The 55,750-nt window shown below is 38.3% G+C and overlaps 3 protein-coding genes across 5 annotated transcripts; 2 read left to right on the forward strand and 1 right to left on the reverse strand.

Annotated features, from left to right (window-relative positions):
• Positions 1-925: 925 nt before the first annotated feature.
• b4galnt1b (beta-1,4-N-acetyl-galactosaminyl transferase 1b) lies at positions 926-14,162 on the reverse strand. Its single transcript, XM_028447339.1, has 12 exons — positions 14,028-14,162; positions 13,519-13,791; positions 10,359-10,581; positions 8,625-8,801; positions 8,026-8,132; positions 7,414-7,451; positions 7,128-7,308; positions 5,109-5,201; positions 3,926-4,113; positions 3,711-3,851; positions 3,394-3,631; positions 926-2,415 (listed from the first exon to the last, which is right to left on the reverse strand). Exons 3-12 carry the CDS (start codon positions 10,571-10,573, stop codon positions 2,198-2,200), a joined length of 1,596 nt encoding a protein of 531 aa, XP_028303140.1. The 5' UTR covers positions 10,574-10,581; positions 13,519-13,791; positions 14,028-14,162; the 3' UTR covers positions 926-2,197.
• Positions 14,163-14,939: 777 nt separating this feature from the next.
• Positions 14,940-30,621, forward strand: os9 (OS9 endoplasmic reticulum lectin). 2 transcript variants are annotated; one of them, XM_028447736.1, is made up of 15 exons: positions 14,940-15,122; positions 16,289-16,471; positions 18,893-18,956; positions 19,375-19,451; positions 19,617-19,715; positions 22,247-22,448; positions 22,620-22,772; positions 22,916-23,031; positions 24,587-24,641; positions 24,740-24,822; positions 27,832-28,032; positions 28,128-28,326; positions 28,682-28,849; positions 29,241-29,350; positions 29,802-30,621. In XM_028447736.1, exons 1-15 carry the CDS (start codon positions 14,973-14,975, stop codon positions 29,937-29,939), a joined length of 1,998 nt encoding a protein of 665 aa, XP_028303537.1. In that variant the 5' UTR covers positions 14,940-14,972; the 3' UTR covers positions 29,940-30,621. The 2 variants fall into 2 exon arrangements, with proteins under 2 accessions (XP_028303537.1, XP_028303538.1); XM_028447737.1 differs by lacking the exon at positions 29,802-30,621 and adding an exon at positions 29,662-29,704.
• A 10,275-nt stretch (positions 30,622-40,896) lies between these two features.
• c1galt1lb (core 1 synthase, glycoprotein-N-acetylgalactosamine 3-beta-galactosyltransferase 1, like b) lies at positions 40,897-50,346 on the forward strand. Of its 2 annotated transcripts, XM_028447600.1 has the most exons (4): positions 40,897-41,358; positions 41,466-41,730; positions 44,528-45,192; positions 47,986-50,346. In XM_028447600.1, exons 2-4 carry the CDS (start codon positions 41,505-41,507, stop codon positions 48,274-48,276), a joined length of 1,182 nt encoding a protein of 393 aa, XP_028303401.1. In that variant the 5' UTR covers positions 40,897-41,358; positions 41,466-41,504; the 3' UTR covers positions 48,277-50,346. The 2 variants fall into 2 exon arrangements, with proteins under 2 accessions (XP_028303401.1, XP_028303402.1); XM_028447601.1 differs by lacking the exon at positions 40,897-41,358 and having other exon boundaries at positions 41,382-41,730.
• Positions 50,347-55,750: the final 5,404 nt, after the last annotated feature.

The following is a 55,750-nucleotide window of genomic DNA, read 5'->3' on the forward strand; positions in this document are numbered from 1 at the left end:
GCTGCTCAAATGGTCCTTGACGGTCACATAGTTTTCAAATTGCATACTGACAAAGATCAGCCATATCGATAAAATTTTACATATACTATTTTCCCACCTGACCTGTCGGGACATAAACATACAAACTACACAGATCAGTTTGTAATCTGCACGATGTGCTATGGGGCACCGGTTGTAAAGTTGCACATGCTAAAATGAAAAAGCCACTTTTTGCAACATTTAGCAACAAAACCACGTTAATGTGATATTTTTCTTCTGCTACTTTTGACCAGTTTCACAGCAATATTTGTGAAATTTGTGATACTTTTCTTCGTAAAAATGTAATGTCAACATTAAATCTAGATGTTAAATTAAAACCTTAATGTTAAATATAAATACAATTGTTAAATTTAAATGTAAATGTTAATTTTAAATCTAAATGTCAAATGCTAAATCTAAACGGCGAATTTGATTATTAGCTAAAGAATTACTTTCACCTGTGACACTGAGATTTAACATTTATACTTAAGATTTGGATTTAACATTTTGCATTTAGATTTAACATTTATATTTAAATGTAACATTCAGACTTAACATTGACATATTTTAATAAAAATATCACACATTTCACAAACATTGCTGTAAATCTGGTCAAAAGAAGCTCACATTTTTTAAACGTGGTTCGTTGCTGAATGTTGTGAAAAGTTCATTTTAGCATGCGCACCTTTCTAATCGTCGTCTTATAGTCTTCATATGAGGCAACAGTGGTTTACCTCTTGTCCTCAATGCTGCTTTTATGATAGAAGTTCTGTAAACTCTAACATTAACTGTAAGAGTGTGAAAACTGTGTGAGAGTGTGTGTGAAAATGTTTGTCCATGAGTTCATGCCTGATGATTAAGAAGCAGGTCAGATCCATCACATTGTTCCTCATCAATAAATGTGAAGTTTCTTTGCCACAAATGTTTTAATGACATTTTAAAGGATAAATAAATAAAAGTAATACATAAGGGTTTGAAATGCATAAAAAAAACAACTTATCGTATTCAGGTGAGGCAAGCAGGATTATTTGAATATGATGAAATACTTTTTTTTTTTTTAAACACTAATGGCTTCTGGCTCTTTTATAAATTGTAGGTGAAAAACTTGTGCTCCAGAAAAACAGTAAGAAATAAAAGTAAAAACCCAAAATATTTTTCCTCAGAGTAAAAATGGTAAAGTTAATCTCTGGCACCTTGTTGCTCATAACAGAAGAAAGTTAGGTAATAATACAGTAATAATACAGTAATACAATGGCGCCGTCTAAAGGCTGTGGTAGAAAACAACAGCAAACAGCATGGCCTCCTCAGGCATGAGTCAGTGTCCTGCTGCTTCAGCATGGCTCACAGCATGTCATCAGCAAACAGTTCTAGCCACGGTGTGTCTTCCTCACCTTTCTACTGTATATTGATGGAACATTAACATGCATTTTGGTTCATCCTTATTTCCTGTTATGCAGCATGTTAATATATAAGCAATGCGGTTTTAATAACATTTGTCAGCATGCACGAAAACCAGTGATCCACTGGAGATTCTTGCTGAAGACTTTTGGCACGGCCCATATGGTGTGCTGCTTACTTCAAAAAGGGTTTGGGACAAAGTTCTTCATGTGGCATGAGCGAGAAGAGAACCCTCTGCAGATTGAGGCGGGATTGTCACTTCCCTGAAAGTGGCTTTTTGTCCGTTGTTCTTTGTCTTTGCCGTCATTCCCGTCACTATTGCTTTTTCAAGCTCGGTTTAGTTTGGGATAGTGCAAATCGAAGGAGAACACTGACACCTCCACCCACATCAAAGCACAATGAGGATGAAGTGGCACAGACTGCGTAAATGCAACTTCTCTGGATCTTTCCAAAAATGGAAACTCAACAACGTAGATCCAGATAAGATTAGCTTTGAACACTTCATTTAACACCCTGAATACATGTTTGAAAAAAAAAAACACTTTAGTTTGTGTCCGACAGCTGATTTTCTCCTTGTCTTAGGAGACTGTTCAAAGTCTTCCTATCAGGATTCTCGGCTCTACAAACCACTGCCCTTCATGCTGACTGCTCAGAGCTGAAACGTAAGAAATGTTTCATAGTCTTTGAGAAATGGTAAACCAAATGTTTTGTGGTGTAGCGGGAAACTTCTTTGGCAACTCAGAAAGAGCAGAACAAATGCCAGAACAGGAGGGTGGATGAGTTAGTTATGAGTCAAACACTGAAATCGGTTCTTGAAGAACAGGAGGCCATTTTTGGTGTGGGTGGCATCGGAGGAGGCGGGGGGATAGCGAAACTTGGCGTATGTCTTGTCACTTTCTGACTGGCTAATCCACGGGAGCTTGATTTTGGTGGCATGATTGACGATGACGTCGTCACAAGAGCCCACGTGGAGAGATCCAAGACCGTCAATGAAAAACTCTGGAGAAGAGGAAAGAAGTGAATCAGAAATTGTTAAAAATCAAGCACAAAAAGACGAAGCAAATAAGTTGTAGGCTGAAGCTTATTATACCTAATAACAGCATTACAGATACAAATGGCTTAAAAAACATCCAACCCATTGTAGCTGATGTAAACGCTGCTGCTTTATAGAATCGTGGATTTTATTTCCATGAGTTTGTGTTCCTTTGACAGTCGACATTAAAAGTGAAGTCACGGTTCGATGACAACAAAGCACTTTCACCTTTGACAAAATGACATAAATTATATGTGTATGCCTATAAATAAAAAGTAGTTACCAATAATTTAAAAACCACCAACTTAAAGTCCCTTGGTCACCATTTAGTGATTATGTTGATTACAGACCCTTAATTGTGTATCTACCAATATTTTTTCTAATTATTATTATGTCGATCTTAGCATAAAAATTGCATTTTTGTGAAAAATCTTGGGGACACTCATAGGGACACATGAAAGTCATCAGAAAATGCTTTGAGGCTTTCCTTATGAGAGAACTCGTAGGGACAGAACAGGAAGACAAAGTGAACTCCCTGGAATTATTCCAACTAATATGGTTGAATGTGCATCCCTAACTCATGCTTCATTCATTAACATATTAGCATTAATGGTGGACGTGCTACAAATGTAGTTTTCCTGTAGAGACAGAGTCATGGGCTCCCACTCTGGCATCATCAACATGCTAGAGACAGAGATTTCAGGAATTAAAAAAAATGATGAACTAATTCATTAATTGATTAACAGTTACTGGAAACCTAGCATTGTTTGGCACTTTTCTCAGCAGACATTTACATGATTTCTTTCATGGAATAAGATGATAACAAAGCATATGATGTCAAATATTAAAAGAAAAAAAGATTTAAAAAACAAAACACCAAAATACCTTTTTTTTCAGTCAATGACTGAAATATTTCCATCACTGAGTAGGTTTGTTGTACTAACCTAGATGAGCTACCCTGGTGAGCCGGGGGTCAAAGCCGATCTGCTGAACTTTGTCAGTGCGAGCTAAAAAGAAGTTAATGACGCCATCGGTTACAACACAGTTGGGGAAGCCTTGAATGATGTGATGAAAGCCTCTCCTCATATGTAAACAGTCTCCATCGTCCTCTCCGGGCTCGATGGAGATGGTCTGTCTGTAGGTGGCAGTGTAGCCTGTGGCTTCACGCACTGCTCCTCCCACCTGGACACACACACAAAGTGACATCACAGCAATGATACATGCAGTCGACACTGTTCCTGGTCAGGGGTTTAATCCTCACCAGGTCCAGTGTGGTTCTCTCTAACACATCCACCAGCTTCTCCAGTTTGGTGTTGGCCGTGAAGATGAAATCATCATCCACCCACAGCACATACTTTGTGGTCACCTGGGAGACGGCCAGGTTTCTTCCTGCAAACCAACCCTACGATGCAACAGACCAACGGAAACAGTCATAAGTGAAGATGACAGTAACACTTTGTGTTTCGTGCTCTTTACCTTTCCAAAGGGCATGATGTAATGTTCGATGTACGGCCCTGAGATGCTTTTGGGATTTTCGCTGTCATCAGCTATTACTATGGTGATGGTAGGATAGTATCTCCTGATGCTGTCAATGAGATCTTGAAGCTTATCATACCTCAGGAAGGTCTTGGTTGCTATGGTCACGAGGGCACTGACATTGTACTCTGTACATGAGACACAAAAGGTAGCTTTAAAACACTCGTATAACACAGTAACAATAAAAAGATTGGCATGGACCATATTTCTCAAAGCAGGATCATCAGAAATGTGGAATCTGTTGGCCCTGAACGCAACATGAGTCAAACGTCATAATTGGGGGGCGGGGTTAGGGTTGGTAGGTGTTGTGGGAGAGCATTGGTGTTCGTGCTTGAGTTGGTGCAGGGGGGTTAATAGGGATATAAAAAATAAAAGCACACAATAAAAATCTGCTGTGAATTTTTTTTTACTTATCTGAGCTCTACGCCCCCTCTCGCTATTCCACTCGTACCCTCGATGATACAACTTGTGACGCTTTAATATCGCAATTTCTTGTCGCACGATATATTGTCCCACTTTTAAAGAAATACTGCTAAATCCTACTTAAAAGATTAGTCTTGTGGAAGGACAGAACATACGTCGGGGAGGTGTTGGCTCTGTCCGAACATTCAAAACCAGTCAAAACATAATTCTAAACACAACTCAAATAGTAAATTAAACCAACTTAGATTTAACACACACACACACACACACATTATAGCAGCTCTGATTACCATGTTTTTCTCTCAGTCTGTATATTTATTTGAACTCTATTTAGTTTTTTGTACTTACTTTTTGTTTCTGTTTTTAAATGATTACATTAAAAAAAAAAAAAAAGTTTGAACTAAACCACAAAAAGTAAAAAATAAAATGAAATGAACCCTTAAGAGGGATTTTTTCATACATTAAGTCTGTATTCCCAGGCCAAATTGGCTGGTGTAAAACACCACACTATTGTTCAATCCTAACTATTGTTTGGATTGAACTACTGTAAGGATTGAATCGCATATATTGAACTGGGTAGTAACTTTTTATGATTGCAAACCAAAATTCTTGGACTTTCCTTTTCGTGTTCAGCAAATTTATGATCTAAGCTCAGGGCTTGATGTTCCTGCTTTGTGAAACAGATGGACTGCGCTGTTACCTCCTTTAGATCCAGTGTTATAAAGTTTAGGAGTCACACCGTGGTGAATTTTGATAGTGAAGACAGCATGATGGCCCTCTGTGTCGAGCTGCACTGCACGGCACAACAACAAAAGTTTTTATTAGGTTCATTAGAGCGTCGTCCTCCTGCACAGGCTGCCAAATGTACAATTACAAAGCAAAAAATACATACATGTGTGTCCAATACATTGTTTTTTTCTTCTGTGCCAATCTTTTTGTTTATTATTATTTATGGTACAAGCAAGGATGCTGCTAGTATGATACTTTACCATGCAGCTCTAACCAAGTAACCAAGTAGTCTAGACAAATGATGACTGAAAAATATTCCTTTATTTTTTTGGGAAAAAAAACTAGAAAATACTGAACTATTTTCCTTTTATTTTTCATTGTCAAAAGAATCCCTTGAAAAACTATTCAAAACAATGCAATTTAACTAAAAATAAATCTTGAATGAAATAAATAAAGGAATAATACAAATGAAGAAGAAGCTTATTAATTTAAGTTCTGGTTCTATAGTAAACAATGCAAAACTACATAATAGTTCCTTTTCTTTTTAAAATGCAACTGAAAATGTATTTTGTGCCTTAACAATTGGACTTTAAAAAAAAGTAAACAGTCATTGCACTGTATTTATGTCAAATATTTGTTTGGACCAGCAGAGGGCGCTGGTAACCCAGTGGTCGGTTGGCATGCAGATATTCTAGCAGTGAAGAAGAGATGCTATGCTAGCAGACAGAGCTAATAGAAAAAACGTGACTTTTACAGATATTCACGTAATATTACAGATAATCTTTCGGTGCTAAAGGGGTAAGGAATCATTTATTAACATATTTAAGAGTAGAAGGCGGTCTGCTGTTTAAAAGAAGTACTGCAATTCAATTTTCAGAGTATCGATGTGAACCGTGATACCTATGAATCGATTTTTAACTGCCTTACGATTAATCGTTACATCCCTAATCAATAATGGATTATTAATTGAATAATCACAGTCCCTATATTCATATTCAAATCAAACTGTGAGGTACATATATATACTACTCAAGTAGAAGTACTATTACTTGACTGAAATAGTACTCAAGTGCAAGTACAAGTAAGTCATACATAAAATACTCAAGTACAAGTAAAAAGTAGCTAATTTAAATAGTATTCAAAGTAAAAGTTAATAGTTACTTTCACCCCCCTCGTTTATTTTTGGTGATAAATCTTGCCACTGTTCCCTTGTATACAGTAAATATCTCATGTAGAAACTTAAAGAGGAAGAAACCAAATCTTGGACAACTGGAACTTCATTTATTTTCCACAAAGGCATCTGTATCGAATAAATGGTTTGTCAGAATGTACAATTCTTTTTTTAAAATTAAAAAAACACCAATAACAGATGCTATGTCGTCATGGGTTACATACAGCTTGTAAATCTTCTGGCGATGCTCTGAGAAAATAACCAGCATTCTGTGCTATTTTGGCACCGCATCAAGTTTAATCCGATTGGTCGGCTATGATGTGATGCATTTGATTGTTGTCTGGTCATTTTAATTTCTGTAGTTTCACAATGTCCGTTGATCATTTTAAAACAAAAAATAATAATAATTTATTCAGTAACAGTTGGGTGTAGAAATGTAATGAATTACTTTACTTCTTTTAAAATGTACTTACGTATAAGTAAAATTACTGATTAAGGAATATACTCGAAAAAGTACAAGTACCCATAAAAGCAACTCAATAACACTAATGTGAGTACTTCCGTTGCATTCACCTCTGCTATATTGTGTGTTTGAAAGGAGAAATATTTTGCCATATTTTTGAAAAACATTTCCTACATGTAAACTGAGCCATACAGTGGTACACTTGTTAGGATGCAATGAATGCCCAACAGAGATGACACCGGTAATAGGAGTGTGTAAAAAAGGTTGATCCCTAATGCCAATAACTCATTTAATAGTAGTTTAAACTACTGTAGGTGAAATAATAAGCAGACAATGATCCATGTATGGGTGCCCACCTGTGTCTGCAGTGCTGGGGTGAAACAGTGTGTTGGTGTAGGTGACAAACTGCAGCTGTCGGTTCAGGTTGGGCAGGAGGCTGCTTGAGAGAGCCATGTGCATCTCACCATCACCTTTGATTTTCACACCGTCCACCTCTGCTGCCACGTTCAGCGTTCCCAGCGTGGCAGTGATGTTAACCTGCAAAGGGATGGAAGTGAAAGCACAGTGGAGTGAGTGGACGGTGCACAAGTGAAAAAGAAAAAAAAAAGGCTAAAGTCAATACGAACACAGTGAAACACTCACTGAGTGATGGTCTCTGTCTGTGTCGTGCAAGGCCAAACCTAGAAATATTGAGTAATAGTAGACTTAATATTTACACATAATTACAATTCATTTGACATATTCATTCACATATGCTGACCAGGTTTAAGGGGAGTAGAAGTCTTTCCCATAGGCCGGTACACTCTAAACAGCTGGTTTCCGTTCATCACACATCAATAGAAAATGAAAGACTCCAATTAACGTAACCCACTAACACTGCATTTTAAACTCCTTTAAATATTAACAGTGGTTTGGATTTTTTGGAATTTGGTTAAAATCAAATTGAAAATCATTTTAAATCTACAAACAACTTTAAACTGGGACAAACTACTATTTGGTTCATTATATACGTATATACAAAATGTCTGTTTGGTATGCTGAGTTTAGCAGCATGAAAATTGATCACAAAAAGATGGTTAAATTATTTATCTCCGAACTTGGATGATTGTTATAATTTGATATGTGCAATTTTTGTTATGGAACGAATCACATTTCATAAAAGACGCCAAATAGACAAGTTAGACAAAATCTGGGGGAAATGGACCGTATGAGCCGAAAAGCAAACAGCACAGGTGAGTCTCACTTCAGGCCCACCTGGGATGATGATTGTTTTTAGGGGCCGTACATCCACCCCCTGTGTGGGATACTGTAGGGGATTGTTAGCCTCTGCGATAATCAGCAGATCAGCCGGAGACTTTGACCTGTGAGAACAAGTTTACATCGTGAGGATAAAAAACAACATATAAAACATCCAATTGCAATCAAAGACCCAACCTTTAGAGTTTTTTTTTTTTTACAGAGAAAAACTTACCTGGGAATTAATACCTTTATTATATATAGATTATATATAAAATAAACAGTGCTGCTTTGTGTGTCTGTAATGAATATTACAGTAGTGTGTAGAGAAGGAAGGCAACTATTATTTGCTTAACTTCGGGATGACAGTGACTTATTACTCACTTAACATTAGCTTTAATTGAAGTGGGCCCTTTAAGCCTTATGTACTCTCGCTCTGGATCTTCACTCACACACTAATGGTGACCCCTGAGGTGCTTAATCAAGCTCCTGAGCAACCAATCTCCCTCAAAACATTTTTACATTATCGCTTAACAAATCCTCTCCTTGGAATTTTGGAAGCATGTGCATTTAATTCTTGATTAGATGTTTAAAAAAAATGATAGAAAAATGCTCACCTTTTCTGAAAACTCTGGTACTCTTTGGCACGTCTCTTCTTCATCTCCTCCAGCTCGGACGCCTCAAAGGCAGTGTGCAGAGGGTGAGCACTCACCCTCGGGAACAAGAAATGGGCAAAGGGCAGATTTACTCCTCCACTTTCCCCCTCACACACACAGCCGTTGCGTGCCAGCAAGCTGCAACACACGCACACACACACACACACACACACACACAGGTTTTAAATGTTTAAAAATGTATTCACGCAAAGTCATGCTAGGAGATGGATTAAAACATTACTTCTCACAGTAACAGAATACTATCTAATTTAATTTAATTCTCAATATTTTAGTCAAAGTATTTCAATTTGGCATATTTAGTTGTAAAATGTCAGAGTGACCGCTAGGGATGAAAATTGATAAGAACTTAGCGATTCCGACTCCATTATCGATACTCCTTATTGATTCGATTCCTTACCGATTCTCTCATCGATTCTCATTGGGTGAGGGAATTAAATAATACAAATGGATTTGTTTGCTTTAACTCTTTATTATATTATCTTTGTCTATTTAATTTCCTGCAGGGATATCTGCTCTCTTTTAATCCACCAGGTATAGATTGTTTTCACTGGATAATAATATATACAAAAGCACTATACAGAATTGATGAATTATTATTATCGTTATTAGTAGAATATTTACAGTGCTCCTTTTGAACTCGAACAACTTGATTTAAAACTAATTCAGACATGAAACAAATAATTATTCTTTAAAAAAAGAACATATTAACCAAAAGTACAGCTGTACTTATTATGTATTTAAAAGGTAAAGCTTTAGTTTAGCCTTTGTTTACATTTCTATAAATGGACCTTCAGAGACGCCGTCCCCGTTGTTACATGTGATATCATCAGCCGTGTGTGTGTGAACGTGTCGTCTGATTACTTGTTATAAGGACATAAACTGGCACCGAGGTGTGTGTTCTTGCAGAAGTTTGTTGTTTTCGGAATAAAAGTCCGTGCAAGAAGCAACTTTTGCGCGAGTGCACAGAACCCGGAAGTGACTAGCGTAGCAACAGAGACACTACAAACACAGCACGGAGGACAATCACTAGCTAATAAACATAGCATAGATTGTTCATTAGAGATTTTATAGGATATACTGGGCATGTTTTAACTACTCCAGGAGCCCCGCCCATAAGCAAGGCTTTTTTTTTTAAATTCCCTCCTAGTGGCAGGTCAGGAGAAAGCAGGGGTTTAGCTACTCTTTAAGTAATCAGTAACATAACCTAGTTTGTTTTTAAGTAACTCGTACTGATAACTTGTTTTTATTGTTCAGTAACTAGCACAACACTGATGCTAGGATGGGCCAAATTTAGCCTGCATGTTGTAGCTATAGTAAACCTTTATTTACACAGGTAAGCAATAGAAAGTGTCTTTTTGTACGGTTGCCATACAGACAACCCTCGGTGCCATTTTTTTATGGTTACCAAAGTACAAGTACATAGCGTCTTAGGTTAGGGTTAAGTTATAACCCAATATCGCAACAATTTTAGGGTTAGGGTTAGGTTTAGGGTAAGGTTTAGTCTTAGTCACGTGACCTAAACTGGCTAAATACGGGCGTTGCGAACGGATAGATGGTCGGTATATTATTACAGCAACCGTACGGATAGCCACTGCCTTAAAGAAAAGGTTTTTATTCACAAAATCATGTGACAAGTTCAATTTGGCCTTAAATAGGAACAGCATTGATTCTTACCTGGCGACACTATCTCTCACATGAAAGGGGATGCTGCTTAGCCTCTGGTCTGGTTCTATGAGTCGGTCCTCCAGATGGTGCTCTACAACAATGCCTGACCTCTGCCACACGTCCACGGTGGTGTAGGCCCGGGTGGGCCATGTATGAAGGAGGGCCAGAACCAGCACCACAGACACCAAGATGGCGAGCAGCAACGTCTTCCTCAGGGATCGCATCCTAAAGTCTAGAGGAACAGTGATGTATAAATGAGAAATAAAACTTTTATTTCGACAGAATATTTTTGAATCTATAACTAAAGAACGGCTTGATAGTAATCAAAGTTGTGATCACTAAATATGTGTATTCTTATAATTTATTCTTAATGCGCTAGTAGGGATGTAACGATTCACTCAACTCCCGATACGATTCGATTCACGATACTGGGTTCACGATACGATTCCCTCACGATTTATTTTACAAAATGGGACTGTAGACAAATTTTTTTTTTTGGGAAAAAAACTCGAAAATACTATATTATTTTCCTTTTATTTTTCAATGTCAAAAGAATTCCTTGATAAACTATTCAAAACAATGCAATTTAACTAAAAATAAATCTTGAATGAAATAAATAAAGGAATAATACAAATGAAAATGAAGCCTATTAATTTAAATTCTGGTTCTAAAATAAACAATGCAAAACTGCATAATAGTTCTTTTTCTTTTAAAAGTGCAACTGAAAATGTATTTTGTGCCTTAACAATTGGACTTTAAAAAAAAAAAAACCGTGATTACACTAATTTACGTCATATTTGTTTGGACCACCAGAGGGAGCTGGTAATACAGTGGTCGGTTGGCATGCAGATATCTTGCAATGAAGAAGAGAAGCTATGCTAGCAGACAGAGCTAATAGAAAAATGTGACTTTTACAGATATTCAAGTAATATTACAGATATTCTTTCGGTGCTTAAGGGGTCATGAATCATTTATTAATATATTTAAGAGTAGAAGGCGGCCAGAAAGAAAGTATTAGCAGACTCCGCCCGCCGCCTACACTTGTGGATAAAAAGTACTGCGATTCAATTTTCAGAAAATCGATATCAACCGTGATACCTATGAATCGATTTTTAACTGCCTTACGATTAATCGTTACATCCCTATGCGCTAGTATAGGTTTAGATGCAAAAATCATTTATGATGTATTTTGCATTGTGGTAAACTATGGTAAAATGTGGGCTTGTCAAGGGTGGCATATGAAGTGAATTCTCCTGTGCAAGCTTCTAGATGGACTGTGATTTATAAAGGCAAAAGTGCACGCATTAACATTTTTTGGGGCAGCACATGTCTGTATGTTAGGCCCAGAACTTTAGAAAGTGCAGTTGTTTTGTTGCTCCCTATTATTCTCCGCTCTGATTTCCCCTCAACGTCTCCCTTTGCTGCATTACAAAAAGCATGAGATGTTTCACATCTATACAGAAAGAAAGAACCCTTTCTTCCCTAACCGTGGCGTGGACTAATAATAGATCTTTCTGACACTGTGTGACCTGCAAACATATAGCCAGCATGCCTGTGCGTGCTTTGAGTTACTGCTATTTACAGTATTTCTGTCAGGGTTGGTTAGGGAGCTTCCAACATTTTAATGCAAGTCAGAACTGTTTGACTTTTTATCATCTTTTCATCAGAGTTTTGGAATAAGAACTACATTATCTGACAGAAGGTCAGAACAGAAAACTTCATTTATGTTAAGCGTTCAAATTACCCAGTTATTCTAAAAGAGCAGACCAAGACATTTGCTCGTGACAATGCTCGTGACCAAATGCTCGTGACCAAATGCTCGTGAGAACAGTCCCATGTGACTGTGCCTTGTAGTGCACAAAGCCTGGACCATGAAGATAGATGAGTTTGAAGAGGCTTGCACAGATCTCTGACCTCAGACCCATCAGCACCCTTTAGGATGGACTGGAACAGAGTTTGTGGGCCAAAATAAAATGTTCTAAAAATAGAAATAATGGGTTCAGACTCCCACAGAAACACTCTAACAGCAAAAAGAAAGCCTCTAGAGTAGAGCGGAAGTTATTAGAGCTTAAAGGCAGACAAATAATAATAAATTGAAATGGTTAACTGTTGGTGTGAATATGTGTGTCTATATAGTGTGTTGTCATATATCATCAGGGACTTTCTTTAGGTTTTACAACTCTTCGTTACTTTGTAAACAATCATGAATACATTGAAACGTGTTTTTAATTTTTTAGGTTACTTAATTTACAATAATCAGTAGTTTGTGGCTTTTATCAAATCCCAGCAGAGATGGGCTAAACCAAGGGTGTCTGACTGATGTTCAGGGGCCACAAGTTTGCTCTCAAGTGACCAAGACCAAAACAAGATGTTAACATTGAAATAAAAAAATATGAATTTCAATAATTTTGCACAATTAATTTCAATACTTGTACATTATACTTACATTTAGTACCTTATATTCGGTTTATTTCTGCTTGATTTCACACTTACTGTATCTAAATTGGATACTTTTGGGGGTTGGATTTGGCTGCAGGTCTTGAGTTTGAAGGAAGATGGATGCATGGAATGATGGATGGAATGATGGATGACAGCAGAGCAGCTCGTCTCCATGACTCCTTGCAGTGGCTATAGAAAGCTACTGTATACACACGGTAGCACGCCATGTGCCCTGAGCTTTGATTTAGTGTTATAATTAGCAACGATGGAAACAATGCTGATGACGATGACCATCTAAACCGATCTCAATAACCTCTGCTTTGTTTGTTCTTCATCTTGAAACGAGCTAATGGTGTAGATGGAGGTGCACTGTGGTGTGTGTGTGCGTCCCTCCCACAGCGCGTGCCAAATAAATGTTGCCATTTCTTTCTGGTACCATTGGCCTATCTGTTCTACACCATCACCGTCCAACATACACTTACATTTAAGCAATTAGTGACAATAAAGCAATCATCTGCAAAGATGGGGAGGGAATAAAGTGTCCATTGTCTACCATATGCCAGGACAACGTGCATGTACAACATATGATTCATGTGATATATCATTTGGTCAGAAATGAATGTTCATATGTCTTTGTCACCTTCTGTTATGGTAATCCAGTCTAATATGGACCCGCATACGTCAATGAGAGCCCTATAAAGGAAGGAAAACCCCCCACACCGGGGCTCACCTCAGTGAAGATGCGCCATGGAAAGGCCGTTCTCCTCGGTCCCCCTGGCCCTCGGTGCTGCTCCAAACAGGGCTGACAGAGGAAAGCTCTGCTCGGATGGAAACATGTGATGATCGCAGCACTGCAGGCTGTGGACGGGGCGCGCCTCCTGCAGCGCAGCGGACAGCCAGCCGCGCCTTAACGCACGAGCCCAGCGGTCAGCACTGAGCACGGACGCCGGGGGAGGCGTGCACGGGCGCGGGCACGTGCAGGACTACTCGGCCGCACCTTTTCCTTTTGGCAAAAGCCGCAGAAAGAAGCATTGCTCAACAATCTTCAACAAATACGTCATGGGTATCATACATAGAGCTATAACACCTTTCATTTTTCACACTGGGTTATTATTTTTACTCTAATTTAGCAACATTCTCCCATATTTGGCCTCAGAATAAAATAAACATAGCTACATGTATGATGGTTTATATATAACAGCTTGGTCTCTTGATAAATCAATAACGGAATAACTGTACCTTTGCTCATTTCTGCTGTAACACGCCTCAATGCTCTCACATCAGTTAGATGTTATTAAAAACTGCGAGATTTATGACGCCAAGAAACCCTAACAGAGGATTTATCCACCGGCGCCTCTAGAATCACAAGTACACCGCCCCCCTCATGTACTTTGGTGACTTAACCAAGCACACCCACTAAATTTAGCAACCACTTTGATAGACTAATAACGTAGCCAATCGGAGGGCTGGATATATCGAGTCGACCAATCAGCTGCCACCATGTCATGCTCTTGGAGTGAGGTTCAGGGTTGCCAGATTCTGTGTTCTTGCGTAGTTTGTTTTGATTTTTTTTTTTTTTTTTTTTTGCATAGAAAAAATGTGACAGGTACACCGATTTCTGTTTGGAAGAAGAGCAATAATTAAGCAAAAACAAAATAGTAGACCTAATTATAATGTTGATTAAAAAAAAAAGATTACTAACTAACTATTTTACTTTTCTAGGTAACAATAACAATCAATGGACTGATATCTCTACAGTGCACAGTAATATGTCTAAAATATATTTTTGGTGTGAAGTTACTACCACAACTTTAAAAAAAAGAAGGAAAAAAAAAACAAAAGACAAATGTGACGCATATTTGTGCACCTCAGATTTGAGGAATGATAGAAGTGAACAATGGAGCCCTAATAAATAAATAAATAAATTTACTCAGTTGTGATTTTCCGTCTTCACTTGGGTTTCAAGTACTTTAATGGTTGCATGACTTAATTGTTTAATGACAAACGAACACAAATTAATACATTTTTGATTGAAGGATGAGATAAAATACGTCGTCAACCCTAAAATTAAAGCAAATGACAGTTTAATCACAGTATTGGATGCGGGAAACCGTCCACTGTTTCTGGCAACACCTGTGTTGTTGCTGATACTTGGATGGGAGTAACCGCAGACGAGCGTCAGTGATGGCTGCGTCCGTGCTCCGATGGCTGCAGAGTTTGTGTTGGTTTCTGTTTTTGTGGCCCCTCTGTGTCCCGGCCTTCCTGAACCTGGAGGAGCTGAATGAGATGAAGTACGGCATCCAAATCCTCCAGGACCCGGTCCTCCTCGGCCAGGTCAGTGACGGCGTTAGCAGACGCTAGCTTGTTAGCTAAAAGTAGGCAGCTAAGCATCGTTAAATAACACAATGCACTATTAATGTTACCCTATAAGAACTGTGTCAGGGCCAATGGCCTTAAACTTGGTTGATAAACACACCTTAAAGTTATCTAAATGCAATGATGGTGAAGCTACAATGTTGACTGACAGCTGTCACAACCTAACACCAGTCTGACTTTATATTTACTCTGTGATTTTACCTGCAACAGCTGTTGACTTTGATCAAATATGTGATGTTTACTTATAAACTCTTAAAACTCCCAAATCAACTCTCCAGAACGTATATTTCCTCAATGCTACATTGAATAGATTTACGAAAAGTTTGATATGTTTTATGTAGGTTAGTCTAGGGTTGTGTATTGCCTGGCAGCTGACGATACGATTCGTATCCCGATACATAGGTCATGATACTATACGATATATTCCGATATTAAAGTATAAGGCGGATATTGCAATTTTTTAAATTTTTTATACGAAGGCGGGACTTATATAATTAATGTATATGAATAACCACTGACAGTAGACCATAGTAAAAGACGAGTTAAATATTTTTTCACATTTCAAAAGAATGATACCTAAACATAGATTTCTCAGAAACTCCGGATATCAGCTTTAAATAGTGTGTAAACTAGGGGTATCCCAATCCGATATTGTTATCGGATATCGGTCCGATATCAGCCCGAAAACGAATATCGGATGTCATCAGACTGCATCTAAAATCTCCCATATATATTATGTTATATTTATTCAATTGTAGAATACTGTAGATATCATGTTGAAGGTTAAAATGTATGTAACCAATTGGTTGATAATAAATGGGTCAGTTTTTCTCATACCTACTGTTGCTGACTATTGTTCTCTGTTTGAGTAACATCACTTGATCAAGTCTTTTCTAACATTCCACACTACAAAATAAGTAATAAGTATGTATGATTCATGCTGATATTGGATCGATATGGACCAATACTCAAGGCTACATCATCGGTATCGTATCGGAAGTGAAAATGTTGTATTGAGACATCTTTATTTCGTTAGAGAGCTAGGTAGAGAGGGCGCTGCCTAATCTACTCATTATAGTTGATTTAATGCCATTTGCTTCATTCACTGTTTTTACCTCTTTCAGGCTAAACAGGAGGAGGTCATGATGGTGTCCAGTAAGTACAAGCAGATGTACGAGTGCCGACTTCCAGCCCAGGCTGTCCGCTTTCATCAAGATCCTTCATCTGAGCCGGAACCACCAGCGTACACTGGACCCAGCGTCCCAGACCTGCTCAGGCCCATGTACACTGCCCCATGTTTAGTGAAGGTCAGTCCTCCACAGACCCTTCTTAGGAAATGCTAAATGTGCAGCTGATCAACTCATTTTCATACATCTGGCCAAACATTGACCAAGGCTGTTCCTGAAGTTTCTCGTCATATTGAACGTAATGCAGTGATTATGAATAAAAGTATGCAAAGCAGGTGAAATGATCCCTATAAATGGCCGTTCACTTGCATTAGTCTGTGACAGTTTGTCACTTTGGGTTGTTAAAACAAATTCTTTCTGAGGTCAAACCAAATATTATTTATAATTACCAAATGAAATAAAATAATCTGTGTTGGATTTAAAGAATAAAGAAGATCATGCAAGAGGTCAACTTGAAACTGATCAACAAAAAAAAGAGAGATCAAACCAATATGTCAATATATCGTATCTCATATCAAGAACCTCTGATATATGTGTCAAACTGTCATAATGTCAAAGTTTCAGATGATTTAATATTGTCTTTTTTATCATTTGGTATTCATCACTGCCATAACTTGACCTATACCTTACCCAGATTCCCCATCACTAAATCTCTGTTCTGCTGTTAATACCAACCAATGTTAAGTTGATGAATGTTGGAGGTTTGTTGCATACAGTTCAACAGTTGGTGGCGCCAACTCTCTGCCTTTAGGTGAAATGTCAATAAATCAATGCTAGCCAAAGCTCCAGCAGAGAAAATCTGTATCTGCTACTGGACTGATTCAGCATCGGCTCTCACAACTGAATTCCTGTCATTTTACAGATAGTTAATAAATAACTGAGGTCAGGTGATCCCGGTGTTCGCTATGACGTAATCACTGTCGGTTTACTTTACACTTTTCTTTAATCCAGCCCTTTACAGCATTCAAATCGGCCTGCAGGAGAAAGTAAAAAATGAGAGCGAAAGCATGAATCACTGTGTGAATTACAAAATAATTCTGCTGTAAATTCACAAAATCAAGACATTATATAGTTGAGATCCAACAGGGGCTGATACTGAGTGTCTTACAAACTGGGGCACAATTTAACATTGGAAATGGAATTGCATCGAAATCTGCGGCCCACTTGAGATTAAACTGCTCTGTATTTGGCCCCTGAGTAAAAATGAGTTTGACAACCCTGGATTAGATGATTTCAGAGTTTATAGATGATTAACACATCTCTGAGTATCCTCCACTGAGATGATCACTAAATACTACAGGGTTCCTGCAGATCCTTAAAAAGTCTTTAAAGGCATTCAATTTATGAATCTAAAAATAAGGCCTTAATTGTCATTAAAATGTCTTCAATCAATGTTTCAAAAGTCTTACATTTTAATGCATAATAAGTATGATTTTGTGATTATAATTAGTCTCACGTTTCAAAATAAATGGTAACATTTGATTTAAAGAATATGTATAATTTACCATAACCTCACGCAATCACAACAGCTGAACTGTCTACAAAACAGTGACGTGGGTGCAGCGGGGATACGCGTCATGCTTGTAACAACTTTCAACAACATGGGGAACGCTCAAATTTAACCAAAATTTTCTGTCCAACGAAGACTTTCCTTCATGGTTTTTATAGATTTCTGGCTATTTTTGTAGTCATCTTGGGTGTTTTGTGTGATTTTTCTTTTTGACTATTTTAGTTTGTTTTTTGGTGTATTTTACTGTCTTTTTGTGTGTTTACTAGACACTGGAAAAAATGTACACTAACCCTATGTAATTGTGTGACATTTTTTTCCCTCAATTGTTTTAACTGTGAAGTTGGTCTTAAATTTAATTTCAAATGGCAATAAAAAGTTCTTGAATTGAATTTGAGTGAAGCTGTAGGAACCCTATAATACTTTCATAAATGTGGGTATGAGTAGTAGAAAGTAAATGACACACACTTTGGTGACACAGTCACCGTGACCTCTACACATGAACTGGTGCTATAAGTCCATCAAAACCAACAGGATAACACACAAAAAAAACACAAATCTTATTTGATTTGTAAAAACATGATATGTTAAGGTTTTTGAAATTATTTAAAAAAAAAGAAAACAAAATGAACTTTTTGGAATTATTGTCAAAAAAAACATGGTGCATATGATTATATAAAAGTGGCCAGTAAAATAGGAAAATGAGGATTTCCTATGAAATATTTATGAAAGTGGTCGTTTATTAAAATTTTCAGTATTTCCTACCATTTTAAGTTGCTTCCTATCATATTTCATCATCTTTCCCTCCAATTAAAGTGAAACTGTGAGATTTCAGAAGTGCATATCAAACCCGTAGCCCTTTGGATTATTTAGTAACTTTAGTAGCAGCTCGCGCTTTTTGAAAAGTTGGTGACCCCTGATCTAACTAACGTCATTAACCTGCTTTTCCTCAATTTTCCTATACTGTATGTATTTTTTGGTTTTTATGAAAAAATTCCAGCTCACCTCGTGTGATAACTTTGTGTTTCCTGTAGACAAAGGACTGGTGGACATATGAGTTCTGTTACGGTCTGCACATCCGACAGTACCACATGGAAGGTGAGAGTGTTTAGAATCTGCTCTGTGTTTATAATCTGTATTAGGGCTGAACGATTTTGGAAAATAATCTAATTGTGATTTTTTTTTTTCCATCAATATTGCGATTGCGATTTATTATGCGATGACTTTTTCAAGGGCCTTTTGTCATGTATTTTTCAATGAAAAATCTGTGGCTTTACCTCTTCAACATATCTAACTAACTTCATGTTTCATGAAACATGTAAACATGTGGACTGCACTTCTTAAACACCCTCTGAACTTAACGGGACAGGACAAGAAAAAAAATAAATACAAATTGCAGCCTTTGCGATTAGAAAATTGCGTTTTATGATATTGCCATATTATCGTAAATGCAATCATTCAGCCTTAATCAGCATCAGAGGTATTTGCATCTGATATAAATAATCTTCCTCCTCAGACACTGAAATCAAAGGGGATGTTCTCTTCCTTGGTCAATATGAGTCTGAATTTGACTGGAGCAATGAAACAGCAAAGGTACATTTTTCAATTTTCATGTTTCTTTAATGGTCTTAAATGAATTATTGCAGCCTGGTGTCTGCATGTGGATTCTCAAGGCTGCATTGTACCTTTTAGATGTATGAGATTTAAAAAAAAAAAAGAAGAGATATATTGCGTTATCATTTGCCGTTTTTCTCCTAGGCTTCCAAACAGCACCGACTGAAAAGATACCACAGCCAGACGTATGTCAACGGATCTAAGTGTGACATCAATGGAAATCCAAGAGAAACTGAAGTTCGGGTAGGACATTTGGGCTGATACCACACTGTGTTGATTAGGGAAATATTTATTTTTTAGTTGAAGCAAAACCCAAAAAAAGGTCACTTTTCAAAGTGATCTAAATCTGTCAGGCTGTAGGTCAGAGGTGAGCAACCTTTATCACAGTGGGGCCACAAAAATGTGATTTTCTGATCTGAAGGCCGCATTATCAACATTCATGTCAGCATTTTTTTTTTTAAATTGACCGATCTGAGCATTAATACAGAGAAGAACAAGGAGTTAATGTTGTCATTTCATGTGTTTTTTGTGTAATTTATTGTTTTGGTTAGTTTTTTGTGGTAGTTTTGTGTATTTTTCTCTCATTTTGCACTTTCTGTTGCTGTCTTGTGTGTTTTTACTGTAGCTTTGTGTGTTTTTTGATGTCATTTTGAGTATTTTCCTCTAATTTGTCTTTTATTGTTGTTTTTTTGTGTTATGAGTCCATTTGTGAATTTTCGTGGTCAGACATTTTTTGTGTATTTGTGTTCTGTGTTTTTAGAGTAGAGCATCTTTTATGGCTCCCACAGTGGGGAAATTTACAGTCATTGCAGCTCAGATCAGATAAAGTGCAATAAAAAAAGACAACAGAAGGCAACACACAGAAAACCCAACAGACACCCGAAAAATAGTGCAATGAAGATCAAATAAACAACACAATAATAGAGGCTATATATATACAGTTGTGTGCGAAAGTCAGGGCACCCCTTTAAAAACAGCATATTTTATATATTTAAAAAGTTATATTCATATTTACTGTCTCTCTGGTATATGGGAAAAAAAGACAATATTGTCAGGAAACATTAATGCATAGTTACATTTTATTTTATAAATTGAACAAAATTACAAAAATGAAAAACATAATTTTGGCATGTGCAAAAGTCGGGGCACCCTACAGCATCAGTACCTTCAGTACTTAGTAACACCCCCTCTGGCAGATATCACAGCTTGTAAACGCTTCTTATAGCCAACAACAAGTCTCTGGATTCTATTATTTGGGATTTTTCCCCATTCTTCCTTGCAAAAGGCTTCCAGTTCTGCAATATTCCTAGGACGTCTTGCATGCACAGCTCTTTTAAGATCTACCCACAGATTTTCGATAATGTTTAAGTCGGGAGACTGTGAAGGCCATTCCAAAACCTTCAGCTTGCATTTCTTGAAGTAGTCCATGGTGGATTTGGAGGTATGTTTAGGATCATTATCCTGTTGTAGAAGCCATCCTCTTTTCAGCTTTAGCTTTTTTACAGATGCTGTGATATTTGCCTCCAGAATTTGCTGGTATTTAATTGAATCCATTCTTCCCTCCACCCGAGCAATGTTTCCTGTCCCACTGGCTGCAACACAACCCCAAAGCATGATGGATCCACCCCCATATTTAACAGTTGGCAAGGTGTTCTTTTCATGAAATGCTGCTCCTTTTTTTCTCCAAACATACCTTTGCTTATTGTGGCCAAAGAGTTCTATTTTAACTTCATCAGTCCACAGCACTTGTTTCCAAAAGTTATCAGGCTTCTGTAGATGTTCTGTTGCATATTTTTGACGTTGTATTTTATGATGAGGTCGTAGATAAGGTTTTTTTCTACAGACTCTTCCATGAAGGTCTTGTTTGTGCAAGTATCGGCGCACAGTGGAAGGGTGCACCACCACTCCTGAGTCTGCTAAATCTTCCTGGAGGTCTTTTGAAGTCAAATATGGGTTTTGGTTTACCTTTCTGACCAGACTACGAGCTGTTCTCTCCGAGAGTTTCCTTGGTCTTCCAGATCTCTTCTTGACCTCCACAGTTCCCCTCACCTGCCATCTCTTAATTATGTCTCGCACTGTGGAAACTGCAAGCTGAAAACGCTTTGCTATCTTCTTGTAGCCCTCCCCGGCATTGTGGGCATCAATTACTTTCATTTTTTCTGTCTTACACAGCTTCTTAGAAGAACCCATGGTTGCTGAGTGTTTGTACAAGGTTTGTGGAGTCGCCGTATTTAAGAATCCCTCAAATTTGCACCAGCTGGCACTCCCTAATGACAATTGTTGACACATGCTTCAGGACCAATGAGCTGGTAGAGGTCTGAGCTTGTAAAAAGAATCTGACACTTTGAAACTCTCAGGGTGCCCCGACTTTTGCACATGCCAAAATTATGTTTTTCATTTTTGTAATTTTGTTCAATTTATAAAATAAAATGTAACTATGCATTAATGTTTCCTGACAATATTGTCTTTTTTTTTCACATATACCAGAGAGACAGTAAATATGAATATAACTTTTTAAATATATAAAATATGCTGTTTTTAAAGGGGTGCCCTGACTTTCGCACACAACTGTATATATATATATATATATATATATATATATATAAATAGAAAAAAGTAATTTTGTGGGTTTTTTTTAAGTCATTTTGTGCATTTAATTTAGGGGTCGTTCAAAATTAAAGCAGGGGCCTCATGTGGCCACCAGTTGCCTATGTCTGCTGTAGGTAGATGTCAATTGTCTTTAATCTTTGCACTTTTGTTCCTGTTTCTTGCAGTTCATATGTGAAGAAGGGTCAAGCGACTACATTTCTCGGATTGACGAGCCTCAGTCGTGTCGGTACGTGCTGACTGTGCACACCAGTAGAACTTGCCAACATCCCTTCCTGCGACCACCATCCACCTCTAAGCCACAGGGCATCGTGTGCCAGCCAGCGCTGAGTGCTCAGCAGTATATGGATTACGTCAAGGCTCAAGTGTGTGAGTGAACAGGCAGTTCATCTTCTTCTCCTATTTCTAAACAATAAGAAAAAACACTTAAAACTGTTGACTGTTTCTATAATTTGTTGAGTACAAAAGAGCCTTGAAAACATTTAAATATATGCTTTTAATATTTTTTTTTCCCATTTCAATGTTTTCATTGATTCCCAGCGGACACGAAGCGTAAAGTAGAGCAGATCTCTGAGGAGCTGAGGAGTCTTGATGAGATGTTGGCTGGTAATGATGCGACAGATGAGGCTGTGAAGGTTTCAACAGAGGAGAATATATCTGCACCCAACGACCCCGAACACCCAGACGGAAAAGGTGCATTTTCACTTTACAGACAAAAAGAAACCTTTAAATTATCTTCATAACTGTGTTTTACCTTCAGCATTCATTCATATCCATGATTTGTTTTTCATCTGCCTTTTTGTGTGACATTATTGATGATATTTGTTGTTGAACAGCTGCTGGTGGTGCACAGGAGGAAGTTGAGGCAGAGAAGACAGAAGATTTGGACGTTTGGGATGAAGTGACAAAGGCTGTTTATTCGAAAACATCTGATAATCAACAAGACAATCAGGTAGAGAACGTTGTTGTTTTTTTGTTTTTTTACATGAAACATTTAGGGTCTGATTTGAACGGTTTGCTTGTGTAAAAAGCGTAACATGAGCAAACTGAGCATGCTACATACATTGTGGCTGATTTTCAAATGACACGTTCACACCAATCGCGTCAACAGCGTCAGGTGTACATAGACAATATGATGGACGCGCTTCTAGGAGCGCTTCGACCAATCAGGAGCTTTCCCCAACCATAACAAATTCAGAATAATAAAAAATAAAAAAAACACTAACCGTAGACAGATGCACAGGTGCTCTTCTGCTGGAATAGAATGCCTGTAGTTGGTGTCCTGGTAGGACATGAGAGCGCTGATGCTGGTCAGTAGGTTGTCAAACTGGGCCCAGGAGAGACGGAAGTAGCGCTGAAAGCGACTCTCGTCCGAGTGCAGCTCTGTTAAATCCAGAAACGACGTCGAGGCGCCCTTTGACGTAATTGTCTGGATACTGTAGAGCCGATGAACAGGGTTCAGAGGCGGCGTGTTCATCAAGGAACTCCAAACTTTATTCTCCATTTAACCACACTTTTCTATAGCTCACTAACATCACAGTGCACACACTGAGTCACACCAAAATACATCTGACCGGAAACACCGCCTTCTCAACACAACAATGTTCCCCACCACTTCACAGTCACTGGGTGAATTATAAACATAACTGATTGCCACAATATCATCCATTGTATGAACACCACCGGCAACAGGGAAGCCCCTCCCCTAAAGGCGCTCAACACGCGCCCTCTTCCCAACTTGTTTGGACGCACGTCCAGAGCGTTTTCGACGCTCTGGACGTCCAAGTCCAAGTCAGTAACCATGCATATATTTTTTGGAGCTGTGCTAAGCTAAAACCTTTCTGGAGGATGGTGAACACAACCATAAACGACAGAATGGGCTATGCTATTCAAAATAACTGTTTTGTAATGTACCTGGGAAAACTTGAACATGCTGTACAAATAAAAGACAGGTATCTGAATCAAAATTTTACTGATGGCAAACAAAAAAGCCATAACCAGAAACTGGTGCAGAGTTGAATCCCCAAAAATAAAGCACTGGTTTGAGATCATCCAGAACATTTATATGAAGGAAAAGTTGACTTACCAACTAAAGCTTAAAGGACGTACCCATGAAAAGAACTGGCAGAAGTGGATTGTTTCTAAAGAAGCGATGCCAACAACATTTAACTGGATCACTTGAGAAATCACCCAGCAAAAGCTATTAAATATTATATTTATTTTTTCTTACACATATAAGTTGTTTGTATGTCATTAATTGCAAATAAAAACAATGTTTAAGTATCATACATTTTGTTAAACAGAAATATAATGAAAACAGGACATATTTTCTCTCGTCCTTCTATATCTATTTCAGGTGAGCCAAAATTAAACTCCAAATCAATAAAATAATGTGAATTGATCTTAGTGATCTAGGCCCTTTAAAGCGTAAATATTGTTTTGAAAAACAAATCTATAGATTTGTGGTCTTTGTTGCAGCTACTAATCTGATTATGTTGTCTTTGCAGGAAGCTGATGGTGCCCCACCAACAGACAATGAAGTCATAGATGATGGTGATGAAGGTATGTTTACACTGTTTTTTTTATTTTAATACAATGACACTGTTCTAGTTCAATTCTAAAGTATTGTATATTTGATTTGATTTATTTGATGTTTTCAGGTGAAAATTTCAACTTTAAAATCATCACTGATCCTGCAGACCTGATGAAATTTGTTCAACACCTGAAAGAGAGTAACAGGAAGGTCAGTTTTTGTTCTGTATTTTCTTTCAGATCAGTGATTGTTTTGAGGTAAATTTACATTTAATGTCACTTATATAATGAGCTCATATCAAAGTATGACATCATAAAAACATCTTCTATCGCTAAGCTTTAATTCATTTTGTGTTTTGCTCAGCTGTCTGTCATTGATAATCGTGCCACTACTGATGATGGCTTGTGAAATTCAGCGTGCACGTGCCTCCATTAGGCCTGTAATTTTCATCATAGATATACCTCAACTATGAGAGACAAAATGAGAAAAATAATCCAGAAAATCACATTGTATGATTTTTAATTAATTTATTGGTAAATCCCTCGGTAAATCAAGCATTTGTTCACCTACAAACAAGCAAGATTTCTGGCTGTCACAGACTTGTAACTTCTTCTTTAAGAGGCTCCTCTGTCCTCCACTCGTTACCTGTATTAATGGCACCTGTTTGAACTCATTATCAGTATAAAAGACACCTGTCCACAACCTCAGTCACGTTCCAAACTCCACTATGGCCACGACCAAAGAGCTGTCAAAGGACACTAGAAACAAAGTTGTAGACCTGCACCAGGCTGGGAAGACTGAATCTGCAATAGGTAAGCAGCATGGTGTGAAGAAATCAACTGTGGGAGAAATTACTAGAAAATGAAAGACATACAAGACCACTGATAATCTCCCTCAATCTGGGGTTGCAAGCAAGATCTCACCCTGTCGGGTCAAAATGATCACAAGAACAGTGAGCAAAAATCCCAGAACCACACGGGGGGACCTAGTGAATGACCTGCAGAGATCTGGGACCAAAGTAACTAAGGCTACCATCAGTAACACACTATGCTACCAGGGACTCAAATCCTGCAGTGCCAGACGTGTCCCCCTGCTTAAGCCAGTACATGTCCAGGCCCGTCTGAAGTTTGCTAGAGAGCATTTGGATGATCCAGAGGAGGACTGGGTGAATGTCATGTGGTAAGATAAAACCAAAATAGAACTTTTTAGTTGAAAACTAAACTTGTCATGTTTGGAGGAGAAAGAAAACCATACCTATTGTAAAGCATGAGGGTGGTAACATCATGCTTTGGGGCTGTTTCTCTGTAAAGGGATCAGGACGACTGATCACTGTAATGGAAAGAATGAATGGGGCCATGTATTGTGAGATTTTGAGTGAAAACCTCCTTCCATCAGCAAGGGCATTGAAGATGAAACATGGCTGGGTCTTTCAGCATGGCAATGATCCCAAACACACCCCGGGCAACGAAGGAGTGGCTTCGTAAGAAGCATTTTAAGGTCCTGGAGTGGCCTAGCCAGTCTCCAGATCTCAACCCCATAAAAAATCTTTGGAGGGAGTTGAAAGTCCGTGTTGCCCAGCGACAGCCACAAAACATCACTGCTCTAGAGGAGATCTGCATGTAGGGCCCTATAAAATCCACGTTAATGGAATCGCGGACGGAATCATGAAATCGACCAATAAAAACGGTTAAACGCAGAAATGGACAAAATCGGCATGATACGCCGTCACCGTGGGGCAAAGAAAGTTTTTTATGGGGAAATGTTTCCGGGGACCGCTTATTAGGTGCACCACCCTCTCTCCTCCTGTCCTGGCTGCATTAAACTCATCTTAAACCACCACAAACACTCTCTAAAAAGCAACACAAATCATCACTGACTGCTAACTACAGAACCTCCAGTTTAACTTTGCTTCGACCGTGTTTCGTACAGCGTAGCGGTGCTCCGTGAGAACGTGATCAGCTTTAATCATCTTCACCTGCTCAGTGTTCGAACTGTTGTGCCTGGCTAACTAAGAATAACTCAGTCCGTGTTGTCCTTTAGTTCTTTTTATTCCAGCTTTTTGTCCGAGTCAAGTGCAACCGTTTCAGTGGGAACTTCCGGTTTACAAAATGAAAGTTCGTTGGAGCAACGTTATTAGAATGTTACATTCTAACAACATCTCATCAGAGTGACAGTAAAATGCATGTTAAAATAATGAATAAATAAAAAAATAACTAATGAAAACAATCAATGTTTATACATAATTGATTTTTTTTATTTATTTTAAATTAAGCAATGAAAAATGTACCGTAATATTTTTTTTCTATTTAGAGAGTGCATGGCTTATTAGCCAGAACATTGTTTTGTTTTGATGTTTTCCTAAAAAAGATGTTTTGTTTTCTTTTGTTTTTTAACTTCAGTGTATTGCATGGTGTTACTTTCGCCCTGACTATGGGGGACAAAAGTAACAGTGCAACATCTAGTCAACATCAAATTCCATATTACACAGAAGACAGGACAATTTAAATTAGGTTAATTTAAACTAAGTTGATCAGAACTTAATCAATAAACCTGACCAGATTCAGTAAACCATTGATCCCTGAGAGGAAATCAGGTGACATTAATGCTGTTCTCATACATCTTTATATGACGTATAAATAATTAAAAAGGAGCAGTCAGAATAATCCATGACACTACAACTTATATCTACCTTTTAATTGTATTGTTTATAGGGCCCTATGCATGGAGAAATGGACCAAAATACCAGCAACAGTGTGTGAAGACTTACAGAAAATGTTTAACCTCTGTCATTTCCAACAAAGGGTACATTACAAACTATTGAGATGAACTTTTGTTATTGACCAAATCCAATTTTCCACCATAATTTGCAAATAAATTCATAAAAAATCCTACAATGTGATTTTCTAGATTTTTTTTTTCTCATTTTGTCTCTCATAGTTGAGGTATACCTATGATGAAAATTACAGGCTTCTCTCATCTTTTTAAATGGGAGTACCTGCACAACTGGTGGCTTACTAAATACTTTTTTGCTCCACTGTAAGTCAGCTTCTTGGAACAGGACCCTGTAGCTCATAAAACCATGTCAGCTTTATCAAGCTTTCAATCCGTTTTGTTTGTTTAGTCTGAGTTTAGTGTAGTTTTTGTAACTCAAAGGTTTTGAAGTAAAGTATAATTTGTCACAATTACTGCTGTAAAATTGTAATGCTCTTGTTTGTTCAGAAAGCACAAAGTCATGAGAAGAATCAAGAGAAATCCACGAGTAACATGGAATCACACAAACTCAGTGAAGAGGATAAAGATGAAGATGATCAGCTGTTGCAGGAGTTTGAAGACGAGATTGCGGAACTGTCTGTGCCTCCTGAGAAGATTGAGGGACTAAAGGAGGAGATGCAGAAGGAGTTTGACAACATCATAGACGAGGTCTTGGAACTTAGACGATATCGATACCTTATTATTATTATGATTATTATGGTTATGATTATTGTCACAGTCCATTATTTATGTTTGTATTAAAGGCCCAGCAGGAGCTAGAGACAGAGGGTCTTAAAGGGGAGTTTGATCGCACTTATACGTCAAAAGCACTGACAACACTGGCTAAGCTGCTGGATAAGCTGGAAGCCAAAGACGTTCCAAATGCAGAGCAGCAAACTGCAGGAGCTGAAAGTCCCAGTGACCCGACCAGGGGCAGCCCCAGCCTGGCTCCAAAGCAGCCAGGTGAGTAGGTGGCCGCCGCCCACCACCGTGGTTCTGAATCATTGTCGTCATCCCCCATTCGTGTTGACTGTAGCTTTTTGTGAGGAGACACGTGTGCAATCTGCTGCAGAATTCCCATACAGTGTGGTACAAGTTAATCTCTTGGTCCGTTGGTTGTTTGTAAAATGGGTGACTAAATATTTTGTCTACATAACTTCTGTTTACAATATTAGCCAAAAATACTGAATACCAAGTATTGTAACAAAAAAACCAAAGAACAACTGTTTGGTGGCTCGTACCACAACCATCCTGTGACCCCTCGATGGGCTTTGAGGTGAAATGTGTTGTTTTTCCCTTTTCTTGTCTCGTCACCCAGACCAAGCAGCTGACGACCATGTTAAGATCAAAATTACTAAATATAGAACGGGCAACAGCCCCGATGGGGAGGTCAAAGTTCAGGAGATGGGAGACGGAGACCCGCAGTGGCAGCACATAAAGGCCGTGGTTAAAGAGCAGCTAGAGAAAGCAGGACTGAAGGCCGAAGGTATGAAGGGGGAGTTTGCCCCCATGACACTCGTGGCCTTTTCCTCTCTCCCATCTGTGATCTTAAGCTTACATTGTTCTATTTCTCTTCTCATCTGGTCAAAAGCTGTTCACTCCCCCAATCATTTTAAATGATAGAGATAATCAGTGTTGATTCAGCACATTTTCATGCTTTAGGTCCAAGATGTTCTAATATGAAGTGATGACCTTAAGCCGAGGCTCTTTTAAAGGCAAAGAGAAAAATCGTGTCCTCCAACTGTGTTTTCCATTTCACTCACTCCTGTCTTCCATTCATTAACCTAACTTCCCCCCCCCTTTTTTTTTGCTACTTGTCTTGATATTTTGGGCTGACACATTTCTTGATGTGTTTTTCTTTGTTTTGGTTTCTCCAGGAAAAATTGAAGTCAAGATATTAACCCGAAAAAATGCTGATGAGGCAGGGGACCAGTGGCTTACAGAGGAAGACACAAAGTCCTTTAGGGAGATGCTCATAAACCTGCTGGTAAGTTTTGCTGTCACTAGTTTTATAGGGATTTCTAGACAAACAAAACTTACACTGGTGTTTTTGACTTCAGTGTTGGTATTAGAACTCTGCACACATCATCATAGAAAGGCAAATATTAGTATAATGTGTCTTCATTGTAAAATTAGTTGTGGTTTGGAAAGTGTTAAAAGGTACATGTAGTAGTCATGTAGTGTTTACATTGGCTCCTGCCTGATTCCTTTGAATTTCCTCTTTATTTAGGTTTTTGTTGTGCTTTTCTCTGCATTTTCTTTAATATTGTTTTATATTTTTACTACGGGCAATACAAGGATGATTGTTGGAGCTACTTCTGACGTGTTTGGAGTTGTTATTGTGAGTTCTTGTTGTGCATCGGAGCAGCCACAACAAACGTAATCAATACTCTTCTGTTTGATATCTGTTAAAGATGGTTTTCTTTTTACATCTCCAGACTGGAGGCACTGAAGAGGTTTATAAGGAAGAAAAGCGTCAGCAGGAGTTGGAGAACAACTATAAGTTCGTGTGGGGAGAATCAAAGGAAGAGTCGCCGTCATCCAAAGCCTCAAACTCGGATGATGTGGACATTTGAGATCATTCGGCGTGGTGATTGCATCTTTAGGGATCGTAAGCTCCTGTGGAGATCAGCGGGAAGGAGGGGACCATGAGGTGGTTTCACCATTTTGGGAAAAAAAAACCCACTTTGTTCAATCGTTGCCCTGATTCTTGACGCATTTGCTGCAGGAAATAAGTTAGTGTGATCAGAATATGTTGGCGTGTGATCAAAAAGAATTGTATCAGCTGCACTTTGGCTGAATGAAGTTTATGCATTTTCCCCTTTTCTGATGGGATACAGTTTTGATAAACAGCTATGATAGCTAAGTGAAACACAGTATGTCCAATTTTTAGTGAAATGTTCAGTCCTACTGAATCTTTGCTTCTAGCTGCGAGGTTGTCGGCACACACTGTCTGTAATTAAATTATTTGCTTTCATCTTCAATGTCACTATTGACAGGGAAATTCTTACTGTGGGAGAACCTTTGTACCTCCAAGTGAGTTGTCCCTTTTCCTTTATGACAATGACAAATACACAAGGGTTCTGCCTTCTTTAGGATTATCTGAGATGTTTTAGTTTGGTGTTGCTTTTTGTTGAGTTTCTACAAGGCATTCTTTTACAAGTTATAGGAATCTTAAAGCATAAGGAGTTTTTGCTTTTGACAAAGGTTTGTCTGTTTCATTTCCCTTTGTTTAATAAAGGAAAACAAAGACTTCAAGTGGTTTGAGAACTTCACTCAAGTTACAGTATTATTGTATGAAATCTAGTGTAAACAGCCTTTTATTGGGTTTCTAGCTAAGTAGAAAGTAAATATGTTTTCACTTTTGCAAATGTAATTCAGGCTGACAAAAATCTATAAATACTGTATTTTCCTCCACCGTAAAAAAGTCACTTTCAAATTTCTAAATATAGCAGTCTGTTATAGATTCATAAAGACTCAAGTAAACATGTCGGCGTGTTAAGTGTTCATCTCATGACAACCTTTTTTTATTGCATTGTCAACACAGACATGGACCTGGGGCTTCTGCCCACAGGGTGTGACTGATTATTTAAGGTTGTCTATTGCTTTAGTAATGTGGTCAGAGACAGACAGATCATAACTTTGTAAAAGGTTGAAGAAAGCATTTAGGACTGAGTCATTTCAAGTTTATTCATTGTAAACTAAATGTACATAATTATTTTACATGAAAAGGACATTTGTTTTAGTTTTATTTTAAATTGAGAGATCTAAAAGGAACATAATATCAGCTTTATTTGTACTGCACTTTTCATACTTGAATGTAGCACATTGTGCTTTAAAATAACAAAAATAAAGTATCTAAAAACACAGGCAATAAGAAACAAGGACATGATTATTAACTTAATCTGTGCAACACACACACTTGCACAATAGTAGTCAAATTTTATAAAAAATAAGACTATAATTGTTGAATAAAATAAGTACAATGGGGAGTTTATGCTGAGATAGATTTTAGCAGCAAAAAAAAAACATGCTATATTTCCCTTTGAAATAAGAAGATATAAGACTGGTGCGGTGGCCTAGTCTGGTCCTGGAGAGCCCCTGTCCTGCATGTTTTGGTCCTATAAATGTTTTTAGCTTGTTTCGTTCTTCCGTAATCAACCGTTGAATAGAGAAAGTTTTGCACACATAATTTTCAAAACAAAAAGCTGAGAAAAGGGCCTTTTTCTCAGCCTTTTGTTCATTCTGTGAAAAATGGTGATTTGGTTAGTTTGACGTGGTTTTATTCAGCACAAACCTAAATGTTATGGTAGTTCAACTGAAAACCACTGTTGTTTTTCATGAACTACAGTATTATATAAAACCTAACAAAATGTGCATCAGTGTTTTCCTTTTTGCATTTATGATAAGGAAAATTATGTTGCAGATTTTTAATTACTTTCAATACTTACGTAATTTTTTTTGCAAAAAGGTACTTCCAGTTAAGTATTATTTTGACAGCTTGATTTACTTGTATTGGAGTGGTTTTTGACAAGAAGGGGTTATTTCACTCAAGTAATATAGTACTTTGTCAACCTGTGGTCCTTCTGCAGCAAGATCAAATGTCAAACTCATGGCCCGGGGGCCAAATCCGGCCCTTTCGACCATCCAATTCAGCCTGCAGGAGGAAGTAAAGTAAAAAAATAAATAAAAAGACAGAGTGTAATGGAAAGGCTGCAGTACATGCAAGAGTTAAATATACCAAGCAATATGAGAGCGATCATGTCCAAGTTGCCATTTAAGTTGAGGGAACAATGGAGAACAACTGCACACAACATATTGGAAACCCACAACCACAGGGCATTATTTCAGGATCTGGTTGTGTTCATTGAAAGACATGTCAAAATTCTCTCTGACCCTTTATTTGGTGACATTAAAGATGGACCAACTGGGAATTCACAATCAAGGTCAGTCAACAGGATAAATTCACAATCAGGAAGTAAGTTTAAAGAAAACAGTTTTGCCACCAATGTTGTTACTGTGTCATCAGCTGAGAAAATAGGAGGTGAAATGGCAACCACACATCCTCACAGCTTAACAAGGAAGTATAGGTGTGTGTGTTGTGCTCAAAGTCATTTATTGGCGGATTGTCAGCAATTCAAACGAAAGAAGCATAGGGATAAAATAAGCCTTCTAATGAAAAAGAAGCTTTGCTTTGGCTGTTTAGGTGTTGGGCACATTAGCCGTGACTGCTTTAAACGCTTGACATGTAGGAGTGCAAATCATACAAGTTCACTTCACATTGAAACGGAAAATAAAGTAAACGCTGACACAGAACCACCTAAGGAGCAGGCAGCAGAGGACAACTTAACACCTCATGAAACCTGTGGTCATACAGGGGCCGGTGGAGGACGTTGCTTTCTTTCTATTTTGCCAGTTCAGATTAAATCAGCCAGAGGAGATCGCATAATACACACATATGCCTTCCTGGATCCTGGTAGTTCTGCCACCTTCTGCTCAGAGCGTCTCATGAGAAGTCTCAATGTGGTTGGAAGACAAACTCAGTTTCTGCTGCAAACTATGGGTGAGGAAAAGGTTGTGCCATCATATGAGTGTGCAGATTTAGAAGTATCCGGTTTAGAGACTAATAGATTCTACAAGTTACCTCAAGTCCTAACACAGGAAAGGATGGCGGTGAGTGCAGACAACATGGCAACCGAAGAAGATATAGCAAAGTGGTCATATCTGTCAAAAGTGCACATTCCTTGTATACAGGCTGAGGTGGACCTTCTTATTGGAAGCAATGCACCAAAGATGTTGGAGCCATGGGAGGTCATAAACAGCCATGAAGACGGTGCATATGCTATAAGGACAGCATTAGGATGGGTCATAAACGGTCCTCTGCACACTTATGACAGCACTATGACATCAAATTTATCAACAGCGTTGGTTAACAGGATTTCTACATTGAAGTTGGAAAAGTTGTTGTGTGAGCAGTACAACCACGATTTTAATGAGAGTGCTACAGAGCAGAAGGGACTGTCAAGAGAGGATGTACAGTTTATGAAAATAATGGAAGATTCTGCAACACTGGAGAATGGTCACTACAGTCTAAAGTTGCCCTTTAAGAAGGAAAGTGTTTTTCTGCCTAACAACCGCTCTGGAACAAACCCAAGGTTGCTGAGCCTGAAGAGGAAATTTCTCAGTAATGAAAAGTTTTATGAAGAATATAAGGCTTGTCTCAATGAAATGATCAATAAAGGATATGCAGAGCTGGTGCCTACAGAGCAGCTGGACTGTTGCACTGGGAGTGTTTGGTACATTCCCCATCATGGCGTACATCACCCAAAAAAGAGGACATTGAGGGTGGTGTTTGATTGTGGTGCAGCATTTAAGGGAACATCACTAAATGAGCAGCTGTTGCGAGGTCCCAATCTTACCAGCACCCTACTCGGAGTCCTCCTCAGATTCAGGCATGAATCAGTTGCAGTTATGGGAGACAAACAGTCCATGTTTCATCAGGTGAAGGTGTCGGAGGAGGACAGATATTTCCTACGGTTTCTATGGTGGCAAGAGGGAGATCTGACCAAGGAGGTGTCTGAATTTCGAATGACCGTTCATCTATTTGGTGCTGTATCCTCTCCAAGCTGTGCTAGCTTTGCGTTGAGAAAAACAGCAGATGATAATCAGTCCAGTTTTCCATCTGAAGTGATTCAAATCATCAAGGAGAACTTCTATGTGGATGATTGTTTGAAGAGTACAGGCTTGGAAGAGGAAGCTTCACTTTTGGTCAAACATCTAACTGCTCTTTGTCAGAAAGGAGGATTCATTCTGACCAAATGGACGAGCACATGCTGCAAACTGTTCCTGAAGAACATCGAGGTAAAGATCTGAGAGCGCTCAATCTGTGGAACGAGCTCTTGGTTTGCTGTGGTGTGTTGAATCTGACAGTTTTAAGTTCAAGATGGACGTTCCTCGGAGGTCCAGCACGAGGCGCGGAATGTTGTCCATATCAAGCTCTGTGTATGATCCCTTTGGGTTTCTGGCCCCAGTTGTATTACCTGCTAAAATGATGCTACAGGAGCTTTGCAGGAGAAACATTAGTTGGGATGAAACCATACCTCAAGCCATGCTGCATCAGTGGAACAGGTGGCTTAAGGACCTGGATGACTTGGCTGATTTCAAGGTAAAAAGGTGCATTAAACCTAAGGGATTTGGCGAACTTAAGCATGCTCAACTGCATCACTTTTCAGATGCTAGTGAAGCAGGATACGGAACAGTCACTTACCTCAGGGTGCAGAATGACAGAAGGGGCATCCACGTTGCATTATTAATGGGTAAAGCTAGAGTTACACCTTTAAAGGCAATTTCTATACCTCGTTTGGAGCTCACTGCTGCTGTCCTGGCTGTTCGCATCGACCTAATGTTGAAGAGTGAGCTGAGGATTCATTTGCAAGAATCTATCTTTTGGACTGATAGCACTTCAGTACTGAAATACATACAGAACAATGACAAGCGTTTTCATACATTTGTGGCAAACAGAGTCACGACAATTAGAGAAGCCACCACACCTTCTCAGTGGCGTTATGTAAGCTCTAAGGAAAATCCAGTGGATGATGCCTCCAGAGGAGAAAGGTCTGGAGATTTTCTTAAAGATCGCAGATGGATTGAGGGTCCGAAGTTTTTGGTTGGACCAGAAGAAAACTGGCCAACAAATATCATGGAGACTACTCTCGGAGTAGATGACCCAGAGGTTAAAAAGGAAGTATTGGTGAATATTACCATCTTGAACAGCTTAGTGGATGCAACCAGTCGTTTAATGGCTTATTTTTCAGATTGGAAGAAACTGAAAAAAGCAGTTGCCTGGTTTCTCAAGCTGAAAGGGATTCTATTGGAGAAGAGTCACAGGAGACATGCACAAGGAGCTCAGGTGGAGCAACAAAGACAAGGGCCAAAGGGGCAAACTTTGTCAATGGAGGATCTGGTGAAGGCTGAGCTTGCTATTATCCAGTACTGTCAGCAACAAAGGTTTGCCAAGGAAATTGCTGTATTGGGATCTGGGAAAGGTTCAGCAAGCAAACAAAGCTCGATTTACAAGTTGGATCCATATTTGACAAGAGGACTTTTAAGAGTTGGAGGACCGTTGACTAAAGGTTCACTCCCAGAAGAAGTAAAACATCCCCTCATTCTCTCAAAGGATCAGTATGTAGCTACTCTCATTCTCAAGCACATTCATCAGCAGCTGGGTCACAGTGGTCGTAACCATATGTTGTCCACGCTAAGGAGAAAATATTGGGTCACAGGTGCCAACTCAGCTGTGAGGAAAATTATGGCAGACTGTTGCTTCTGCAGGAGATACAACAGCAGATCGATGAAGCAGAAAATGGCTGATCTGCCAAAAGAGCGAATTCTTCCTGACAATCCACCATTTACTAACGTTGGAACTAACTATTTAGGCCCAATCGAGGTGAAAAAAGGCAGAGGCACAGCTAAACGCTATGGAGTGATATTAACTTGTTTTGCAAGCCGAGCAGTGCATTTAGAGGTTGCAAATTCTTTGGATACAGACGCCTGTATAAACGCTTTGTGCCATTTTATGGACAGAAGAGGTCAAGTGGTTCACATTCAGTCTGATAAAGCGACTAACTTCGTAGGAGCTGAAAGAGAGTTGAGAGAGGCTCTGGAAACTCTGAATCATTCACAGATCCAAAAGACGTTGCAGCAACAAGGAGTCACATGGTGTTTCAATCCTCCAGCAGGCTCACATTTTGGAGGTATTTGGGAGAGAATGATTCGCATAGTGAGAAAGATTCTCAATTCCGTGCTTCGACAGCAAGTACTAGATGACGATGGGCTTCATACTATCATGTGTGAAGCAGAAGCAATTTTGAACGATCGACCAATCACTAAGCTGTCAAGTGATTCTAAAGACTTAGAACAGGGGTATTCAATTAAAAGTCACCGAGGTCCAGTTACTAGAATTTCCTCCAAGTAAAAGGTCCGAACATTTTCATTTCAACACACATTTTCATATGGTTTCGATAATATTTATTGTCAATGCAGGAAACCTTTAACAGAGTGAACTTGTATAGTAAACTCGCTCTTTTACCATAAATAAAAGTAGTCCTGCAGGCAAATAAATTTAAGGCCTTTTTTTCAAGAAAACAGAAACCTCAGAATAAAATAAATAAAACAGAGCCTAATAACCATTTTTTCTCTTAAATTAAAGGAAATAATAAATAAAAAGTGGCTCTTTTAGGGACAAAACAAGAGCAAACAGAGCACTGACTACATTTTTCTTAAATCAAAGAGGTCCCAGCCTAAAAAACTGACAGGTCAACATCTTAAGAACATAATAAATAATAAATTGCTCTTTTAGGGGGAAAAAAATGAGAACAGAGCTTGGACATCACCTTTCTCTTTTGATTGTTCTTTTTCTCTTAATGAGAAAAATGGGCATGTGACTGCCCTGCCAATGATTTAAATCTGGGTTGGAATGGAGTCAGGGCCATCCTCATGCAGACATGTAAGTGACTATTGGTCAGCCTAGAACGGTACTTGTTTTTGATGATGTTCATGGTGGAAAAGGCTGACTCACAGCTGTAAGTAGATCCAAACATGGTCAAGGTGTGCAGTGCTACTTTAGTTAGACCGGGGAACACACTCAGACACAGTCTGTAGCCAGAAGGTAGCAGGGTCAGTTGCCTCAAAATGCTCTTTTAATGCATCATTTCCTTGCAGATCAATCAGCTCAAGCTGTAGAGATCCTGCATGTGCCCACTTGAATGTCTGTGTCACCTCCTTTGAAAATCCTCTGACTTCTCTGATCATGAAAGGATTCTGAATTAGCAGGAGGAGCTGTGGCCCAAGGCAGAAGCTGTTGAACCTGTTACTGAAGTTTTCAATCAGCTTGTTGATGAAGTCAACATAGGGAGAAACATCTCTCTCACCCTGCATCTGTTCCTGCAGTTTTGGGAAGTGTTCACACTCTCCTTCAATATCTTCTTTGAAAATGTCCAGCTTCCTCTGGAAAGAGCGAACAGCTGTCATCAAATCAGCAACTGAATTGTTCTGGCCCTGCAGCTTTAAATTGAGCTCATTAAGATGTGATGTAATGTCAACCAAAAAAGCAACCATATCCATCTTGTGCTCATCTTGCAGAAACAGTGAAAACGGTGTTGCTCTCTGGCTCTTGACCTGCTTTAAGAAAGCTTCTATTTCTTTTCGAATAGACCAGAAACGTCCCAGTGCATTGCCCTTACTCAGCCACCTTACATTGTTGTGCAGTAGCAGGTCATTGGCATTTGCCTCAACATCTTCCAGGTATTCTCTCAGGAGGCGATGCTGAAGGGATGAGGATGCCCTAAGGAAGTTGATGAGTTTCATCACTGTGTTCATTACTTCAGCAAAATGTTCTGATAGAGTGGCACACAGAACAGTCTGATGGATGAGACAGTGGTAAGCAATAAGATCTGGGTTGTCCTCTTTCATCCGGGACACAGCCCCCCGCTCTTTTCCCACCATGGCAGGGGCACCATCCGTGGTGACAGAGACAACCTGCTTCAGATCTATGCCCCTCTTTGTCAGCATCTCTTTTATTGCTGCATATATGTCCTCTCCTCTTGTGTGTGTTTCAAGTGGTGTTACACCCAGCAGGTCCTCACAGAGCTCCCTCTTATCTTTGTGAAAAAATCTCACATACACCAAAAGCTGGGCATTATCAGTAACATCTGTAGATTCATCAATTGCCAAAGAAATGCATGGTGCACTCTGAATGGCTGCATCAAGCTGTGCCAATACATCATCTGCTAATATTTCAGATTTTCTGGTTGCTGTTGAAGCTGACATCGGGATTTGTTTGATTTTTTCACACATCTCGTCTTTTTGTTTCCCCTCAAATAATGTCTCAGCAACAGCATTTAAGCACTCCTTCACAACTGTCCCATCACTAAATGGTTTTTTTTGTTGCCCCAAAATCCACGATACCTTTAGAGAGCATTCGTTTGCACGTTGCTGGGCTGTAAATGTATGCGTGATGAGTCGGGTAGACCTGTCATACTGGGCTTGCAGTTCGGTTATTTTGCTTGCCCTCAGCTCGGACTTCAGGGGAAAACTTTGCTCAAACGAGCTGTGCTTTGTTTCGTAGTGCCGCTTCACGTTGCCACTTTTAATTAATGCGACGTTTTCGGAGCATATGAGGCACACTGGTTTTGAACTGCCTGCCGGAAGAATGAACATAAACTTCTCCGTCCATTCATCTTTAAAACAACGGTTTTCCGCATCGACCTTCCTTCTTTTGGAACAAGCCATGTCTCTTCCTCTCTGCTCTGGTGCGCCGGCCGTGCAGGGTAAACAAAGGATTTGATTGGCTCAACGGAGTGAAGCAATTGCCGTATTGACTCGAGTAGCAGCGCCCGCCGTCTATAGTTCAGACCGTCAGAAAAAATGCTCCATGAAAATCGTCTATTCTCGTAAATTTATCAGAGATTGGTCACGGCTCACGGGTCCGGACAGAACCATCACTCGGTCCGAGTCCGGACCGAGGTCCGCCATTTGGTGATGCGTGACTTAGAACCTCTCACTCCTAATCACATTCTTCTCATGAAGGGAAAGCCTGCAATGTCACCAGGATTATTTGAGCCTCATGATCTATATGTAAAACATCGATGGAGACAAGCTCAGTACATATCAGATTTATTTTGGAAGCGATGGGTTCGTGAATATCTACCACTGTTACAAGAAAAGCAAAAATGGAACCAAAAGAGTAGAAATCTAAAACCTGGAGATGTCGTCATCATAATGGACTCCTCTGCTCCTCGAGGATCTTGGCTGCTTGGAAAGGTCCTAGAGGCTTTCCATGATAAGAAAGGATTTGTTCGCTCAGTGCAGCTGCAGACAAAGTCAAATGTCATTGAGCGGCCTGTTACAAAGCTTTGCTTACTACAAGAAGCTGCTGTTTAGAAAATCAAAAAAAAAAAAAAACTATATAATGTTTGTTATTCTGAAAATGTCCACTTATTTGTAAATATTGGAATTGTTATGCTTGTATATCATCACAATTAGGGGCCGGTGTGTAATGGCCATTTTATGGCTGCATACAAGTGTGGGTCTTAAATGAGCGTGTCAGACTATATATGTGATGCCACTTCCGTGACAAGGATTTGTTGCTTGACGGGGTGCAGCTCAAGCGGTTTCTGACCGCAACACCAGAAATACCACGAACACTGTTTGATGCTATACCAAGTGAAGACCAGAGGTCGAGGTGAACTGATGGTTTGATGGACACATTGGTTCGGAATCAATTAAGCATAAAATAAAGAGAAAATAAGCATATATCAAGAAGTTGTACGTGATTTATGTCAACCGGACAGTGAAAGGTGTACACGGTGGGCGCGTCAGCCACTCAGCCCTTTAAACCCATCAAGGTAGCCAAGTAGTGGATTTGGCTATTACACAGAGTAAATGTGAATCATTGTGTAAATGAAACTCAACAATATTTGCAGAAGCTCACAGTTTCCCCGATGCTTATGTCTCATGTTGAAAGAACGCAAAATTCTAACAAAAACCTTACATTTTCCTGAATTTATTACATAGTATTTCCATTAATCAAACTAAAATTGGTCAAAAAATCTAGGAGATTTAAAGTGAAGATCCTGTTGGGACTGATATCTATCACTTATTGCTCGGATATTGTCGGTTTTTTACATATTTTGTATTTTATGTATACGTACAAGTGTAAACTTGGGCACAATAATGTTAAAATTACTAATTTTCAGCATAAAATTAGTGGCCCACTTAGGATTAAAGTGCTGAACTAAAATGAAATGGTCACCCCTGAGCAGGGTTGTAGCACCACATTTTGGGCCCTGGGTACAAACCATCTTGTTGGCCCCTACTGTAAGTTATGTACACTTTTTTTCTTTTCTCCTGGAACCTATGCTCGTATTCTTGCATTATTATATAAGCTTTCTTTTTTTCTTCACATTAACTTAGAAGTTCCCAACCTTTCTCGGGACCTGACCCCATTTTAGAAAAGTTTTTTTTTCTTCTAGAATTAGTTTTAGATCATGTTTATTAAGGTGTGTTACAAATACAGAGTAGCCAAGATTAGTGACAAAGGTGCCATCTTAGATATTTTTATACTGCATTTTAATTTAACTAGATTTATATTTGAGAAAGTTTAAGTATAGGATACAGTCATTTGATATTTATTGTGTGTGATGTGTATTTGAAAAACAATAATAATTGCAGTAGCAGCAGCTGCTGCTGCAGCACAACATGCGGGTCGTACCATTTGCACTGTTTTAAAGGGGGTAGTAGCTAGGGCTCTGATGCAGCATGAATAATGGTTTTAGTGCAAAACTGTGCTTAACTACCAGCTATTTTCACACAGGACCCTTTTCATTCCAATTGAAATAATCTAAAATGTTTAAAGTGCATTTTCGTACATATATATAAAACAGACTTCTGAGGGGCCCCTCTGCCTTGGGCGCTGGGTACCCCCCATGTATTAAAAGTCACGTGATGGATGACGCCATAAGAGAACGTGACCCCCCACTTCCCACTAGGTTTTGACCAGATGTAATTAATCTCTCTGTGTTATATATATATATATATATTACAGGTTTTTAACGTGGACGGTGGAGTAAAAGGGTTTTTTTTTTCTAGCCACGTTGTTGTAGTCAAAGTTAGGGTCTGTGTGTTTAGAGTCGGTAACTTAAAGCTAAAGTTAGAAGCTCTTAACGGGACTAACCTGTTAGCAGATATTTAGCGGTGTCGGCACACCTGGATAAACAGGTCTACCGTCATGACTGCGTTAAACGCTGCACCTTTAGACTTGCTGGGGAATGTAGTCAGCTATGTCTAGCACGGCTAATATGCGTTAGCCCAGAATGGCTAGCTAAGCTCGGGTGAAAGTCCCTGTGGTCCCACCTTTCTCTTTTTTCACTTATCCGAGCCGTGTGATGAAATAGCTGTCAACGCTTTAAAGCTGCTATGGTGGCTGCTTTATCACTGGTGAGTAAACCACACCTTTACACCAGGGAGGGACCAACACTTCTACTGCTTACTGCATTTCATTTGTCACCAGCTCACACTTATGTGGCCTTTCCTCCTCTGAGCAGGTCCTCACTAGTTAAACCAGCCGAAGTCCCTGATCCAGCATGAAGGCTTTGGGATCCAGATTCTCCTTCTATGCGGGTTTTGCGGTGGGGACCCTCACGCTGTACGTGTTCCTGCGGCAGATGTGGATCGAGAAGGCCGTGTCAGATCAGCAGGCCAGCAGCTTTCACCAGCTCCACGGCCACCCTCAGCTGCCGGATGAAGAGGAGAAGGTGTGGAAGAAGGAGCGATCTGCTCTGTTTAACCTGGAACACCCTCACCACATAGGTACGTCTCTTACCTTTACTTTTATTCTTTTGACATGCTGTGATTTAAAAACAAACTGTTATACCACATCCTATATGTCAGAATGTTCATTTTTGTTAATATTTAACCTTACTCGTTATTTGTTTAATTTTATCATACATTGTATACCTTTTTTTTTTTTTTTTACTCCTATGGTGATAATCAAGTTAGCATTTTCAGCAATTTTGTATAAAAGATAAACAGTCTTCTGACCTATGAAACAAGACTACACTGCTGTGTTTATGGTCAAAGACTATTTTTATGGTGGTGAAAGAGTTTTAAGAGTTTTTTTTCACTATTCCTGGCTGTGTGTCAAATGCCTTTCCCGACTTCCACTCACTGACCCAAATAAATGTTCATTTTAGTCGTCTCCAGTTTCTTTGATATGGAAGCCCGTTTCCGCCACAACAAAAAAAACAAATCACCAAAGAAAGTCATAATTATGAGTTAGAAAGTCATAATTTTGAGAAACAAAGTCACAATTATGAGTTAGTAAAGTCATAATTATGAGATAGAAACATTTTTGGTACATCCACCTGTACCCATGGCACTGACCAGAAATCTCCATTTGTTGTTCAATAAACCATGCTACTTCAGCCACATCAGTTACATCCTTTCGACGCCAGAGCATCTTTTTGCTTAGTGTCTATTCAAGGGTGTATTTACTCAGCATATTTCTATGTGAATTTGCAAGCAAACAAAGTATTTCATCATTTGTAAAGCCCTGTCTAAAGTAGTCTTCGATAGTCTTAGCCATCTCTCAGTGTCAGCTCATCACATGAACAAGCTGCTGTAAGTATCTCATAATTATGACTTTCTATCTCATGATTATGACTTTTGTTCTCATAATTGTGACTTTCTCATAATTATGACTTTGTTTCCCATAATTATGACTTTCCTTGGTGATTTTTTTTTTTTAGTGGCGGAAACGGGCTTCAATACTTTAAGCTAATTTTTCCCACCAAATAAATTAACTGGGTGAGTGATGATCTTGTTTTCCAATGCTGACTGTTTGAGGCACAGTTAAAATATGTTTGTCCTTAACTCATTCACTGCCAGCCATTTTAGAGCATTTTGTCTGACGTTTAAAGAGCCACAGAATATTTTGTACTATGACAATCTGAAAGATTAAAGTCTCTACTTTCATCAGAAAAAAAAGAAAAAATTTAGCTTGTTTTGTTCTTCCGTAATCAATCGTTGAATAGAGCAAGTTTCACACACATCTTCATTTTCAAAACAAAAAGCTGAGAAGAGCCTTTAAAAAAATAAAAATAAAAATCATCTCGTACAACACTGCTTTTGTGTAAATTAAATCCCTTCACGGTAATGGTTTATATCATGATTCGAACTTAAAGTGTAAAAAATTATCATAGGAAGTGTTTTAGAATTGGTTATATAGTAAGAAAATAAAAAATGATAAACCACTCACCTTGGTACCTGCGCTCTTATTTTTACTATATTGTGTGTACTTCATTATTTCGTATTTAGTCGTATTATGTTTATATTGTACTATATTTCAGTTAATATTTATGTTGTATGCTGCTGGCCCTGACAAACAAATTTCATTTTCATGTAAACATGAAAATGACAATAAAAAAAACCTTGAAATAAAAACAAAAACATGTAATTTGAGATCATTTATTGTGTAGATCTCGAACTTAATTCAGCACTCTATAATGCAAAATAGTGCGAACAAACCCAAATAACATTGTTGATATTCTAAAATTAAAATGGTACAACAGGCTGTTTTCTATAATGCAAAATAGAGGAAGAGAGTGCTCTTCAAAAAGCTTGTGCAATAGAGGTCTGCAAACGTGTTTCCTCTCTCCTGTGGTCGGAGTCTGACTGCGTTTGAGTCGAGTGTATTCTCTGGCTGTCTTTGTGACATTTTGTTTTTTGACTGTAGATCAAACCACTCTTGTTACCTTGGCTTGCAGACATGACACAGCTTTCAATCACATTTTGAATCCAACCCAAGTCAAATCAGTGACGTAGCACATCTTTTTTAAAACCAGATCCTCATGCTGCATGTTCTGTGCTTGAAGCCGTTGTCATGCAGAGGCAGATACATCATCAACAAGCATTATCGCGATCGGCCGTTAGACTCCAAATCTCTTGTGGACCGACATTACAAGAATGCCTCCAGTGTCTAAATACCTCCAGTATTTGCACGTGGTTTTTTTTTTTTAGGGTTGCGAAGGGTCGGAAAATTAGCGGTAAATTCCCACAGGAATTTAAGATTAGGAATTTTGTAAATATTGGAAGAAAAAAGTTTTCATAGGAACTATTTATTGGAATATAACCAGAAATTAGGAACAGTATTTTAAACTACTGTATCTTATCCAAACTTAGATATTAGCGTTTATTCAAGACAATTCAATTTAAAAACACAAGATTTCAACAAAGTTTGTAAACTTTCCATGGGAATTAATGTACATTTTCAACCTGAATTTTTATTGAAGGTTGACCCTTAACTGTGTTACGTATAGTTGGAAAAATATATTTTAGCATAATTTAAGATATCCTCATCAACATTTTAAGTTACTCACAACTTACTGCTCCAATAAATAATTACCATGAAAAGTTGATATTTCTATAAAATCAGAGGGATTGTAGACTTATTTGTGGTTTACAGAAAACCCTGTTTTTATTATAGTTCACAGCAGTGAGCTTGATAAGCTCTGCAGTGCATCTCGTTGTTTTTCTGTTTACATTTAATATTCACTTTGAGAAATGAAATTGTTGAAGTAACCTAAAAAGTTTGTATTGCCCCTGACAGGTGAGGATAGCAGCATCGCTGATGAACTGTACAAAAAGGTGCGGATCCTCTGCTGGGTTATGACGGGGCCCAAAAACCTGGAGAAGAAGGCTAAGCATGTGAAAAACTCATGGAGTCGCCACTGCAACATTGTGGTCTTCATGAGTTCTGTGGACGACCCTGACTTCCCCACGGTGGGCTTGGGCACAAAAGAGGGTCGAGATCAATTGTACTGGAAAACAATCCGAGCCTTCCACTACGCTTATGAGAATTACTACAACGACGCAGACTGGTTCTTTAAAGCAGATGATGACACATACGTTATTGTAGACAACCTGCGGTTGGTTCTCGCAAACCACACCCCAGAGGAGCCGATTTACTTTGGCCGAAGATTCAAGCCGTATGCCAAGCAGGGCTATATGAGTGGGGGTGCTGGCTATGTGCTGAGCAGAGAGGCTCTGAGAAGATACGTTGAAGCCTTCAAAAGCAAACTGTGCACTCATACTACCTCTGTAGAGGATCTGGCGTTGGGACAATGCATGGAAAAGGTTGGCGTTCTGGCTGGAGACTCGAGGGACAGTATCCACAGGGAGACGTTTCACCCCTTCATCCCTGAGCAGCATCTCACCACCAGGTTCTCCAAGAGCTTCTGGTATTGGAGTTACTGCTACTATCCCATCAGCGAGGCAAGTAAAGCAATACTGTACCTAATATCATTATAGTGCTGAATAAACAAAGACTTAATTATCTTTAAAGGGGACATATTATGAAAAATCTAGAGACCCATCAGTCACAGTGATGTAAAATAGCACATCAAAAATAACATTGGTCTTCACCAAATAAAGAACTGTAATCACTTCTAGTAGTAGTAATATCCCCACATCCTCCACCACCGATAGTGGTCGACTGTCCACTACAATCATTTATCCACTCACTTTGTTAATTTGTCACTCATAGATTTATTTATTTTGGCTCTGAACCCTGTTATCTTGTCCAGTGTGGAATGGCCACTCGGTCTCGTGTAGTGTCCATAGGGCCGCTGTCTGTGCTAGCTGATACATAGTTAGCATTGAGGTGGAAAAGCTCTGCTGGGAAAGGTTCCGTGGTGTTTGCAGTGCATAAAAAGAAGCGATTACTTTTGTAGTGCGTTATTTATTCCTGTAATTAATTAATCGCAATTAACGCTAAATTACAATTATTGTAATCATAATTCAAAAAATAGATATTTGACTTTGTAATTGTAATTACCATGAAAATTTGATGTATGCCAATTATAATTTAATGCAAAACTGGGGAACCATGTTAGTTCTATGTACAGTTCTACACATTTAGTTAACAATTATTAGAATGTGTTTCATATGAAGCTTTCCCACATTTTACCATTTTTTTTTTTTTTTTTTTTCTTGTCTGCACATGCTGTCAAAAGTCAACACCACAGGAAGTTCAATCATTATGAGACAGCAATGCATATTTTGTTATTGCAATAAAATACATTGATTTATTTTATTACTTAATTGTGGCCATCACCAGCCCTCCCTAAGGAAGGGTAAGTAATCTTTTATTATAGGGAGGATATAAAAAGGGAGAGCAGTGTTACACCTAAGTGGAGGGGGAAAGGGAGCAGGGAGGAGAGACTCAAGGCAGGAAATAGAAAAGGTGGGGAAGAATAGACTGTTTTGCAGTGAGGGTGAGATGTGAGGTTGTAGAATATATTGTGCCTATTATGTTGTGTAATCCAGCCAGTATGGTGACAAGTGTGAAGCTTAGCTATAATGGTGGTGGCTGTGAACAGGGGGAATGAGTGAATGGTAGTACCTAAAGCAGGTATTTGGGATTAACGTGTCTAAGGTTAAGCCCAGTATGAGTTTTATCCCACATCCCAAGGCGTGCCAGTGCATCGTAAACCAGTATATAGTGCCTTGCGAAAGTATTCGGCCCCCTTGAACTTTTCGACCTTTTGCCACATTTCAGGCTTCAAAACTTAAAGATATAAAACTGTAATTTTTTGTGAATAATCAACAAGTGGGACACAATCATTAAGTGAAACGAAATTTATTGGATATTTCAAACATTTTTAACAAATAAAAAACTGAAAAATTGGGCGTGCAAAATTATTCAGCCCCCTTAAGTTAATACTTTGTAGGGCCACCTTTTGCTGCGATAACTGCTCTAAGTCACTTGGGGTATGTCTCTATCAGTTTTGCACATTGAGAGACTGGAATATTTGCCCATTCCTCCTTGCAAAACAGCTCGAGCTCAGTGACGTTGGATGGACAGTGTTTGTGAACAGCAGTTTTCAGTTGTTTCCACAGATTCCCAGCTGGGAGTGAGTGATGTGAAGTGTCCATGTAGGAGGCCTGTCATTTTAAAAAAAAATTAGGGGTATACCGAAACAAAAATAGGAGTGTGACAATTTCTCGATACGGCGATATATCGCAATATTTTTTCCGCACGATCGATTATTGATATACTTGTGATAAGTATCCATTTTTTTTAATAATAAAAAAAAAATGATTTATTTATTTATTTATTTTTAAAACCTTTTCTGCTTTTTCACTAAAATGTGCAGGTAGGTCTTCACAGAAATGTTGTCACTGTTTGTTGACGGAACCAATATATTGTTTACTGGAATATTGTACTATAATGGTGTCACTGGTAAGAAAGACCCTATTTTTTGTTTACCGAAAGCACTATTGGAGATACTTATTTATTTACATTGGTATGTTGACACTTATTTACAGAAATGTTGCACTAAAATAGTGTCACTGTTCATAGGACACTTTTTCAATTTATTGTTTTTCAGAGATATAGAATAAAAATAATTTTGCTTAATCTTTTTTTTTTCTTGTCATAGATTATTGGAGATTGATTTCTGACCAATATATCGATAATCCCAGTATCGTCATATCATGAGATAATCGTTATCGTGAGCTTTGTATTGCGTATCGTATTGTGAGGTTCCCATCTTTACACAGAAAGGCTCAGATGTCCACACCAAAAATATTAAAACATATATTTTCATTGAGTAGGAAGCCTAACAAGGTAACAAATAGATAATAAAGAAATTTGATGATAGATTTCTGTTTTAGTGTATTTTACAGCTGATTTAAGACCCGTTATCATATGAGATTCTAACACAAGAGGTTAAATTTTATTAGATTTTTTATTTCAGGCTCAGTAATTGAGAATGTAATTGACTTTCTGAGGATAAAAAATAATTGTAATTTAATTGTAATTGAAAAAAATGCTGCACACACTGTTATCCTAATTGAACATGGGTAATTGAAAATGTAATTGTAACTGAAAGATGTAGTTGACCCCAACCCTGGTTGTAACCTTTTAACTGCACAATTAAGTGTATCTACCAGTGCTTCGTTCCCACCTAGCTACAGTTAGTAACCTTTGTGTGAAATGTACATGAGGGAAATGTTTAGGAAATGTAACATATTTATTTCATTTGTTTGTATTTCTGTTCACAGGGTCCCAACTGTTGCTCCGATTTGTCAGTTTCTTACCATTACGTGGATCCTGTACGTATGTATTTACTGGAATACTACACCTATCACCTGCGTGCCTTTGGCTACGTCTACCGTTACAATCCTCCTCTTCCCCCGGATTTCAAGTCCAAGTACCCTGATCCTGTGGAGAACAAGCAGGGTGCGCAGGGGAAGGAACATAAGGAGGTGGACTCTTCCGGTCTTGGGAAGAAAGCGGATGCACAACCTGCTCATAAAGCTGGTCCTGATCCTGCAGCACCAGTCAAAACATAGCAGGAAGTTTGACGTGTGGAGGCACATGATGCATGGGCAAAGAGGACGTGGGGTTTGAGAATCTTTGCACATTCATTGTTCATCCTTTTGGACATAAAAAAAAAGTTAGTCTGTTGTTTGACTTAAAATGAAACTATCTTCACATAAGAATGCTTTACCTTGATATTCTTCCACCCATGAATTGCTCATGTGAGAGATGTTTGTTCTCAGTTTGGTTGGAACTACCACCACCAGTTGAACTCTTTAGAAGACCCCCCCGCCCCTCCCCTTGAAGATTTCTACATGTTCTCAGACATTAAATGTTTGAGAGTTTTATAGATTTGATATAGCTTTTTTACATATTGATCAACCACTGCGCTTTTACCAAAACTTGATAACAATCTTGTTTACAGCTTCCTGTAATAGAGAAAAATGTCATTTTGAAACATTTTAAATTCCCTTTTGAAATGAGAAAAATCTTTCCCTAGGCACTGACTCCTAACAAAAGTCTGAGTGCTTTTCATTTTAACACATACTCTGGCCCTTTTCTCTTCCACCGTAATAAGTGCAATGTAATCTTTATCTTTTTCTTTTAAAAAAAGGTATTTTCTTCTTTTTTTGAAAGTGTGATAGAGAAGGTTAATTTATGCCTGTTCATAATTGTTTGAACATTCTCCAGGGCAGTTAGTAAATACGTGTTACATTCTCTAGGAGTTTTTTTTTTCTGTCAAGCAGCCAAAAACTCTAAAGGTTTCGGTTAAATATTGCACCTCACTAAGACAAATAGTCGCTCACGATGAGTTGAGTTTACTTACATTTCTCTCTCGACATCAAAGTTGAGTGATTAGCTCTTCAGGAAACCAGCATTTCCCCTCGTCTTACTGTCAAGCACACTTTTTTATACATAATAGCTCAAAGGGGACGATTCCTGTGTTTATAGTAACACTTGTAGCCTTAAAATAAAGTAAATGGCACAAAGGGTGTCATTAATATTCAATTTAATTAAACATTTCCAGCTAATGTTCTCTAAAGCAAAGTGAACATTGTTTTTGTCACTAACTACCCTGACTTTAGCTACTGTCATAGCTGTTTCTCAAAGTTAATAAAACTCATGATGGAAAAATATTAAGACTATATATATATATATATATATATATATATAAAACATATTTGCATTATTGATGTAGAAATGATTTTATCAGCCTCAGATACTGGAATGGGTTGGCCCCCATCAGTCGTACTGTGCTCCAGCAGGAATGTATTTTTGTGAAGTTTTTCATAAACTTTACACAGACAATGTAAAGGATATTTATGTTTACCGGGGTCATGTTATATGAAAAGTGCTGTTGACGTAATTCCTGCAGTCTGGTCAAATACTGGCATGCGTGAGAGGTAATGGTCATACTGGAAATACACGACGCAGTTATTGAAGTGAACATTTTGTATGTGAAGCATATTCAGTCAACAGGAGGCTTTCAGGATGTTTATACTCCAGTGGTTGAACACGTCTTATGGAGGAATAGGTGACATTCTATAGTATTTTCAAACACACACTCATAAAAGACACGGATGGCTTTATTCGTCCCCGAAGGGCAATTCAGTTTACATTTACCTTTTTGCACTAAAAAGACAAATGCAACGTTCACAGCAGCATATAGAGAACTACATTTACCTGTCAGTACCAATGAATCAGCAGGACCAGCAATAAATACAGTAGTCCCATGATACAATGTCGAAGATACATAAAAAAAAAAAAAAAAGACAAACACCCTGAGACTCCAATTTAGCCAAAACCAGTTAGAGTTACAGTTTACTTCTCAGCAAGCTCGTAAGCATTGTGCCTTGTGAATGATTGGAGATTGTATGAGCCATCTGCTGCACACATGACTTTGCACTGTGACGCTGTACCTGAAAAAACATGTTGATGTTTTCCTATTCGTACAGTTGGAGATTTCTAACTCTGGTTGGAGCAGATTGATCATTTTATAGTACGTGATAATGGGATGATTGATGGATGACTAAAACTTTGATTGAGTCTGCATGAACAAAGCATGTTCGGTTTGTGTTCAGATTAAAACAGTTTTACCCAAATTATTGTAATTTGTTGTCTATACAAAGGAGCAAGTATTTTACAGTTAATGTGCACGCTGCATCAGAATGTTCTCACACATTTGACAATCACCCCGACCATGAAGGGAAAACTGTACAGTGCTGTATTTATTTTTTAAATGTATAAGTTTTGGATATTGATGCTTGAACTATGTATAAATGAGTCTGTCAGTGTATATGTGCACGTAATCAGTGCAGAACGGTTAGAGTGAATGGTACTTAAATCACAATAAATAAATACATATTTTATCGTAAGTATTGTTTGGTTTTACTCTACATTGCACAATGATTATAATTTCCGGAGAGATTTGTCGTGTTGGACGGAATTGCATGTGTATAACATTTTATACCTTGTTCTGCTGTGATGTGGATTAGCTGTGTGATTGTTTAGCACGCTAACGGAATGAAGGATTAGAAGTCAGCAGGATTTTCTGTGCAGGATCCTGTTGAAGGACAAATAGAGACCTAAGTATTTAAGTATAGATTATATTGTTATTTCAGGAAGAAGCCAGTGTTCGTACCTCGGCACCTCCCGTGATGATGGATGAGTCGCCCTCTTTTTTGCAAAAGCCGGTATGTGCACAGACAGGCCGTTCCTGTTGGACAAAGAACACACTCGTCTGTACTTGGTTGCATGTTAACACAAAAATGGCATGAAGCAGAATGCTAAGGCTGCAGATAAGAAATATCAACATTTACTATATGTTGACTATAAACTGAGCCACAACTTCAAACATATATAAAATGTTCAATATTAATTCCATATATTTTCTAAAATATTCCACAAATGTAATTATAAAAGCATATGTTTATTATGCTATCATTTTATATATGTTTATTGTTGGGAAACCTGTTCTAAATGTACTGAGCAGCTCTCGATATTAACCCCGAGTTCAGAGATGGGTGAGACTTCACACAGTGGGGCCACAAAAATGTAAATGTAAGATCCGAGAGCCACGTTTACAACATTTAGATTAGAATAATGACCTGAACTGGTCATTATTACAAGAAAAAGAAAGGGTGTGTGTTTTTGTTTTAAATATTAATTTTTTTTTTGGTAATCATGTGTTTTTGGAATCATTTTGTGTATTTTCGTATAATTTTGTTATTCTGAGTAACTTTGTTTTTTTTCTCATTGTATGTGGTTCTGTAGTCAATTTGTGTTGTGTTGTCATTTTGTATACTTTTTTGGGGGGTATTTTTGTAGTCGTCTTTTGTGTTTTTGGACTAAATCCTGTGTTTTTTTCAAATCATTTTATGCATTTACTTGTGGGGCTGCACAAAATTAGACTGAGGGATGCATGTGGCACCCATTGTCTATGTTTGTATGTGGTTTTATCTAAATAAGATTTAAATAATTTTAATCCTGCCTTTTCCAGGCAAATCATTCCTGTCGGATCAACTGACTAAACTGCTTACTACTATCTCATTATAGTGACCAAATATCTTCAAGGCTTGTTCAAATCTACCAGTTTTGCAGCCTGTAGGTGACTAAAAGGTGTGCCTTTTGTTTCTCAGAGTGTGAATGTTGTTCAACCTGTGTTACAACCACAATAGCAGCATCATTTTATGTGTCGCTGAGTGTTTTGTGTTGCAGGTGACTCCTCCAACCCAAGGGAGGTTTCTCTGTACAGGTGGATACTTCTGTATGAAAACAGGAGTGCTGGGTGCACTGAGATCTCTAAAACAGCGATTCTCAACTGGCGGGTCGTGGACTTTTACTGGGTGGTTCGCGGACAGCTAGTCAAAGATAAATAAATACTCAATATGCCTTTTATTTTTAAAGAAACTTGTCTTTTGGCAGGCATGCTGTGAAATGCATGTTGCACAGGAAAATGTATAGATTTATGTTTTAAAATAAGATTATATATGTGTGTGTTTTCAACAGATATGTGCTTTTATTTTGGTAGTTGTCTTGTGTATTCCCAATAAACAAAAGACATGCATATTTATTCAAATATCCAATTCAAAAGTACTTTTTGAAACAATTTTATTTCTTGGGGCAGAACGTGTGTGTGTGTGTGTGTGTGTGTGTGTGTGTGTGTGTGTGTGTGTGTGTGTGTGTGTGTGTGTGTGTGTGTGTGTGTGTGTGTGTGTGTGTGTGTGTGTGTGTGTGTGTGTGTGTGTGTGTGCGTGCTGCAGGTAAACAGTGTCAAAAGGTTGACAGGGTTTCAGATGTAAAATATATATATATATGAATTATTAAAACTAAATTATATCTCTAATACATGAAATAATTGTACATATCACACTGTTATAAAAACACTAAATGATGGTGTAGCACTACTAGCTTGTGAGGGAGATATATATGGCACTTATGAAGCAACTTACCTGACTGTACCTCTAGTATTATGCACCATCTTACCATTACCATTAAAGTTTGCAAAATATTCATTTTGAATAAATGTATACCTATATAAATGATGTATTCGGAGAAGAACTACATTTCCCTCTTAGCATACTAAAATGCTTTCTTTTTTTCTTTTTGCTTCATTATAGATAATGAGTATATTGCAATCTTTATTATCCTAACTTGAAACTACAACGACTTTTCTATCTATGATAAACATATTTCTACATTCAGGTCATGGCTTGTAATGAAGCGGTCCAGACTATTTGTGAACCTCGGCTTGAGACTAATGAGCATTCAGCTCTGAATTAGGACACATATCTGCTGATTAAACAGATGTCGTTAAAAATCTGCCCAACTCTAGTGTAATGAGCAGCTGCTGAATATTAGGAAAACAGATTTATTGTACAGCAGGATCACTCACGTGTCCTGCGTCCTAGCAGATAGGCAAGAATCCGACCGGTTATTCCTGTAGTGAAAGCCTATTAGTTTGCAGAACAATGTGTGACGGATTAGGTAATCGCAGAGGTACAGTCCTTACCTTTTGTTGACTCAAAGGTAATTTTGTGATCTGAAAAAAGAAAAAAAAACAACTCCCTGTAAGGTCATTACACTGTTAGAGTCTCAAAGGTTTTTGTAGCAGACAACACTCACTCTCTGGTGGAGGTGCACTTCTCCGTCCCGGCAGGCCCACAAAACTGTCAATATCAATGTCATCATCAAATCTCTTCCATGCAGCTATAGCACTGAGGCCTCTGTCTGCCTCCACCTGAACGATGGAGCACACGTCATTGTACATCTAAAGCCTCAGGCCTGAGAATGTAGATCGGCCTCTGATATATACCTGTCTGATGGAGTTGTAGGTTTCTTCTGTGCACCAGGATCTCACAGGGAAAAGGATGAGGATCATCAACATAACCAGGGAAACGAGAGAGCGACAGACTGGTCTTCTCTCCATCTCTGTAATGATAAACAGAGAACAATCAAACTGCACAGCCCTGATCCAGACATCGTACATGCTGTAGAGGATGTCCAAGCTATAGGTCAAGGGTCACCAACTGATCACAGCTCAACTAGACTGGGACACTCAGATGGACTAATCAATGATTCATGGCTCAACTAGTCTGTAGCACCTGGATGGACTAATCAATGGTTCATGGCTCAACTAGTCTGTAGCACCTGGATGGACTAATCAATGGTTCATAGCTCAACTAGTCTGTAGCACCTGGATGGACTAATCAATGGTTCATAGCTCAACTAGTCTGTAGCACCCTGATGGACTAATCAATGGTTCATAGCTCATCTAGTCCCACTCCAAACAAAAAAGGTAATTTACTTTACTCTTTTTCAATATCTGCTCATCCTCATTCAGTTAGAGCTGAGCGAAATAATTGAGTTTTTAAAAGTCGCTGCTTTTGCTACCTCTCCCGCCAGTCTGCACCACCCATGGAACACAAACACCTCAAGCTCTCTCTCTCTCTCTCTCTCTCTCTCTCTCTCTCTCTCTCTCTCTCTCTCTCTCTCTCTCTCTCTCTCTCTCTCTCTCTCTCTCTCTCTCTCTCTCTCTCTCTCTCTCTCTCTCTCTCTCTCACAGTGCAGAGGCCTGACAATGATGATATTCAGCAAGAAAAAGCACAACGGCTCAGTTATTTAGAATTAAACCATCAGATGTGCAGGGCCGCGGGGTGAAATTGGGTGCTGACTGCTTCAGATTGATGAAGGCAGGTTTGGGGTCAATTACATTTTCAATTACCCATGTTCAATTATAATTCAATTACAATTAGAGTAACTGGCATTTTTTCCAATTACAATTAAATTACAATTGTTTTTTATATCCTCAGAAATTCAATTACAATCATGTTCTCAATTACTAAAGTTCAATTTCAATTACTCATAATTACTGAGCCTGTGATAAATAACCTGATAAAAGTTAACCTTCCTCCTGTGTTAGCTTTCTGTTAGCATCACTTATGATAACGTGCCTTAAATCAGCTTTAAAATACACTAAAAACAAATATCTATCGTCTCATTATTTTCCTATTTTCTATTGGTGACATTGTTAGGTTTCCTAATCAATGACGTGGGCGTCTGAGCCTTTTTTGTGTCAGGATACCCCTCGATTTCAATTTTTTTTTTTTAATGGTAAAATGTGGGAAAGCTTGATATGAAACACATTTTATGAATTGTTAACTACATATGTGTATAACTGTATATAGAACTGTAACATGGTTCCCCAGTTTTATGTTAAGTTATAAATGACAATTTTTAAGGCATTTTCATGGCATTTACAATTACAAAGTTATTTATCTTAACTCAATTACAATTTAATTCCAATTACGACAGCAACAGATCTTTGAAATTACAATTACAATTAATTCTAATTTCAATTATTATTATTTTTTACTAACAATATAATCAAATTATATTAGTATTAATAATACAAACGCTTACTATGATATTATTTCTTATATTTATAAATCTATTGCCTTGAAGGCAACATCATTTTATGTTTAATTTGAATTAAGTATGAAGATAATGCATGAATATGAATTGTTCAGTTTATGAAGATGAAATGAAATGACTTGCGTTAAATAATCAGTTGTGTTATGTTCTACTTTTGGAGAATCATGAACATGTATGAGTGAGGGGGTACTCATGGTATGACAAAAAGACTCAAGGGGTACACAAGGCAAGAAAGGTTGGGGACCACTGCCCTATGAGACAAAGCCAAAAATGGTGACACATACAGTATATCGTGCAGTTGCTGTTAAAAGTACCTGTGTGTATTTTGCACCAGTGATTTTGATCATTAATCAACTTTCTAGTAATACTATTGAGATATGTATTTTGATCTATTATCTTTAAAGGCCTGTATCCAGCATTGCAGGAGGGCAGAGATTTCACCAGCCGACACCTTAGAGATACTTACATTAAGAAAATAAAGGTAAATAAAAGAATTAGGCTGACGAGGACAGTAAAAATGGGTTTCCTGCAGCTTCAATGTGTCTTTGAAAGAAACTTTAGTTACAGATACAA

The sequence above is a fragment of the Gouania willdenowi genome, chromosome 5, assembly GCF_900634775.1.
Source record: "Gouania willdenowi chromosome 5, fGouWil2.1, whole genome shotgun sequence".
NCBI lineage: Eukaryota > Metazoa > Chordata > Actinopteri > Blenniiformes > Gobiesocidae > Gouania > Gouania willdenowi.

Excerpts from the sequence above, each read along its gene's own strand:
- b4galnt1b (XM_028447339.1), bottom strand. The coding sequence starts at position 10,573 with ATGCGATCCCTGAGGAAGACGTTGCTGCTCGCCATCTTGGTGTCTGTG. Across the intron at positions 4,114-5,108 it reads TAACACTGGATCTAAAGGAG|AGTACAATGTCAGTGCCCTC; the intron begins GTAACAGCGCAG and ends TCTCATGTACAG. Across the intron at positions 3,632-3,710 it reads AGAGAACCACACTGGACCTG|GTGGGAGGAGCAGTGCGTGA; the intron begins GTGAGGATTAAA and ends GTGTGTGTCCAG.
- os9 (XM_028447736.1), top strand. The coding sequence starts at position 14,973 with ATGGCTGCGTCCGTGCTCCGATGGCTGCAGAGTTTGTGTTGGTTTCTG. Across the intron at positions 16,472-18,892 it reads CTGCCCCATGTTTAGTGAAG|ACAAAGGACTGGTGGACATA; the intron begins GTCAGTCCTCCA and ends TGTTTCCTGTAG. Across the intron at positions 23,032-24,586 it reads ATAATCAACAAGACAATCAG|GAAGCTGATGGTGCCCCACC; the intron begins GTAGAGAACGTT and ends TTGTCTTTGCAG.
- c1galt1lb (XM_028447600.1), top strand. The coding sequence starts at position 41,505 with ATGAAGGCTTTGGGATCCAGATTCTCCTTCTATGCGGGTTTTGCGGTG. Across the intron at positions 41,731-44,527 it reads GGAACACCCTCACCACATAG|GTGAGGATAGCAGCATCGCT; the intron begins GTACGTCTCTTA and ends TGCCCCTGACAG. Across the intron at positions 45,193-47,985 it reads GCTACTATCCCATCAGCGAG|GGTCCCAACTGTTGCTCCGA; the intron begins GCAAGTAAAGCA and ends TTCTGTTCACAG.